The sequence below is a fragment of the Alosa pseudoharengus genome, unplaced genomic scaffold (genome assembly GCF_046254945.1).
Source record: "Alosa pseudoharengus isolate Yale_2024_CS ecotype anadromous, Long Island Sound unplaced genomic scaffold, YU_APseudo_1.1 YU_APseudo_1.1_scf_9, whole genome shotgun sequence".
In the NCBI taxonomy this organism is placed as follows: Eukaryota; Metazoa; Chordata; class Actinopteri; order Clupeiformes; family Clupeidae; genus Alosa; species Alosa pseudoharengus.
Window position 1 is genome coordinate 14,132,569 of NW_027468881.1, and position 60,948 is coordinate 14,193,516.

Sequence of the window (60,948 nt, forward strand, 5' to 3'; positions counted from 1 at the left end):
TGCAGTGTAGTGTGGCATTTCACCAACTCTCTCTGCCTCTGTCTTCTCTTACAGCTCCATGTTGTCCACTATAACTCTGACAAGTACAAGAGCTTTGCAGAGGCCAAAGATAAGTCTGACGGGTTGGCGGTACTGGCTTTCTTTTATGAGGTGAGAGACACATCATATTCAAATATTGAATTTCACTTGAACTTGAAATTATTTCTCGATATCTTAATCACTTGCTTATAGATTTTAATATAGCTCTGATGAAACACTGGCATCCTGTTAGGAGGTGTAAATCTTGCAGTGTAGCCTTGGTCCTATGTTCCAGACCAATTAGGCATTAATGCATTATAAAATATTATTTTATAGGTGCACACACCCAAGTATTCACCAAATAAAATAATGCATTGAAAGTAACCACACAAAAGCAACCTCTGTCTGTCACAAGGCACTTGTTCTTATTTGAGTGAATTCCGAGGCAATCTGGACAAGGTGCCAAGTGACCTTGTCCCCTCTGATAAATGAGGCACCACCGAGGTGTCAGACCCTCGGCCGCAGTAAATGGCCGCATTGATCTGATCATGGTGTGTTGGCGCTGGCTCTGGTCCCGTAGGAATCCATTCAGGTCACCAGCAGAGAGGGCTCTCTTTTCCAGCAGGAGGTCATTGCCCTGGCAACAGACTTCCCTCTCCACTGGGCCGTGTTGTACAGATCCTGAAGTGTCCAATGGCCAAAATTAGCTTTGTCATATGGCAGTCCCATGTGAAGATGCGAAAACAATCTTAGATTTTGTCTCCTGGTGGCCATTACTAACCCTGTCTGAAGTCTAAAGTATTCAGGAGTTTATTTCTGCTGTTTTTTTCCACTTTTTTAATTTGATGACGCAGTTGGCACAGGTATTGTCAGATGAGACCATGTCTCAACTGATCCTCATCTATCATAGGCGTCATGTGACCGACATTTAACATTTATAAGATGAGTCGTTGTGTGTGTGTGTGCGTGTGCATTTGACTGTGTGCATTTTTAGCTTTTTGTACTTTTGTTTTGCAGGATGGGCATTTTGAGAATACCTACTACAGTGATTTTATATCCAACTTGGCAAATGTCAAATATGCAGGTGAGGCATATTATAACAATATTCAGTCCTCAGTGGTGTGCCTTTGCCTCAGCATACCCATTCACCTGCAGACTGTCACCCAACTAAATGTATTATTGCCCTGCAATGTTTCTCTTTATAGGGCAATCCATGAACCTTTCCACCATCAATGTCCGCTCCATGCTCCCAGAGAATCTGAATCACTTCTTCAGATATGAAGGATCGCTCACCACACCGCCTTGCTATGAGAGCGTCATATGGACTGTGTTTGACACGCCTATCACCCTCTCTCACAATCAAGTTTGTACACTGAGCTCAGAATACTCCACTCTGCGTTTCCTCCAGTTTCTTCAACTATTTTGCGAGTTCGATCATTGACATATTGTCATGGTTGCTGAGTTATTCTCAGTGCAAAATTTTATAGATTATACAACAATGCTATTTTACAATGTGGACAATATACAATATTGTATAAAAACGTATGCATATTGTAATAACAAATAGTATATTGAGTACTTTGTATATTGTCACAATGTTTGGAATGCACTGCTCTTGCAGATAAGGAAGCTGGAGAGTACTCTGATGGACCATGACAACAAAACCCTGTGGAATGACTACCGCATAGCCCAGCCACTGAATGACCGTGTGGTTGAATCCTCTTTCCTCCCCCGCCTGGGCAAAGGATGTAGGTGCACCCCTCAAATGTTTATAATGCAGCTGTGATGTGTACTGGTACCCATACAAGTCTGTTTTTGCCTTCCTTATTCTATCTTTCTCTCCCTCTTACAGCTTTCTGTCGCCAAGAAGAGATTGAATCCAAGCTTTTGAAGATAGAGAGCCTGTTAACATCTCTTGGAAAGAACATACGTACGAGTAAATTTTATATGATATATTCACATCCATTAGCCTGGCGGGCCATATCATTGAAATGTATAGTCTGTTCACCGTGGCAGGACTGTCGTCATCCTGTTAAGCCCGCCTTAAGACTCTCTAACAAAATAGAGCGCTGTGATTGGATGACGTCCACGGCGTCAGCCAATAGAAATCCCTATGGTTTGCTACTAGACGTACAGGCTGAGCAAATTAATTTGCCGCCGCTAGGGTGCGTCTAGATTTCTAGGCTACACATCCATATGTCTACCTCTACAGTTTTTTTGTACAATCATGACCAACTGTACATTTATCATACTACAGATTAATATCAGGATTTTGCTGTCTTCCTTTGTTATCCTTTGCATAGGTACCATGGGCGATTCCAGGCCCACAAGTAAAAGTGAGTGATTCACATTTAACATTGAAAAAATTATGCTTATTTTCCTTGACACACGCATACATTTTTCAGCATCTTAACATGCTCATTCACTCTGTGCAACACCCAACCGGGTCGTGTGTAAACAGGTACACTAAATAATAGCCGCTACAACACACCTGATGCCCCACCAGAAATATAAGATCTGGCTGAGAGCCTTCCGTGGCATATAGTCCATTGTAAGGTACAGCTGAACTCTTATTAGAGTAGACAGCTGATGGGTGTGTGTGGTTTGTGTGCTCCTCCAGGACCGAAGGCTCTGTATCCACTGGTGCTGCACTTCCCTGAGCGCAACACGGGCAGCTACGCACTGGCCCACCTCACGCACCCCATGGGCCTGCAATCCTTCACCGCCTGCATGGCCATCCGTGCGCACCTGTCCGTCGAGGAGCAGCACGCCGTCTTCTCCTACTCCACACCAATGCACGATAACGAGCTGGTCATCACCCTGGGCCAGGACGTGGGCCTGTGGGTCGGTAACGAGTTCATCAACCTGCCCCACGAGCTACGCGCCTACGACTGGGCCCATTACTGCGTGACCTGGGCGTCCCACACGGGCGGCGCCGAGCTGTGGATCAATGGCTTGGTCGGCGAGGAGCAGTACCTTCGTGCGGGCTACGAGATCATGCACAGCGGCATGTTCATCCTGGGCAAGGACCAGGACGGCTTCCTGGGCATCTCGGACATGGATGCGTTCGTGGGCCACATGACGGACGTCAACGTGTGGGACTACGTGCTGAGCGCGGCAGAGATCCGCGAGCAGATGTCCTGCGAGAACAACACCGCCAGGGGGAACGTGGTCAGTTGGGGGGTGACGCAGCTCAGCCTGTATGGAGGCGTGCAGCTGGACATGGACCACAGGTGCCCTTGACTGAATGACACGTGGTCTCACAGCTAGCCTAGCGAATTTGAGTTCAGTGCGTTTAATGCTGTTTATAACCACCTGTACACTGCAGCTATCCCAAAAATATCATAATACAAGCTGTCTTGTGAGCTATGAAAAATGTTACACAATTTTATATTTTAATATAAATATTTTAAGTTTTTTTTAAACAAATGGTTGCATGCCTTGTCATAATGCCTGATAAAGCAATATTGATTGGTTGTTTTTTATTCACTGGCCCACATTTTTATGGACATGGTTGGCCTAATTCATATCTGTGTGTCCTCAATAAACCAATATTTGCAAAATTTGATTCAGAGATTGATGATTTAACAGGTCACATCTGCCAGCTGCTTACTATAAATGAAGTAGGAATAAATGGGAGACTGCAATGGCTAGCTCGGAACTGCGCATAAAAGAGGGAGGCAGACAACATGGTTTGGTCAACAAAAATATTAATTTAAAAGTAATTAGAAATATTACAATAACCAGTCAAAAAGAATGTAGCCTATGTAAGTGGGTGGATGTAATTTCAAATATATACAGGAGATATGTTAAATTCCTTGTGCTATAGGTAAAATAGGTATAACCAAAATCACTAACAAATTACAAATCACTAACAAAAACAACATCAACAGAACAGCCTTCAAGAGCATTTCACTGGGGTTATCAAGCAGGCAGGCGTTTCACTGAATTAGCATCCCAGACTCACCCCCCTCTACACTCATGATGGGTCCTCTACCAATACATACCGACTAATGTAATGTAATGTAAGCATCAGTATGACGTTGAGAAAGATGAGTAAAGGTTAAAGAGAGAAGGTGTTTGTGGGAGAGCAATCAGCCAAAGTGCTTTCAAAAACAGAAATGTGCCTAACCTCGTTGAGCCAGGCCAGCACTGTTGGTTTACTGGCTATGCCAGGCCTGAAGAGGGCACAGGGGGTCATAACAGGGACATTCAATAGTGCAGAATATCCGCACTTGTAGGTTTGTTTGTATACACTTTTCAGAGGTACTTATGGGTGCATTTTAGTGTATTTGCCTTGACCAGCCATAATGCAATATGATCTGCACAGAGATGCAAACAAAACAAAACAAAACAAACAAAATAGAAATAAATACTGATTTAATGCCCATCAGATTCCTCCATCTCATAGCCAGATGACAGACTAAGGTCCTTCAAAGCTCAGTGCCTCTCAGAATGCTGTGACCTTCACCTCCTCCTCCTGGCAGTGCTCTCCATCCTGGTCTTTAGTTTTGCTCTCTGTCTCCACCATGATCTTCACCTTGTTCCTCTTAGCAAACAGCTGGCTGATCTCCAGGAAGGTTTTGTTCTTGGTCTCAGGAATAAGGACCCAGATGTAGATCAGCGTGATGAGACAGATCACCCCAAAGATGACAAAGCTGAACTGGCCCAGTCCCTTCTGAGGAAAAGACACACAGTGGAGTTGGAGGCCTCTCAGTTTCAGTCTTACACTGACACTTCCCACTGGGGAATCACTGAATATTCCCATTGGGTTTAAAAAAAAAAAAAAACTTGGTATGAGGAAATGAGAGGCTAACACAGTTTCACCTTTGGCCTTATAGAGCTCAGCATCATAAGGAAGCAGTAGTCTACTTTATTGCGTTTCCTTCCTACTGAACTGAGGGCTGGAAACATTACCATATGCTCACAGGGTTTTCAATTCCAAAGAGCTGATCCAGCTAAACACATAATCATGCAGTGGATGGAGAATGGTGGAGAGAAATAGTCCCACAGTTACACAGAGCCAGTGATAAGACAGGAAAACTGCAGGCTATGTTTAAGTGAAATGTGACACCCTAACCCCTCACCCCCCTCCCAAAAATCCTTTCCCACTCATCTGTATGGGTTGACCTCTGACCTCGAGATAGGGGAAGACAAGGCCCACGGTGAAGTTGGAGAGCCAGTGAACAGAGCCGGCCACCATGAACGCAGCAGGTCTGGACGACTGCCGAAAGATCTCCGTGGTGATGACATATGGGATGGGGCCTGGACAGACAGGAGAACGCGAGGATGAAAGTGGAGTGGGAAGCCGGGCAAGCAACCCAACATCATCATTGATTGTGGGATAATTTTTATTTTTCTCATTGAATGTTTAGTATACCTTATATACATGTAGTGAAATCTAATTGTCATCTCCTTACTCTGACCCTTGTGTTTTCTGGAACTTCTATGTTGGAATGTTTAGTTAAATTAACCCCTGTGTCACCGAACTGTGGGTAACCCTCAGGATGGGGGGGTCGTAAACATTTCTTATCTCTGTTAAAATACCAGATGGTTAAGTGATCACTGGAGGGTGACAACTTGTGATTTTCCATGGGTGTGGGGTAGAGATGCGCGGTTCGCGGTTACAGCCGCGGACTCCGCGGTTAAACCGCGGATCGGGCGGATGACGTGAAGAAATATAATATTTTAATTAAATTCGGGCGGGTGGCGGTTGAACCAATCATATAAAAAAAATATAGCCTATACATTGTTAAATTGTGTTACCTACATCCGAAAAAAACGAGCACACTTTGAAATAGTCAAATTTTCATCAGGCAGTTTGGCCAAGTTGCTTCTATGCATGCTGCTTTGTTTATCTATCAGAGACGGTGTTGCGGAATTGGTGTATTCCGATGTTTCACTGAGCAACCCCTCACGCACGCACACACACACACACACACACACACTAAAGGTAACAACGTTTAAATTAAGTAGCCTATCGTAGCCTACCAGCATGTTTTTCTCTCCAGTGTGCAAAAATAAAGTAGAATAGGCTACAGTGCAAGTTGACCGATGATTCATCTCCCATGTCGCGTCTCGTTGCAGAGCCTTGGTAGGCCACTAAGCAAATCTGCAACCTATGAGCCCAGCTGCCTGTATTGGAGGAGGCCTAAACATCTCGTAGATGAGACTGACTGGGTTATTTTGTTTCGATATTATATATAAAACACATAGTCATTTTAGCCTACATTCAGGGAATAGGCATTTAAAAGGGAGACAGATTATGGTGTGATATGACTCAGAACTGACATCGGGCAATGGCAGTGCGAGATGTTCAGAACGTAAGAGCTAAAACTTCTACAAGCTCAGTAACATCCACAGCGGAAAAAAGAAGGTAAGAAAAATAGTCGGAAAACTTAGATGTGTAAGGCAAGCAAGCAAGTTGTTACTAAAAATGTAAACATGCACGTTGCACTGCTGTGCGGTGGGTTACAGTGCGTAAAGTAGCCTATAATGTGAATGACTTGTTATTTTATTAAGGATTTCTTTCTTTTTGCAAAAAATAAAGTAAAATAGGCATTCATTAGTGGGCTAAATAGCAGCATGTTGAAATGATGTGCTAAATTGCGTTTTTTATTACAATGATACAATTGTAGGCTACAGGCTGCGTTTTATTTGGAGACTTTTGCGAGACAGAGACTGAGTTTGCTGCTGATATTCTGGGGATAGGCTACAACATAGCCAATGTAGGCCTTTTAATATATTTGCTGCATTGGATCAGTCTTTCTAGAACAGGCAAGAGCTTTCTAGCCTCACGTCAACAGCACCGCATCACCCATATACATTAAAACAACCAGCGGATGGCGGGCGGGTGCGGATTTGAAAATTGGTCAAAAAACGTTGGTGCGGATGGATGGCGGATGGATGATAAGTTTTGCTATGCGGTTACGGTTTAAATAATAGCCCATCCACGCATCTCTAGTGTGGGGTAAGGGTATAACAGTTGGCTTCACCCACAGATGTGTGGGCTTGTTACTTTGACATTTCATGTGGGTAACATGCTCCCGGCATCGTGAATAAAGCTGCAGTCTCACACCAGTTGTCTTGGATTAATTTTGACCACATGATCTCTCAGCTCAGTATTACCAGCATTCTATTCTAATGCCTGGTGCTTTCTGGGAATCAGGCAGTAGAATAATGATATAGTCAGTGGGTATTGATTGCAGTACAATTCACAGTTCCCTATAAACTTGTGTGTTTAATGTTGATGTAAGAATGTGTAGAGTCACCATCAGGTTTTTAATCTGTCATTTGGAGCTCCTATTTCATGGGCGTCACCAGTAGGCCTATCATTTTAATGGAGCACGTACAACAGTATTGATCTGCTGTGGCCCAGTCAAATCTTACATTCAAGTTTTAACAAGCTCCTTGTAGTTCGGATTCATTCAGATGAATAATAACAATTTAACCCAAAAAGTTGTGGGGAGCGCACCTTGCAATCTAGGTCTGTAACGTTACAATACAGAGTGCACAATTCCGACCACACAGGTATGACAAAGACATGTCAAAGCCGGTGCAGAGTAAGACTGAGGAATGATGTGAAGTCTAAGTTGGCAGCACCTCATTTTTGGTGTGTGTTTGCACCTCTCCTTAGTCTAGAAATCTAGACGTGCCCCTAGCGGGCTAGTCTAGCAACTCTCCGTTGACTTGTGAGCTATCGAAACTAAATCTGGCATTGAAATTGTGTATAGAGTCGTTTGTTGGGCTTAACATAATGTAACGTCGGCGCAAAAAGACAGTGTTCGCGTTCTCCCGCGCAGGGGATCCTGGGATACGAGAGCGAACATTTGGGGGGTTTATGTCGTTATTCTCCTTAGTTTTGTGTGTAATGTTAGCGTCTTTATTGTAACATGTTTCCCTTTTAGTTCTCCCTCGTGTGTGATCCTTTTTGTGTGGGAGGCTGCGTCCTCCCCTGTTTGTGTAGTGTGTGTGCGTGCTTGACCTGCCCTGTTTGCATTGTGTTCTGTGTTTTGGTCTATCTGTGTCCCGGCTCTCGTTCCCAGTGAATAAACCTTTTGATTGGACAACTGTGTGGTTTGTTATCAAATTGTTACAATCAGGGTAGGAATTTCACGGCGGCATTGGCCGTGACGCCCCTTTGAAAATCAGAGGTTTACAGGCCACGGTGGCCTTGGTGCCCCCTTCTTTCAATATTCTGCTTTGCGTCCTACTAATAGCGATATATATTTAGCCTATGGCCTGTCAAAACAATCTTAGCATTCACAGCGCAAATTACACAGTGGAGAAAGTTAGCGCAAGAAAGAAAGTGCGTCCAAATTCACCCATTCTTCTCAGTTGAACTACTTGCGAAGTAGCCTACTCATCACACAGACATCACAAGTATCACACAAAGGAGCTTTTTCTCAGCTTTTAAACGATGTCAGCCGCTAATTGCTGTGATGAACGGTTCGCGAGAAAAGTAAATAATATTCAATTTAATCATAAATTCTACTGAAGGTTTTGCATCCATCTCCCTACCCATTCATCTCGGCGGAATACTTCACGAACCCCTCGTTTAACACATGACAAACCATATATCAGAATAAACAGCAGACCTTACCGAACACAAAGGTGTAAAGCAGTCCCCTGTACAGTTAGCCGTTCCAGAGTAATCCCGTTTTGAATTTGCAGTAAATTTCAACATACATGGATGTCTCCAAATTTGGGCTTTAAGTTTTACAGTGTGTTTAAATTGTTCCACATTATTTCATAACGGGCCAAATACAAAATAAATATTACAAATGTCGCCTAGATATCGGTAAATCAGAGGACAGCTGACTAAGAGTTTGTGAAAGTAGCCTTAATGATCACAAAATGCTAAGCATGCATCTAGGCTATTTGACTTTCTTAAAGCTGAGCTGTGCTTAAATTGTTCAATACATGATTTCATAACAGGCCAAATATCAAATAAATGTTAAATATAGCCTAGATATCTGTAAATATTAGATGATCAGATGATTTACAGTTATATGTAATGTGTCATGTTTCATGTTTTTGTAATGTTTCATACAGTGATGCAGGTCTACTGCAGTGAATAGGCTACAACTTTGATCATTTTTATAGCCTACTACTGTATAGTTAACGTTGGCCTTAGTGCCCTGACATGTGGCCTTTGTGCCCTCCACCAAATATGCCCAACTGAAGGCCAAGTGGCCTTGCCCCCAGAATGTTGAAATTCCAAGCCTGGTTACAATAATGGTTGATGGCAGAGTTGCAACGGTTTGGCTTGAATTCCCTGCTACTTGAAAACAAATATCCTATTGCGTCATATTGCGTGCAGAGGGAATTTGAAAGACAACTGATTATCCCGACCCTCGGACTGAGCACTCCGAACGGTGAGTGCCCAGACCCTACATTATAATGTGGGTCTGGCTCGCCAGGCTAACCTCTCCTTCCAAGACTGAGGAATGATAACATGATGGAACTAAAGTATTTTTTTAAATGATAACAAAGATCAATTTGATTCAAACATTAATACTGGTAGTTTAATTACTTGAGTTGGGTTTTTAAGTTGCTATTTGCATATGTAGGCTAGGGTATGATTTATATACCTGAAACATATTGATTGTTTAAATAAAGTCATAGAAAGGAGAAAGTAGAAAGTTCATAGAGGATGTTGTATAGCACATTCAATTCACACAGCAAGCATTCAAGAAAACAAATTATTTGAGTAACGGGGGGTTGTGCCTCAGTAGAGATTTATGGATAGCAAAGCTTCTGTCTCCTATTTAGCAGAAAGCAAGTAGATAAATGGTATGCGGATGTCTTACTTGGTCCGATGGCATGACCAATGACGTAGATGATTACACACGCGATGCTGACATACGGCATCCAGCTCACACTGTCCTGTAAGAGAGAGCGATATATATATATATATATATATATATATATATATAGAGAGAGAGAGAGAGAGAGAGAGCAGCTGCTGTTGTAAACTGTGAGATAAATCTGCCCACTTCATTGGCTTCCACTGTTTACACCAAAGCAGATATGCAACCACAGCAAGATCCAGCTCCTCTGGAGATCAATTCCCCACCAGTCCAGGCCCCAGCTTAACTGTGGCCGTCTGATTTATAAGAACCCAGTGTCAGGTGACCAAGCTTTTATGACTGGTTTTGAAAGAGAACTCCTGGATGGAGTATGGAGTAGGTGTGAGGTTACTGAATGGGCAATGAAACTGTGTGCTTATGTGCATGTGTGTGTGTGTGTGTGTGTGTGTGTGTATGCGTGTGTGAGTGTGTGTGTTTGTGGACTCTCAACACCTGACATACCTGAAAGTTGAGTGCGATGGTCAGGACAAAGCATGCAGCACAGCAAATTGCGAAGCCAAGGAGAAGCAGTATCCTCCTACCCGAGGCCTCCACAATGAACACCTAATATAAACATCATTCATTCATCACACAGCTCAGCTTTTATCAGGCGGACACACACTATGAGTGATTGTTTTTGACCAAAAAATAGCAGAGGACGAGTTGTTTCCCTGAGGAGGTGAGGTGAGGGGAAAGGTGTTTTAACCTTACCGCAGCAATAGTCATGAAGACGTTTACACTTCCTGTGCCCACCGTCACATACTGGATGTCGTTTAACTTCACACCAGCAGACAGGAAGATGCTGTCTGCGTAATAGTAAATCTACAGGGGGAGTAATGATTCAGTTTTACTTGCTTTTACTAGTCACACTTTTAAAGAGTCAACTTTGGTTTTAACTCATATTTTAAATCATATTGTGGTGGCATAGCCTCAATATCAAAATCCTGACTACAAATATACCCTCTCATTACCACTCAAGATCAACTGTTCAGCTGTTGTGACTGGCTGATTTGTCTTTAATTACACTTTATAACTTCCATACATCAGAGAATCCTTGCTGGATTCCAACCGAGACAGTTCTAGATTTCAAAAGTGTGTGAGGACATGAACTTCTGAGATCATTCAGGGTGTTCCTGTTGTGTCCAGCAGGCGGTGCATCCACCCCTAGTGGGTCCATCCGTCCAGGCACACTCACCGCATTGACTCCGGACAGCTGCTGGCCCATGTTCATGGCGATGACGGAGATCAGCTGCCAGCGCAGCGAGTGGAAGGAAAGGAGGTTGAGGACGGACAGACGCCCCTCCGCTTTCTCTGACTGGTCCTCCAAGTGCATCTCCATCAGTTCCTCGTCCACGTCATCCCAGCCTCGCACCAGCTGCAGTGCTTCAGACCATTACAAAGGAAGTTATGATATATACACACCGTTCAAAGGTTTGGGGTCACTTCGAAATTTCCATTCCACTCCATTATAGACATAGAATAGAGATGTCTACCAGCTGAGATCAGTTGAGAATATAGATGAATACCAGCTGAGATCAGTTGCATTGTTTTTTTAATCAGGGCAGCCGTTTTCAGATTGTATTATGTGTTTACATAATTGCAAAAGGGTTCTCCAATGTTTTCTCAGTTAGCCTTTTCAGATTAGTAAACAAAATGTACATTGTACAATTGGAACATTGGATGAATGGTTGCTGATAATGGGCAATGTAGATATTGCATATAAGATATATATATGTATGATGTAAAACTGTATTAACATTCTGTTCAGGGTACTGCATCAAATATGCCACATCCTCTAGGCATTTATGCAGGTTAGATAAGATGGACACCAGTACTCATAGGGCCCATTTGGTATGACAGAAATTAACTCATTAGTCTTTTCAGTTTCAAGGGGCACAAGATGGCCATACAGACAGATAGACAGGTGCCTTTTCTTAACTGAAGGCCTCACAGGCACTGTCTTGTGGCGGCTGTCTAAACAGGTTCCCATTGGAAAGAGTCTCATTAGGTCAAGGTGGGCCTAGCGGTGTATTACCTTTCCTGGCAGCATCCTCGTCTCCTTTCTGGATGAGCAGGTAGCGCGGGCTCTCTGGGAAGAAGGGCAGCAGCAGCAGCTCCAACACCGCTGGGACCCCAGTGAGGGCCAACATGATGGGCCAGCCTGGGGGGTTGAGAGGGGTGACAAAGAGCAGGAAGTGACTAACTAGTGGGGGCCCTGCAGCAGTCAGTTCCTCCACTTAGCAGGCTTACGGAGGCCTACGGAGGCTAGCATCTGGCACAGCTCAGGCCCCAGAGTCCCAATCAATCATCCACAATGCAGTGGTGGGAAACATCTGGCTATGGCTTAGTGAGTCACATTATCGTAGGAAGTGGGTTTAACAGATATATAACAGATATATAACAGTCATATAACAGATATGTACACAGAGCTCATTGTTGTTATTGGTTTCTCTCCAACACAGATATTTACTTTCCAGGGAAATATCTATTTCTCTTTCACACTAGTTCCCACTTCTGACCTTCTTTTTCTGATGAAATCATCTTGTCCCAAGCAAAGACTTACTGTAGCATTTTAAGGATTCAAAGGTTTAATTTCAGTCCCTGTGTTTTATTATTATTATTTTTTTAATCATTGTACAGCTGGAATAGTTACAAGCCCTATCTTCAAGAATGAGCAGCAGTATGGCAAGGACAAAGGCCATCAGCGGACTGAAGGACAAACAATGCCTCAAAATATGACATGGCTGACCTTTTCTTCATTACACCAAAATGAGCCATATTATTCCAATATCTTTGAAAACATGTGAAGGGTTTTAAATTATTTCAAATTATTTTTTAATACGAGCTGGAACTTAGCAATCATAGACATACTGTACCTTCTAAGTTGCCCAAGATGGACCTTATGCCAAAGACTTGGGCAGTAAGGATGCCAATGGTGATGAAGAGCTGGGGAACTATGCCAATGGCACCCCTGAGGTTTTTTGGAGAGAGTTCCCCCAAGTACATGGGCACCACATTGGAAGAGATGCCTGGAAAAAGCACAGACATGGACATCCTTTCTCTACCCACAATCCTTTGCTCTCAGCTGCCAACAAATAACATTGTCTCTTGTTTGCGCTTGCATTTGAGTCCAACAAACCTGCACAGATTCCCACTACAAAGCGAGCGATAATGATCATCTCGTAGGATCTGGCCAACTCACTCACCCCCATCATTATAGCTGGGACAATGGAGAAGATATTGTTGAAGAGGAGGGTTCCTTTTCTGACATTTGTATAAAGAAAAAAAAAGTGACAGAGGAGCCACGTATCACAAATTCTGATCTGTTTGATTAAGGTTGATGGATATCATAGATTTATGGATTTGACCAGAGTGCAAGATTCTTATCTTATCATAATGATAATAAATTACATATTATGGTGAACAGCAATGGACACCTTAAGCTGTACTGTAACATACACAACACACTTATACACAGTATATAATGGTTTCTTTTCGTAGTGCTCTTTACCTTCCTAATTTGTTGACCAAAGGGCCTACCATGAGAGATCCAAAGAACCCTCCAAGAGGGTACATAGAAACAGTGAGTGACCACAGAAGTGTCACAAGGCTATCATCCATTGCATTTCCATAGCGAGTTTGATATGCAATCCTGTAGAAGACCTGCATGTACTTTAAGACAGACCCAAGAAATCAACACTTGCAAGGCAGTCACACTGAAACAATGGCATCTGTCCAGTGTCTGTCAAGATCAATTTTAATAGGAGATGTAACATTACTTCGGACGGAGAGTTGACCACTGCAACATTGTAACCATATTGGAAAGAGGAGCCAAAAGTGGAGACGAGTGTTGCCAATGCCAAGACCAGAGTCAGCCTCTGGTGAACAGAGTAAATAGGAGCCCATTATATACAAGTGAAGCTTATAAGTCAACTAAGTCAAGTAATATTATCATATGGCACCAGAGACACACTAAAATCATCATTCCTTTTGAATTTGGCTATGGTGATGGATTTTGATTTTGAATATTAGCCTTCCTATAAAAAAACACATTTAAAAAAAAAAAGTCAAATTTGCAAGCTCTCATTGATCTTTTTAGTTTAAAAATGCATAATGAATTAAGAGACTTACTCCTTTCCTCTCAGCTGTCTCTTGCATTTTCTCTATGTTTCCGAGACGTCTCTCTCTGCTCTTTGAATCTAAGAGAAAACAACTTGTCATAACAGACAAGAGTTAAGGTTAACCTACCAAAACTTAACCTTGGACTTTGTATCATAGGTTCAATCATAAACGACTCACGCAACAATTAACCGTGATCTTCGGAAATGCAATAGGAAAGCTCACATTATGATTAGGCTATTAGCAGCAGATATATTGATCAGCTTTTCCAAATAAGTGTAAAATGTAAAATTGCAGTAATAAGAATGTTATGTGTTGTATGTATTGTTATTTGTATCATTTGAGGAAAAGAGGTGTCTTCCTCCATCTGAGTAGAAATCATCAGGAGAAGCAAAGATAAGCGAGAGAAACAAACAGTTCCTGCACGTCTGTGTCTTCTGAGGGACCTGAGACCTAGCTGTCATTTGTCAAGAGATTTCTGACTTAGTACAGCACATTTTTCACTTTTAGCTGTTTTGCAGCTGCAGCAGTTTGCAGCTCGCGTTAGCTGCATGTCGGGCCGCTTTGCTGTGAGGACATTATATCTTGCCATGGAACAGACAAACAAGCTCGTAACAAGAAACACCCGCTGTAGGCACGGTACATCCCCCTCTCGCCCCTCTACCATCTCCCCGTGCCCTATACCCTCCAGCACTCCGGCTCTAAAGCCTATTTGACTGACTGGCTGTCTGGCTGTGGGCTTGTGTGTTTGATCCTGCTGTAGAGGCGAGCCCTTGGCGGGCACGGGGGAGGACAGGGATGATCTCCTCCCAGCTAGGCGACTGCTTCCGTGGACATGTCTGCCTGTCGACACTCAAGCCCTTTGAGGTCCTCCGCTCTGGATGAGGGCCTGGATTTTGCCCTGAGCCGTGGCAGCACACTCTAATGCACGCCAGCCCCGCACATAATTGAATCTCGTGAAGTGACAGCGCTGCCGGGCTGCTGCTGGGACTGAAATAAACCAGAAAGAGAGAGAGGGAGAGAGAGAGAGAGGGAGAGAGAGCGAGAGAGAGAGAGGGAGATAGGAGGAGAGAGAGAGAGGAGAGAAAGAGGGAGGGAGATAGGGGGAGAGAGAGGGAGGGAGATAGGGGGGGAGAGAGAGAGGGAAAGAGAGAGAGAGAGAGAAAGAGGGAGGGAGATAGAGGAGAGAGAGAGTGAGAGAGAGGGAAAGAGAGAGGGGACCTTTCTGCAAGTGAGTTGGCTACAGCCTTCCTTTCTATACTTCATTGTAATCGAGTTATATCATAATGCAGCTGGCACAGAAGGGAAACAGAAACTTTTAGATGCTCACAGGATTTAAGGACGCCAGATAAGGGCAGAGGGAAAGTTCAAAGGCAACCCCTCATCCCACTGACTGACCCTCTTAAAGCTTCGTCTGGTTCAAATGACTAAAGAATTATTAAAGCAGAGGTCACGTGACTGCTTTCACAAAATTGGAACTTTTGTGCACTATGGAATAATGAATGTTTCAGTTATTTCAAATAGTGTGCATTAACAGAACTCCTGTGCTGTGGTCTTCAATTAAATGAAGGAAAAGTGTGTCTGAATGCCTCCTACCACAGACATCAAGACACAATTTTAGTAATTAAATAGATTAAAAGAATCCCCAAAACACTGTAATTTGAAAGATAATTTCACGTAACAGCCCTAATTGTGTCCCTAGCTGTAAGTGTGGCCTTGACTCGGTGGTCCAAACCATTTAATGACTAGTAACTAGGCATACAGTACCCATATGTTATAAAGGCATATTGTGTGGGGTCTTGGCTCCCCCTGCAGGCAAACGCAGGTACCTAACACTCAAGACACTGCAGTATGTTTTGTCAAGTTCATTCTGTCCCTTACACACATCAGTGATTTCTTCCTTCTTAATCTCCATAATAACAGCAGAAATTTCTCTCTAGCCATTACACACTGTAGCCTGCAGAGCAATGAAATACATACAGAGACTGAGGAGGGTAAGCCTACCTCCTCTCCTAACACTTCTAACAACCCAACACACCTGTGCACTTAAATGCACTTCCCTCTCTTCTCTCCTCTACCTCTTCCTTCCGCCACTTCGTCCCTCGACTATACTTTGACTAGCCTGCTACTTTAAACTTAAGCACTCTTATCATTTGGTTGTAGTATTGATTGATGTAGTATTAATTGCCACCTAAGTTCTCTTCTGCATTCTAATGAATAAATGAAAGCTTGAATGTTTAATGTTTCTGGTAAATGAATAAATGTATTGTAAATGTGACTGGAGGTCTACTGGGTGCAGTCTAACACAATGGTGGCAGACAGAGGCCTGGTTCACATGTTCTGGGTAGGGCTAGGTGTGTTCTTGGCTGCATCTGACATCTGGGTTGACTCACTGAGATGCTATATCCTGTTTCGAAATGGCTTGTCAGGTGCCTACGTGACTCTGGGGTTGTAGTTGGTGAGACCTAACCACAACGTGCCCTGTGGGCTTACATGCCTGGTGTTGTATGTGTATGACTCACACCCACCACACCACTTTCACCACCCCTCTAGGCACGTGGCCCCCACGAGGTTCTCATGGTTTGGTATGTAGGCTAATAAACATGTTTACCAACTCACAACAACACAATTCCTGAATATGACTGCTATGAGGAATCCGACTAGTTTTCCTAAGAGTTTGTAATAATTTAAGTCTTTATAAGTTCATTCCTAAATAAACATATAAACTTAAAAATGATCAAAGTACTAGAATGCTTTTCATTTTCACACAATAATTCTTCAACAAGAATCAGAAATGTTACTGACCTAAGCCTAGAGTAGATTGTATGCAGTAGTGTAGTCTAGTTAGCTGTAGTGGGTATACTGTGATGTAGTCTTGTTAGCTAGTGGGTATACTGTGATCAATCCCAAATGTTAATACGTATCCTTGCCTATTTTAAGTGGGTATACTGAGATGGTGATGTTTTTTTAAGTGGGTATACTGCGTAGTCCTGCTTATCATGTAGACTACACCACTGATTGTATGGATATAATAACACAGATGTCACAGGATATACCTATCACATATGAAAAATGTTGCAGCGTAAGCTGCAACGGGTTACAGCATTAACAGACCGAATGAGGATTTCCTCACACTAAATGACTGGAGTAATTAGCATGCTATCCATCTGTGGGTTGCACTGTGACCTTCATCAGCGCTGAGCTGTTTGACAATGGCCAGTGGAGCTCCAGCTGTGCTGCTTGGATGAAGACGCCTCATAAATGAACCGGTCAGACTGAGACTGCAGCAGCCCGTTATTAAGAAGCCCATCAGTGGCCCCTCCTGTACTTCCCGTGGGCGCACTGGATGGCCCAGCTTACCGGCACCTCTCCAGGGGGGGTGGGGGTGGGGGGGTTGTTTGACCCACCGCCTCATTATAGGAGCGTTTCAAGAAACCGTGAGGTGAGCAGGGCATTCGCTGTAATTGAACAATTAATCATTGTCAGTTACTAAAGGAGAACCAGTGCCTTACAAGGAAGTGGTGTTGCTGGGTATTGTACAAATAAGATGACATTTGCCACTGTATTGTGTTTTTTTTTTTCCATTACTGACCGGCTTTCGGTGAATAGCTCTCAGGGTACATTTAAAAAATGATACAGGATTCTCAAAGGGGGCTAATTAATAGAAATTTCCTTGATGAAAAAGGGGAGTGTAATATATTTTTATGCGATAAGGAAGTATGAAAAGTCATAATTATAATTATACAGTACATTACAGTACATATATTCTAATTAGTATCATTTTCATTGATATCTTATTTGTTTGCTACTTTGACTCAAGATTGCAATGTACTGAACATACTAAGTACATTGCACCTTGATAAAGGTGTGCAGTCATTTTCCTTTTATTACCCACATCGTGTATAAACTGGCAACGGTGTTTTATACAAATAAAAAAAAAGAAACTGTATTGACTGCACCCATGTATTAACCGCAATGCCCAGTACCCCTATGAAACCAGATCAATGTTTTAATCATAAAGATGAATGAAGAAAAGAAATGCATTCCCATGTATAGCTTGCCCCTGTGTATTAACCTCATAGTTAAAGAAATGTAGCAAAATCAATGTATGAAGCTTGGTTAATAGGCGGGGAAATACAGTATTCATGGTTGCTGGTCATGAACTGTAGGTCACAGACACTGGCTCTGACTATTGTATGACCTTACATTTAACCTTCAGGGTTTGGTGCATTTTGGCCTTAGATTTAAGTGCCCTCATTGCAGAATAATATACCATCACTGCTTTGAATACAGGCTTTATATTAATGTGGCTTCTGTCAATGGTGTGCTCTAACCTCACTCACTCAGAAGTTAATGAATTAAATGGGCAGGGTGCCCAAAAAACAGGCTGTGCGTGGAGAGGAGAGAGACCTTTAGCAGCTTTGATTCAATGACGCCATTTAACCGTCTTCCACCTCCTGCCAACATGCAAACCTGGACAATGTTTTAACTCTTAGCGGTGGGACGTTGCGGGACGCGTCATGCTGCCGGTCTCTGGCGTCCTGAAGGACAAGCGTTTGTTTTCCACTCGATCAGCACAAGCTGGCTCCAGACGCTCTCACCCATCCCATCGCAGCACTCTGCCCTTCCGCCCACATTGCCCATATGACTGCTGCCGCCGCAAGGGTTCGCCACAGCCGGACACTGCAAATATCCATTACACAGCTACAGCAAGGTCAGTTACATACAGTACATACATGTAGATAGCTAGATGTATAGATGTACAGATAGATAGATAGATAGAAATGTAAGTTGTTCTTTTTTACAGAATTTGTTCACTGCAGCTGAAATTCTTAGACTTCAGGTATTGTAAGTGGCAGAAGCTAGTGATGAACATGCATTTACTGTGAGGTTCTTTGAAGTCTTAAGCTGCATGGTGAATTCTTATGCTAAGCGTCTAGAGAGTGGGTGAGAGAATTGAAAAAAGTCTTCTTTGCACCTTTCAGTTACCTGACAATGGAGTTCCTTTCAACTTGCACACACACACACACTTGCATGCACGAACACAAGCGCGCACACACACACACACACACACACACACACACACAGACACACAAACCTAAGAGCAAACTCAGGCTAGGGTGAGCAAAAATGTGCAGATTGATGAGCCAGCCTACAACTCACCACCTCTCCCTCCTCCTCTTCCTCGTCGGAGCTGGCCAGGCCCGGTGCAGGCGTCACAGCGCCGACCTGACAGCAGGGGTCTCCATTCCGCCGGCGTCGGCTCGCCTGTCCTGCAGTGCAGCACTGCAGCACCCCCTCATCCCCACACTCCTCCTCTCCGGCCGCTCATTAATCTTATTGATTGCGCCTCGGTGCCCGCACACACCGGAGATCCTCCGCACCCTCCCTTTCAACGTATCTGGGTCTGGGGCCAAACACCAGGGCCACTGTTGCCTTATTATTAACAACAGCTTTAGGTCAATGAAAAGGGAATTAGAAGCATTTGCAAAGCGGGGACAGTCCGGCTCGCAAACGACCATGAACAGACCTCAAACACCACGGCACAGTAAAGGAGGATTAACCCGGCCCCTGTGTAGTTAACAGCCTTATTTGAACCTGCCCTCATGCCGTTTATGGAACGATGAAAGCATGTCCTTGGTACAGTAAATGGGACAAAGGCTCGTTTTACAGTCTCTGCAGTACAGTGCAGATGCATGGGAGTACCTTGCAGGTGAGTTTGCAGTGAGGTCACTGTGACCCTGGGCTAAAAGCAGGCCAGCGAGTGGCTCCTGGTTTCAGTCTGCACACTGAGTTCAAGAGACCGCTCCCAGATCAGAGATCAGAGGAGGCCTCCAGGGGGACCGAGGCTAACAGCTGCTAGCCACGGGAGGGGAGCCAGAGATAAAGGAGGTATCCAGATGAAGACAGGAGGGACAGAGGAATACAGACAGGAAGAGGTCAGGGTGGGTGGATTCATCCAAGCCATCAGCCCCACATACTGCAACCAAGGGAAATCATTAGGATGGCTTTCAAATGGCAGCTTGATGATGATGATGATGATGACCATCATTAACAGTTCTCTTTCACAGAAGGCTTTTGTATTACTGTCACAGCAAGTTAGCTTACATAGACAGCAGTGAGTTTGTCCATACTTATAATAGCCTGAGCTAGCCAAATCCTCCAACAGTGTCTCACTTTTTTATTTGACGTATTCTTGCCACAAATGTTGTAATGAGACTTAATTTCAGCAACTTTTGACATGTTTTTGTAATGGTCTTTTACATTTATATTTACAATTTCTCTATCCTGCTGTAATTCTAACAAAATAGGGTTGCAACTTTTACACGGTAAACAGAATAAAGGACATGACTTATCTTGTCTACCACTCTTCTACATTCCCAATCAGCAGAGCCAACAACTGCTCTTTCTCCCAGGCCTTTAGTCTCCATTGTCACATTTATGTATCATTGTAATGAAACTTTTAATAAATCGCAATGTCTGACAACAAAAACAGTGAGCTTTTTTTTAGCCCCCCCCCCCCCTTTTTTTTAGTTCATACTGTGACACAAAAGAGAACAACGTGAGAGAACCGGAGTGCATTGAGAACTGAACTAGATGCAACTCTCAGCGTTTGGGTATAGACGGTGCATGCAGACTCGTGGATCTGGGAGTTTATGCAAGGCAAATTTGTTTGGGGACCAAGATGGAGATGGAGAAAGTGGGGGAACTGAATATTTCATCATCGAAGCAAGGAATGCAAGTTCCAGAACCGAATACATCTCATTAGAGGGAGCAGAAAAATACAAATAGATACAACAGTATATTTAGGAAATGGCACCAGAGAACATAATCCTATTGTGTTTAAGAACCCAATGAGAACGAGGAATAAGGAGACGGTATTTGCGTGGGCCTTAGGAAAATTGTTTTTAAAATACTCATCAGCTGTTTATTTGCAACAGTCTTTTAACACAGCCTTCCTTACATATGAATAGGATAACGTAATCTGTCAGCTATTTTTAACACTATTTCTGCTCGAACAGTCTCACGATTCATGAGTCTTGTGACTCTATGTGCTGATATTTCAACGCAGTCACAAGGCCTGGTTGACAAACAACAACACCCTATGGGGAACAATATGCGCAGAAATGCCATTCAGGGTAAATTGGCCCAAGAGCCTCTATCTGTTCCTGTTTCCTTCACTTCCTATCTTATCTGCCTCTGCACTGTCAGACACAAAGCATGACATCTGCTAGCCACTTCCCTTTTGTGGTGTTTTTCATCTGTTCTTGACATTTCTGAGCAAATATGTTAAAATGAGATAGATAGATAGATAGATAGATAGATAGATAGAAAGAAAGAGAGAGAAAGAGAGAAAAGAGAGAGAGAGAGACAGACAGACTCTAGGCCCTGTTCTGTATGCATAGAGGGCTATCCAGCACTGAGGTGAATTCCCAATCAGGCCTTCTCTACAACACCAAGCTCTAATGCTTCGGGGGAGATTACTTGGTGCTTCACAGTAATTACTATCCCTGTTCAATGCTCCAAACTCCTCCGAGTGGATCTGTTCGCCACAGTGGTGCGCGCTCATCCAAGCCACTGCTATGCTCTCAGGCTATGTTACAACAAGGGGGGCGGGGGGGGGGGGGGGGGGTAACACCAAACTCGATTATGCATATTTTACATGTATGGAATAATAGACAGTTTTATTTAAAGTCATACTCTATTACATCGGGTTACCCGAGTAACACATGTATGTGTGCATGCACAGAACCGCAGTACATCTGACAAAGGCACATTTTCCCTCTGCTCTCATCGTTCAAACAAGGATGAAGCTAAAAGTGAGGAAAGATGAGTGGAAGATATATCTGAGGCCAAATTGTATCTAAAATCAATTGGGCGGTGTATGAATAAATATGTAACACATGACTGACTAAAAACAGCATTTATGTAAACAGATAAGACTGTATAAATAATATGTCCACACTTCTTGCAGCACATAGTTAGTTTGATACAGCACACAATGACGGGTTGATTTGTGTTTTGGAGGCAGGTAGATAAAAAGAAAGATATTGGTAAATAAAAACTCAAACTGTACACATTATTTGCATAGACTAGTGTCAAACTCGACAAAATCAACGTCTTGTGTGCTGACTGTTTACAGTACTTGTGCCACATTGGTCGCAGAATAAAATCACATTCTGTCCACACTACTAAAGCTAAGGTTACCTCAGTGAAAGGTCTCCTTTTAAGGCTAAAGCAGTACAGAAATACCCAGAGTGCCAATATCAAGTGATAAAAGTTAAAAAGACCGACAGAAAGGCGTCCTGTCTGTTCGTGAAATATCAAAACGGAGCCATACAATAATGCTTCACTACTACCCTCATAATGTAAAGTGCATTTGTGTCCCGGCCTTTGTGAACATGTGACTGCAGTCTCCCCATTAATCCTTAAAGGCACTTGCTGAGATGACTGTGGGAGGCAGGGGAGAGTTGAGTATGGGGGCTTGCGGCTAAGAGTCGATTCCACCCCTCCCTCTCCCTCTTGTCTGCCTGTTTTATTTTCGTTCTTTCTCTCTCTGTCTCCCCCCCTCTCTCTCTATCTTTCTCTTGTCTTTGTTACAAAGAGCTACCGAGTCAATATCCTCCATTCCATTCCGTGCTCTCAGTCTCACTCCTCGTCCAACTACCGGCGGGTGCCGTTGTCCTCCACATGCGAGGGGGGGTCATCCCCTCCATTGCGCTGGGACTCGGCGCCCTGTGCCCTGGATTGGCCTCTGCAGCAGAGGAGGTTGGCCAGTCTGGCTCTCACGGGCTGAGTGCACAGCACAAACATGATGCAGTTGGCCGCTCCCTGCAAAGTGTTTCCGATGCCCTGAAAAGAAATGGAGCGATGAAGTGTGGAGGAGAGGAGAGCAGAGCAAAGCAGAGCAGAGGAGAGGAGAAGGGAATTCAATAAAGAGTTTTCCGAAAGTGAATTAGAGTGCCTGATTAGACTGAGTTAACACGTGCGGAGGTGTACAGAGGATGCCTTGTGGCTTGCAAACGAGCTAAACTAACTCTGGGCGTGTGTGATAGCTTAGCGTTGATAAACAACTCACATGTAAGGTGACCAGGACGGGGTGCTGACGGGCCGGAGAGTCGGCCAGCATGAGCACGAAGCGCACGGTGCTCCAGATACGCAGGAAGATGAAGATGACAGGGATGAGGGTCAGCTTGCGGTCCGCCATGGATGTGAGTGAGTTGGACATGGGGCTGCTGGCCAGAATGGGCCGATATTCAGAAAGTGCAGCATGCTGGGAGGAAAAAGCAGAGATAACACGTGCAGTCTATTTTGAACCACTTTTCAAAACCAAATTGTGATGTCATCTCATTTAGCGACTTCTTAAATTCACTGCTCCTTTACTCAAACAATTTGCAAAGTGGTATGACTCATTCTGCCCTGCACAAGGGAATTATGCTCAGCTTGCACAGTTATCTAAAGTAGGCTAAACAGACCTACAAAAATGCTCACATTTATTCCTCTGGAATCTTATATGGAATAGGAATTGTTTAAGGTCTCAAGGCGCTCAAATCAATATATTCAGCTTGAATTCGCAGCAATATATGTGGGTTATAGCATAGACTACTTGGAAAAAGTGCCCTCATCTTGAATAATATTTCACATTTGAGAATGCTTGAGAACATGCCTGTTCTCCAGTACTCTGTTCCTTTATGAAATGTTTTCATTTGTATCACCGGGAATTTATATTATATTACATTACATTTCATAAAAATCTATATTCTTCCACACTCTGATCTTGAATAATATGGTGTCCTGAACACTGATTTCAGCCCGTTTATTTGGACCATGCTAGAATGTTGATTTGGAATTTTGATCACATATCATACAAGTATTCATACAGTCCTATTTGAGTAAAAAGAAAACGATGATGATTTCTTTCTTATCACATTAGTATTAAGAAAACGGAACACCATTAACACCCCACTAGTATCCTCCTTTGGTTTTATTGAACCTTATGCGTTTACATTTTGGCAAACCTTTTCTATGCCAAGGAGCACTAGGCCTGCAGTAGGCTAAATGTGTGAAATACATTTGCAGAATGTGTCAGAAGGTCTGTTTAATGAGCCTAAAGAGCCCTTAGGCCGTGGGCTTTCTTTAAGAATGGAATGCGTAATCCTGGTAGCCCACGCTTCACCCATTGTTACTCACAGCCCGGTGGATGTGATGTTTGATCAGAAGGTAGAACACCGGCAGCATGACGTAGGCCAGGAACTCCCAGATCTTGCCTGTCAGGAGCATCCACAGCACGTGGTCCTTTGCTTTGATGCTGACCCAGCACCAGCCCACAGACACCTCTGAGGCATCGTAGCCGATCTTATGGAGGCAGAGGGCGGCCACGGTGATACCCAGAGGCACCCCCCAGCTAAGCCACAAAAAGACAGCAGTTTGCTCAGTGTGAATAACTGTGTTACAAACTGCAGACATAGCCTATGCGCAGCTTGTGGCCACGAGGGTATATATTTGTCATAAAGGTTGTAGCCTACACTGTTATGCATTATGTAATGGGGGATGTGTCATGGTCACATGCAAGTCAAAATATGGAGTAAAGGACACAGCAGTCTTCGCGACAGCTCGAAGACATTCTTGACGTTCTTATGATGATATTTTGAAAAAGTGCATTGATCAGCGCTCTGGAGAAAAACAAGCTCGTCTGTCTGAAAGAGCACATTCAGGTTATGCAATCACTAACGAGCTATGTCTGAAAACAATACACAATATCCCTACCTGATCAAATGAAAGTAGAGCACCAGACTGTCGGCCAGTCTCTGACTGGACTTCACGATGAAAATGTAGAGGTAAATCGCGATGGCAACCGTCCAGAAGAATGAACTTGTGTTGGCAAATGTAGAGATTGCTCCTTGCACGGTACAAGCTAAGGAGTCTCCGTCAAAAATCGTCCAAACTCCATAAGAGTAAGAGACTGCAGACAATAGGTCAGCGATGGACAGAAAAACCAGCAGTTTTCTTGGAGTAGTTCTCAAATCTGCCCAAATAATATAAGTTAATATAATCAACAGAGATCCCAAGAAAGAGAGGGCACATGACATCAAAATAACAACCTGCTCGTAAACAAACACTTCGGTTCGATTTCCATCGGCCATAATTTACTTCTCTTTAACTGTGGTTTCAAAAACATCTATTAGCCTACAGATGAAAAACGAAGCCGTCTTTTTCTTAGGCAATCAATTGCCGTACGCTATGAAATTTGTGGCGGCGATAACATTTTTGCCAAAATATTTCCATAACCACTCTCCAAATCCAAAGCGGGAGAAGAAAACAAACAAAAGCAAACCAGGCGGGCTTTAGGCTCAAGGGGAGCTGTGGTGGCTGCCATGGAAGTTGTAAAACGAAAGCTACTTGAAGTGCATGCCAAATGCTTCCCAAACAAAGTAGCCTAAGAAATTAACAAAATATGAATGCAACAGTGTTTTGATCTCTAGCGTAGGCAGGCTAGCCTACAAGGAAGCTCGGAAACACCTCCCCTCTAACACTTAACCCCTCCCTTTCACGGATATCCCACTAACCATTTATGAACTGCGAGCATGGCCATATATACCACTGAGGTCATGTCCTTGGTATTTCTTTCTTTAAGTTCCGTTTAATTTATTAAGTAAAACTAGCTGACGAGACCATTATCATAGGGAGGGAAAGTGAAAACCAGCGCCCCAAGTAGTTGCGTTCCTATAGAGCAGCTCCAATGTTAGCCTAAGTCCCATAGACCTATTTTTTAAAAAATATTGTGAAGCCAAATCAGCTAAGTTATCCACCAAAAATATTTTTCAGTGTGTATACAGTAAAAATATTCTAACTGTGAACATGGCAGGCCCTATTTTGCCTTATTTTTAAAAAAAGAAATTGCTCCTTTTGTTTAATAAACGGACTACAAAAGAAGTCACGTGACTTTACCCTTCGACATTACGCCTTCTGCTTCTCAGCATGCGTCAACACCGCCGCCATCTTGGTACAGGGATCTGAAGCGCTAAACTAGTTCTCCTGTATTGTCAGCGTTACCTATTTAGCGACGTTTGGCCATCCCCAGCGATAGAAAAACTTTTTAGCGATTAGCGACAAATTTGGGAACTTCTCACAATGATGGCAGATCGGCTTCTATGTTGTTGAAACGTAAGAAAATCACCTTTCTCATGGCTTTGTCATTTAAATTATGAATTCAGCTACATCTCGTTTGCCCATGGCACTGACCCATGATTATAAAAGTAACGACTGGCGTAGCCTATGTAGTAGCAGAGGTAAATGTTCTACAGATCTACAGCAACTTCTGGTGAGATTACAATTTACATGAGTAAACGAGACGAGGGGTATGTGGCCTCAACCAGAGCCTGTCTACGAAGAGCCTGTTTACTTTCATTGTATCGAACCTGGTTGCAGTTTACTCATTGTTCCTCTAGGGGCCGCCGCTAGCTAGTGCAGAATGAATGGGAGTCTATGGGGCTAGACGGGTAAAATGTATCTTTATTATCGTCTTAAGCTGTTTTCTCTAGACTCAACCATAAACTGTTTGGAACAACCCAAAAAACTAGATAATTGCTTGAGATTTTGACGATTTATGGTGATTTTATTTTCGCTAGATCTTTGCCCAGATTGACGCTAATGCATTATAGAGGAGTGGATCACTGAAGCAAGATGGCGTCTCGATTGACGCATTCGTTCCAATGAACAGCAGTAGTCAAGGCGACATCTAGTGTATATATCTATGGTTACTCGCGGTAGCATGGTTTGCTTATTAGCCTGGTTAGCATTGACACTTACTGCCTGCTCTTCACCAGTTATCCAGACATAAAGGTAATCACCACGCGGTTTACATCGCGCTCCGTTATTAAAAAAATATGTTAAGCCAGTTAAGCAAATTGCCTTATTGATCAGTTAGAGATTAAGTGCCCAAAACCTGTGACATCACATGCAACTGTAGTTTGTTATCACCATGTTACAACAAAAACTCAAAACAATTCAACTGATCCTAAAAATAAGATATGACCACTAGAAGCAATTAGGGGTTTGCACCGACGTCACGTTCTGGCCGGTAACTATGGTAACCCAGCACGCCCGGCCATATTGGCGGTACTCAGTGAATGAAGTACAATGGAGTATTATGCACTTTGGATATCTTACGTGATTGTAGCCGTGTCTAAACAACAGAAAAGCTCATCAAAATGCTTCTAAGATGCAAAGGCATATAGGGCAGGACTTGGACCACAAGAAAAGGTGCGATATTTCGAAAAATTACGGATTATTGGCAGCACAGATCCATATGAGTTGGGTGAGCGAGACGAAGTACCAAGTTCAACCACAAGCGCCCCCCTTCCTCTGATAACTTCTGGCATTATTGTCCCTTCTCCCTGTTTTTTTAATAACTTTTGGAAGTCGATACCTACACCAGATGTTTTTCTCAGTCTAACCTATTGGTACAACCTAAAACACGGCAATAATTAACCATTTTCCTTGACGATGTTAGGGATTTACTTCAGTGCCTAATGCTTTCTAATGAGGCGAGTATCTCCAATATGGCGATGTCCAGATCTGATGACACGCCGTGCAAACCCCTAATTGAGGTGAACCCAGTGCCTACCATATGGAAGGCATTAAATTAAGATCCCAATGTGCACCTAGATATATTTTTTCTAAAAAAAAAAATCCCATCCACTCCGCTAAACTCTAGGAACCAGTAGGTGGCGAGGAGATTACTTTTTAGGAAAAAATATTTTTGCCATAAGTCGCCACATCGACATTAAACTCAACATTTCGAGAATAAAGTTGAAATATCATGTCGACTTTAATCTCGACGTGTCGACATTAAACTCAACATTTTGAGAATAAAGTTAGTTTGGAGAGAGAACTACCGCCCGGGACGATTGAAAGGGAGGACGAATGAAACAATGCAACAAGTGCAACAATGATTCAGAGTGTTCGAGTGCAACAATGATTAGCCTAGACATAGGCCTATATCATGTGGACAAAACATAGAACATATTAACCTCCGTTGCTCAGCCTTTGCTGTTAGGTCCTATCACAGAGTTACAGGCGATAAATGCGATGGTCAAAAGTAGCCTAACGTCATTAGCGGTTTATTTATTTATTGTAGGCCTATTATTAAAGAGTGTTTTTCATCTAAAAGGTTCAACTTCATGCTTATGCACTAGACTAGGCATACTAGACGCTCTCCCCAATCCTAGACTTTCACGTTGCTTGTTTGTAATGGATGCAAAACAGCCTATTGCTGAATGACTATGGAGGGACGAAGGAAGCTGTCCTCCCGACCACCCCATGTAGGCTTGTAGCCTACCTACATGCACACATATGCACACATAGTGCATAAATAAAGTGCATGCACACATATTCCCTCACGGGATCAAAAATATGCTTAATATCTGCAATCTAGCAATCTATCTGAAATAACACCTATTTGAAGCCCATTTTTCATGTAACATATTGTGTGTTAGGTGTATGGCTACATAGCTTAAACTGTGTAGGCTATGTTTAAACAGTAGCCTATTGCGAGTTTAATGTCAGCATGTCGACTTTAAAATCGACACGTCGAGATTAAAGTAGATATGATATTTCAACTTTATTCTCGAAATGTCGAGTTTAATGTCGACATGTCGACTTTAAAGTCAACATGTCGAGTTTAATCTCGCCATGTCGACATTAAACTCGACATTTCGAGAATAAAGTTGAGATGTCATGTCGACTTTAATCTCGACGTGTCGACTTTAAAGTCGCCATGTCGACATTAAACTCGACATTTCGAGAATAAAGTTGAAATATCATATCTACTTTAATCTCGACGTGTCGACTTTAAAGTCGACATGCTGACATTAAACTCGCAATACAGTTTAAACATAGCATACACAGTTTAAGATAGCCTACACTAACACACAATATGTTACATGAATAATGGGCTTCAAATCAAATAGGTGTCATTTCAGATAGATTGCTAGATTGCAGATATACAAAAAAACAATATTCTAGCCTCTGTAACTCTGTGTCAGTACATCACACAGTTATTCTGACTGTTTCCTACGAAAACAGCTTTTAGAGGTCAAACATTTGATGGTAGGCCCCAAAAGAGGTAGGAACAATGCCCTTGTAAGTAGGCACAGTGCAATTTCAGGCAAAAACTTGAAATTTGTATTGGAATTCATGTTTAAGTTTTGTTTGATTTATTAAATAAATCTAGCTGACGAGACCATTATCATTGCCTCAACACACCGTCAGCCTAGTTGCAGTCACATGGTCGTATCTACCACAGAGGAAGAAGTAAGAAATGCTGACTAGACAATTATCCAATTGCCTCAACGCACCGTCAAGTGAGGGTATTTCCCAGAATTGGGGCCTATTTTTGTCCACAGGATGTAATTCTATTAAAAACACATTACATCTAATAATGTTTAACATCACTAATTAGTAGAGAAAAACAAGCCTAGACTTTTTTAATGGTTGCGCCTACTCATGATTTAGACACATTTTATTGGTGTTTTATGGTACAATATCTGTGTTTTGGTGTTGTCCACAATCAGAGTTTTCACATGTTATGGCATATTTCAAACATTATTTATCAAAATGTATTTAACAAATCAAATTGAATGTTTAACAAATTAATTGTTTAATTAAATGTTATCTGAAGTAATGAACTGCATGGGAAATAGATGTGGAAATAGGACAACATTTCTAGCGACGCCCTGACCCTACGACCTTGACTGCGAGAGAACACTTAACAGGCTGCACTCACTGTGATTTGGAAAAAATACTATAATATAAAGAGTGGCCTTAGCCTTTGTGTAATGGAATTGGTGAGTCTTAAAGTCTTTATTTGTTTCCCTTAAACTAAGCATTTACATAAAGCACATGATATGCCGATTGAAACACATTCCATTCAGACAGGCTAGGTGGCAACCAGGCTCATAATTTACTTTTAATTGCAAACAGAAAATGTCTAGATAGCATCATGTCATGACATGCTTCCATTTCAAAAGAAATTAAGGTTGTTTATACCAACTTAATATTATGCATATCATTGTTAATATTGTGCTATAAATGTGGCACAAACAATACTAGAGTTTGTTTATACATAGTCTACATTTGAATGGAGCTGGCAAAAAGGTTGTTATGTAGACTCAATGCCCTTAAAGTGACAGGTTGCCATTTATAAATAAGTCAAACATCAAACTAGTAGCTACTAACTAGAATGACATGGCAGGTCAAGGAAAGCATCAAGAAAAGCAAATTTTAAGAAATCGATTTAGACATAGGCAACCAGGGAGGAGGTGTTTTTACACTTTTCAGACACTTAAAGTTTGAAAACTATGGATATTGTTTTAGAACCAACAACCTTTCTACATTATCTGCAGGTTTTGTGTGCAAAAAGTGGAGGAAAAATTAGAAGAAAATGTGAAAATCACTTTTCAGACTAGATATAATCGCTTATTTTAAAACATACAGATAAAAACACTAAAGATGGATCGTGAAAATTTAAAGACAAAAAAAAATCTTGTTCCTTAGACTCTATACTAGACAGGTGATATTTTTGAGAAATGTGCTTCTTAGAGGCATTTTTTTGTAAAAGTTGGGAACAGGACTTTTTAACATAATTAAGGTGTGCTGAATCCAACTAGCCCTGTTCCCAAGCTGAATTTTGAGTTTATGACCATCAAATTAGCATAAACAAAATGGTTGCCAAAATGGCGATTTTGGGCACTTTCATTGGGCGGATGTCATTATACCATGTAAATTAATTCATATTGTTCACAGACATCTTCCTTGGCCAATAGATCAAGGATACAGGCTGTGAAAAAAAGAAAAAAAATCTAGTATTATGCCCATGTTAATTACCTGAAAAAACTTTTGAAAAATATAATTGTTAAAATGTTATAACTGAGCAGGCACACGGTATTTGACGAATGAGACTTATGTTTTTTGAGGGTCAAGAAAGATGTGTAGTGATGAAATGTAAAGTTTCAAATTGTGGCCTATGGTTAGGTCTTCGGCTTGAAACCAAAGGGTTGCCGGTTCGATCCCCGACCAGTAGGAAAAATGTGGGTGGTGGAAAGGTTGAGCACTAGTCTCCCATGCCCACATCCACGGCTGAAGTGCCCTTGAGCAAGGCACCTAACCCCTCACTGCTCCCCGAGCATCACTGTAGCAAGGCAGCTCACTGCTCCAGGTTAATGTATGCTTCAATGTGTGACCTGTGTGTTCACTAATTCACGGATGGGATACATGCAGACACCAAATTCCTTATATACCCAAGTATACTTGGCCATAAAACCTGATTTACATTACATTTACATAATTGAAGCGAATTGGGTTGGTAATGTATGTAGTCTCGGAGTAAGTTACACAGGCCTTTACCCATTTCGGTAACACTTTACGGTAAGGGTACATTAATTATTTATGTATTACTTCATTCATTAATATCTAATTAATCATCAGGAATTTACTGAGTTCATAGTTTGTCATTTGTGACCTCATACATGAACACATTACTAAACTATTACCATGATCATGACTTTATTTTTCTGCCAAAAATGTGGTCATCACTGCTCAAATTCTGATTTGAACATAACTTTGGAGTTCTCTAAACACATGTCATTATTCACTACTTTATTTGAGGGGCCACAGACATGATGAATGCATGAGCAATTATCCTAAAATTCATGTAATCATGATGATCATGCTTAAGAAATCATAAATCATAATGATATACCCATCACACCTAATGCTTTAGTTGATGTGTTGTTCATACATGAGGTCATCGTGAATGAGAGTATATGAATTCATGTCAATTCCTGATGATTCATAGGCTATAAAGGAATGAAGTAATGCATAAATCATGAATTAACTCATGCATGAATTCATGATAATTCATGTACCTTTACCATAAAGTGTTACCCATATTTCTTCATACTATTTGTGTTAGTAAAATGATTGCATGTCCTGTGAATTAATAGCTAGATGAATAATTTTATAACTAGTGCAAGTTCAAGTTTAAGTTACTTTATTTGTACCCAGAGGTAGAGTTTGTTTGCAGTATAGAATGCTTCAAGAGAATTTGCAGGAGCAAACAGGAGCACAGAGGATGCCATCTGCCCTGTCCCTCCTTGACAATAGCAACACCTATGTGAGAATGCTGTTCATTGACTTCAGTTCAGCATTCAACACCATTATCCCCTCCAAACTGATCACCAAACTCAGTGAACTGGACATCAATACCTCCCTCTGAAACTAGATTCTGGACCGCAGTCTGTTAGATTAGATAACCTCACCCACTCAACCCTCACCCTGAACACTGGTGTGTGCTGAGCCCTCCTTTACTCCCTCTTCACCTACAACTGCATACCTGTACATGGCTCTAACACCATTGTCAAGTTTGCAGACAACACTATGGTGATTGCTCTCATCAGCAACAATAATGAGACAGCCTGCAGTGAGGAGGTCCAGCACCTAACATCGCGGAGCACCGACAACAACCTGGCTCTCAACACCAAAGGACCAAAGACCTCATTGTGGACTTCAGGAAGTCAAAAGCTAGCACACAAAGCCACATCCTCATCAACAGGACTGAGGTGGACCATGTCACCAGTTCATGTTTCTGGGTGTCCACATCTCTGTGGACCTCTCTTGGACCCTCAACACCTCTACCTTGAGCCAAGAAGGCTCACCAGCATCTCTTCTTCCTGAGGAGACTAAAGAACACAACCTCTCTCCTCAGATCCTGGTGAACTTCAAAACCTTTACCGCTGCACCATTGAGAGCATCCTCACCAACTGTGTCACAGTATGGTATGGCAACTGCTCTGCCTCCGACTGGAAAGGACGGCAGAGGATGGTGAAAACTGCTCAACGCATCACTGGTTCCTCACACCCCTCCATCAACGCCCCCAACCCCCCCCCCCCAGTGCCTCCTTGCCTGTACCTGTTGAGGTGTCCATGTCGATGGCAACCTTCACAGGGACAACAAGGAGGCGAACATTTTGCCCCTATCCCACCCATAGTATTCTATTTATATTTATAATGTACACACTTTATTACACTTAAACATAGCAATATTCTACTGATATTTCTACGGTTGTTCGTGATTAGTTCAAAGGAACTCCAATGATTTTAAACTCCAAACATGTGTCCACCCACCACGAAGAAGATGTTTACCAATGAAGTCAGGCCACACTCTTTGCCAAAGAGGACCGTAAACATAGTCAAGAGTATAATAAGGCTAATTAGCATAATGCTAGTTTTTTTTGCATTTTTATATTTTTCATAGCCTTTACTTTTTATTTATTGCCCACGGGGGATTTCTAAGATGCACAGATGTGAACAATATTAATTTATTTACATGGTATAATAATGCCCGTCCGAAGAAAGTGCCCAAAATCGCCATTTTGGCAGCCATTTTGTTTATGCTAATTAGATGGTCAAAAACTCAAAATTCTGCTTGGGAACAGGGCTAGTTGGATTCAGCACATGTTAATTATGATAAAAAGTCCTGTTCCCAACTTTTACTAAGAAATGCCTCTAGACCCATATACAAGGACTTTTTCTTGAAATAGCACTTGTCTATACTAGCAAAATATGCAAAAAACTCAATTTTTACAAGAAAATCCAGCGGGATTACACAAGACACCGTACTACTTTGGATTTCTCTCTCACAAATGTTATGTCAACACAGACATGATGACAGGTAAAAACAGGTCAGAATGGATATGAAAGCATATAGGCTATGTGCGTAAAGAATATGCAAGACAGTAGAGCAATTCATATTTTACGAAACCCATTGTAATTTAAGAAATAGCCTTTTTTTGTTTGTTTAGTGTCTTAACATGTAGCCTAACACAGAGCCTATCTAAAGGCATCTTGTCAGCTGACCACATGAACTAAAACCACTCAAGAAAAGTGCACTTACATCTATTTGCCATTAGATGGCACAATGTGAAACAGCAACAGAGCTCTCTCTGGACAAATGTTATAGTAATGCTAATATCCTCATGTCTTCAGTAAAGATCCTGGTTGGTTGCCTATAATAGTACTAATACTGAGGCTACTGTTGAGAAGTATTGTTAATGTGTCTTACAAAGCCCCCTCTAAAAGCTGATGCACATGTGGGTTAGGTAAAGGAACTGCACACCACACTGATTTCCTAACTCAGTGTGATAACAGTCTTTTTTAAGTCTTTTTAGAAGTAGTCTAATACATACATATATTTGAAAGGAGGAAATGGTAAAATCACCTTCTGTGTTATATTTACTAACAATTAGCTACTTACATTTCTCTGGCAGATTATGTTGTGAAATGGTATTATTCAGGCCATTTTTGGTAGGCTTTTTTTGGCATCAAAATGACACTTGAGCACACGTTGGACCTGGCGGGGGGAAGGGAGGACATTCTCAATCCTCACTAGTATCACAGCCTGTGTGTGTGTGTGTGTGTCTGTGTGTCTCTGTGTGTGTGTGTCTAACATTTCAAAAGCCCAGCCTCTGTGTAGCAGCTTCAGCAAACAAGGTAAGGCTGCCTTAAGAGAAACAACACATTGCTGCAGAGAGAGATAGATAGAGAGAGAGAGAGAGAGAGAGAGTCTGGATGAGGATGCAACACTTAAAAACCAGAGTCCGATCACGCCTCCAATCCTGTGTGCCAGTCCAGGATTTTGCAGCTCCCATTTTGCTGATGCACCGAGGAAAGAACCCCCCCACCCCCCCCACCCCCCACCCTCTAGCAGCAATGCAGTGGCATGGCAATGGAAAAAAAGACCTGCAGTGCTCCATCTTGCTGTGCACTGCAGTAAATGCATCATTCCTTAGAAAAGATGGGGGGAGTCTTTCTCAGTACCTCTGTTACTCTCCTGCATTCTCAGTTTGACATCATGCACTTCACCTCCAGGGCAGGTCCATGTGATATAAGCTGTTCTGGCTTTCCTTTCAGTCATTCACTTGGTGTGAGTGACTGACTCTCTTCCAAAAGAGATTTTTCATTGGCAGTTGTTTTTTACATCATGCTGTAGACCAGAATATTTCTTTGAAATGTATTCCGTTTTGAACATGACCATAGTATTGTGCAGACTATTCATAACATGTCTCATAAGGGATGTTTCAATTTGACTATTTTTTTCTTTCTATATGGAAACTCTCAAACTCTCAGATACCATAAGGATACATGTATGACTCCCAATTTTCTTCCGGTCACAACTTCTGCATGTCATTATCTCGAGAAAAACATTATTTTCCCAAGAGTATTTATTTAATTCAATATCTTGAGGAAATTATTTGTAACAAAGAATATAACTAAGCTCTGCCAATTAGAGCTGTCAATGTGAGTAAGGTGGTGAAAAATATTTCTGAGCAGCCTAGCAAGGAGGCCTTGAGAGACTGGGTATCAGATGTGTGCAAAAACTTTACTGATTACTGAACCTTTTTGTCATCCCAAAAGTGATAGCACACTATGTGGCTGGAGTTTCATTGGGGCAACGTCATGAACCTTAACTAATAGGTGGCGATGTTGGCTACCCCACAATTTCTCTCCAGGCAGCCATCAAGCTTTGAGAAATGTGATACACTGATCAACGTTTACCACTCCTGCTCTAAATAACATGGCCTACACTGCAGGACAGGACTACATAGAGTTTTAAGGAAAACAGCATTTTGTTCTAATGAGATGATGACCTATATCATTCATATCAAAAAGGAAATGTAAAGGAATGGGATGTACTGTAAGGGCTTCCTTGGTTCTAATGTGGTTGCATTTGCCTATATCAGTCAGCAATCAATGCATTTTTCCATAGATTTAGAAAGATTAACTTTAAGTAAATGACTGAAGAACTTGCAGGAAATTGTTGGTATTTGTGGGGGCCTGCAACAAGGGCTTGTGGTTTGTAGGGTTATGTAAGCATTTGTAAGCATATGTATATATATATATACTGCAACAACTTGCTGTGTTAGCTTCAAAATTTATTATTATTATTTCCTTCTCTATTATTGTATTATAAATGTTCCAAATGTAAAGCACTTTGAGCTGCATTCTATGTATGAAAGGTGCTATACAAATAAAGCTTATTATTATTATTATTATTATTATTATTATTATTATTATTATTATTATTACTATTACTATTATTATTAGAAGTTTTACGTAGTATTTTTAAATGAACATTCCACTACAGAGTTTGTAAAGGATGGCCTTCCTTCCTGTTTGTGCTGTGCAAGATCTACAACAAGCACTATCATATTACCAAGAGCAAGTGTATCCATAGGACATAAACACATAGTCACCAGAAACCAACCTGTCAATGTTTAAATTCATAACTGTTAAAGGACATTTTCATAATGACTGTGCCTCGTTTCATGTTTACAGCTTTTATTCACATTGATGATGTTAATTTAGCAGATTCACATGTAAGGGGGAACCAAGGACAATGAGGCAGTGGATTAGCAATGCTAAATTCATGGTTTTGGGTGTCTGATTCTCTTAGCTTATGACAGTTTTTAACATTGAATGCATCAGGGACACTCTAAATGTCCAGTCGTATAATAAAAAAGACGTGACTCAAGGTTACTACAAAGTACTGTATTCATGATACAGTATTTGATCCTTTGGATCAAAGGACTCCTTGTACTCGCCTGCTGTGACTATACAAACTCTGTGGTTAACTATACCAATATTAGACTAGTGCTGACAAAATAGCCCGACTGCAGACCTAAGATCAGTGATGAACGATTCTTGGTAGCAGTAGCTAGGCTTCATGCATGCTATAGGAATGCTGATTTTAAAGCCCTTCAACCTAACATTCAAGGTCACTTGTGGAAATCCATCATTATTATGAGTTTTTTTTCCTTTCAAAAATGAAAACATATTTTTACAGACTACAATACAGCCGCTGAGTTTTATTAGGGCCGCCCTGTCACCTGATTATGTGTTTGAAATGTCAACCAGGAAATTCGGGGGTTTTAAGGTGTAGACTATGAGCAGGGGTGGGGTCAGTGGTTATATTTACCTTTCCAAAGGGAAAGGCGTGGCTGAGTCATATAGATTTTCCAGCCAATTAAAAACATTTGTTTTGAACTGTGATGAGGAGTGGTTGCATTCAGAAGTTACACACAGTTTCTCTTCCTTTCTGCTCAACTACAGTATGTCAAACTACTAGGTAATACTGTGCCATGTCCATAATGCAACTTCCTTGGTGAAATATTATTTAACTAATGTCATATCTGCGTTGAAAGGTGAAAAAACATGGTTCATCGTGATCCACTGAACGTGGATGAACATTAACTCCATACTCATAAACCCACATACAAACACACAAGTGAGAAAACAAACACACTGAACAATCAAAAACGTTTGCTATTTTTTTTTAATTTGAAATACAAAAATGTGTCACCAATCAGCATGTGATCATAAAGAGCCATAGGACATACATAATCGCACTCATGATGTTTGTGTCTAGCTACACCGCTAGTGTGTCTTCTACTGAGGGCCTTAAAGGTCAGACTGTGCTGCCAATGGTAACTGTCATTTAACAAAACAACAAAAGCAGACAGTCATATGGCAAACTGAGAGATGATCTTATCAACTAACACAACATGTTTACTGATCGACACATTTCAACAACCAACCACACTACATTTATAAGAAAACAGATGGTGGTGCTTTATTGTAGCATTACTGCAATCATCCTGTGTCTACTGTAATAATTCCTTAACGACTTCACTTTTGTTTGTGTCAAATGGAGTTACTGCCAGAAGCAGGAGATAGATACATACCGCACTCTACCGCACTCCTCCCTGGTTGGGGCTGCGTGATGGGGGTGTATGGGGGAGTCGAGAGACACTCTGCCCAGGCAGCAGTGGAGTAGCCGGAGTGGCATTCAGGGGGGATGGGGGGTGGGTGGGAGGGATGGGGGCTCTTAATGTAAAGAGTTTCTGCGGCAGTATACTTGCTGATTGCTTCGTTCTCACTCCTCACAACAACCAGCTAAGACACTGCCAGAGAAACACTCACAGCAGCCGGTGGGCGCCATCCTTCCTGTCTGTCCTCATCCTCGTCCTCAGGTCTGTCCTCTGCTTGGCAAATGCCTCCCCACTGAGTTTGGCCCGTGTGCTTGTGGTGGGCAGAAGACAGAATAGCGCAAATGGGGAAACAACTGAGAGTAATCCCAAACTCTCCATGCTTTTTACCCACATGCTTATTGAAGGATTGTTCAGCTTTGTTCCCTGATAAGTGTCCGTCATATCTCATGTTATGTAGACATTGAGGACAGACATGTTGACTTTCCTCCATTTTACTGGGTGGCACATGGTGTATGTGATAACACTGGCCTGCAAGAGGTCAAAGTAACATGATATTAGAGAAAGAAGAAGTCAGAAAAACAGTTTTTTTTTTATAAATACAGCATTCAAATATGATACAATATTATTGCAATTGTTTACATTTTACGATACAGGAAGTAGAGCAGTTAATTAAAACCAGAATATTAAATAAATATTGTGTTACTTGCCACCAATGTATTGTGCCAAAAATATATACACTGCAGTGATTTTCTCCCATCTTTAATATGTTAAAAGGGCAAAGTCATCAGTGCTGCCGTAAGGACAACAATTGGACATTTAAGAGTCTGTTAGAAGTCCAACATGGACCCTAAAATCATCTGCAGTCCTCCCATCACTGGCTGGGCCATGAGTAGCAGGGTTTGCCAGAAGGAAAGACCCGCTAACAGTATTAGTAACCTTGGGGTTGGCAGTCAGTGGACTTCTACATTACTTTCAGGTAATTCAGTTCCCTGTATGAAAACACTGGAGATCATGGGATAACCTGAGTGGAGCTTATGTATACCACCCCCCCCCCCCCAACACACACACACACACACACAGACACTCAAAGATACACCCATACATCTTGACATATCTATCTTTACAAAAAGCCTCCACAGTGGGTTCCTCATACCTTGTTGACTGTGTGTGGGATCAGAGGATGCTTGTTCTCAATTCACTTAAACTGCCCTGAGGACTCCAGTCCACAGTCAAGCCCACAGCAATCACCCAGGAGAGACAGACAGACCTAGGTGAGAGGGAAAAACACACACACACACCTTTTTTTATGGAGCCACTGAATGCATGGAGAGCCGTAAACCCCCTCTCGACCACAAATAGCCACACCATGACTCATGTTAGCGCAAATAAAGGCAGTCTCGGTTCATCAGGTTCAACTTTTGCTTCAGCAGAAGCTGTAGAATGAAAAGCAAAAGAAAGCACCTATGTTTCTGTGTCCATAGGTGTTCATATATGAAACTGACTGAGCTATATGTATGTATGTATGTATTGCTTTATATGTCATATCATATGCATAGTATCCTTTAGTGGAGCTGTTAATATCCTACGCAGTCAGTCTGCATGCAGCCTTGTGTGTGTGTTTGTGTGTATGTGCATGTGAATGTTTGGGTGTGTGTCTGACTCTGTATTGCGTGAGAGGAAGGCTGGACTGGACTGCGATTGCCACACACAGAGACAGAATTCCAGCGCTATCAGCTGGTATTCCCCACAGCAGGGCTATTTAAAGCTGACCACCCCAGACCAAGTGCACCCCTGTGAGAGGGGGGAAATGATAGAGAGAGTGAGTGAGAGTGTGTGTGTATGTGAGAGAGAGAGAGAGAGGGAGAGTGGGGGTGAGAGAGGGAGGCATGATGGGGTGAGCTAGAGACAGATAATGATGGTGCTTCCAAAGGCTCTTGGAGCTCTAGAGAGAGATCCAGCAACTGAAGGCTGTGGAGACAGCGTGCTGGAACTCAGCTTGATCAATCCTGAGGCTGCATGGCGCAAGGTCAAGCCTCGTGGTCCGCAGTCACACACGGCCATAAATCACTCTGGGAAGGGAGCTTTTTTTTTTCTGAGGGGGAACGGCTGCGGCCATCAGAGGCCTCGCTGTAGAAAATCCAATCAGGCTCCTACTCAAATAGTCCTTGGCTACTTAAGTCCAACAGCATTGTTTTTGTATTCTCGTAACAACCACTGAAAATGCATTCCCCAACTGCGGCGTGCCGACGGGTTATCAGCCTCTCTGAGACCACACCTGCGCAAATTACCTGTCTAGAGTCTGCTGTTGGTGCAGAGACAGAGCTCCCTGTTCTGATTCCACTGATTATCAGGTGTGCTGATATGAGTATGGAGCCAAGAGGCTCATTAAGGGTGGAAGGGGCGAGACTCAGGCTTCGTCCTCAAAAGATTTGAGGAGACATTGATTTAAAACTAATCCATTACAGGTTACCCGGGGGTTAAGGGGACAGGCACAGTGTGTCCCTCTCATGCAGTTTGACTTAGTTCTGTTCATTTCTGCCAGAATAAGGAGCACAGCAATATCGCACAATCATCTGTGATAGAAAGCAGCTGGTGGAGTGACTCGGTTAACCTTTCACATTAGTGAAACATATACACATATTTCACTGGATTCAGTTAATTAATAACCATTCCTAGTAGAACTCAGACCACTTGGCATTGACCCCCTGACCATGTTCGCAGCTATACAGGAGGCAATACTCTCAATTGCACTTGTCAGCCTATAACAGACTGCTGAAATGCGTGGATAACAACCTGTCAGTCCAGCTCAGCTAGTCAGTCGCATCTGCGACGCAGATTCTGCGTTGTGTTCATTATTCCTCTATGCAGGCTAAAGATAAGAGGGTCGTGTTTACAGGCATTAGAGGCAGAATCTACAGAGAGCTACTAGACTGTGACAGGTGGCAGCTGACATTTAGCTCTGAATATTTCTTCGGTAGAGGAAGTTTGTTTCAAGCTGTTGCTGTTCACTCAATTAATTTTTAAATGACGAACGACGACTGGGAAACAGTTGGATGGTTTAAGGGTGATGTTGGGGTCGGATATCTCAGAGCTGTAAAAAAAACAACACTGAACAACAACTGTACATCTAAAAGTCATTGCAGTGGAAAATAAACAGAACTCATGAAAAGTAGAAAAAAATTGAGGCCATAAAATGCATATTTACAAAACAATTTATACTTGGCTACATTGTCGTGGCTCTTTTTTTAAATATGACAAATGTGCCACTGCTATAATTCAAGAGGACATTTTGAAGTCTGGTACCCCTTCCACTGAGTATAGAAGAATAGCATGTTACCCTTGTATGTCCACCCTCCCTCACACAGGCAGGCATGCACCTTGTGACCCTGTTTCTGCAGTGCTTGCTAAATCGCTGTGTTGTGTCCCGTCCCAGCGTCTGTCTCGTGAGGCCAGCGGCTGCCGCCCTGGCCACATGATGACAGGAATTCCTCGCTGCTTTGGCCCTGATGTAATCCCTAATACTGGCAAGCAGGAAGCCAAGGCAGGGACACAGCGTGCCTCTTTGGCGGCCAGCAGCACCGCACCGCGCTGAGCCACGCGGACGGACGCAGACCGCCTCCCCAACCTCTGACACACTTCAGCACCATGGGAGCAAATGTAAGTCTTGACCACAAAAAAAGACACACACACACACACACACACACACACACACACACACTACACCACACCACACACACACACACACACACACACACACACCACACACACACACACACACAGTTTTGTGTGATGGAATATGATTGTTTTGACACTCTCAACTGATATCAGCACAGAAACTAGAGGACAAGAGAGTGCAGAAAAGTACCAAACTGTGCTGCGGGAAGGGAAAAAACCCACGGCATAGTTGTCTCTCTGAGCTTTTGCTTTCCTTTCATGTAGCTACAGTGACAATGCTGTTTTATCCTCAGCTTCCTTTGAAACGTATATTTCCATGCTGTGCCCCCGCATGATTTATGCAATGATTTAGTCTCTTCTGAACATTCTCAGCATGCTTTTAAGATCATGTCTAACTATAGATAGTGTGTTGAGTTGGTCTGCGTAGTCACTCAACAAGTAAAACATACACACACACACACACACACACACACACACACACACACACACACACACACATGCATAAATCTCACTGGTATGGCCCTCACACAAACACTCAAATAAAAACTGACAAAGTGACGGTACAGAGTAAATCCCACCTTTTAAATTAAAGGAAACAAAGAAATAACACCACTGACCTCTTGTCTGTGAATTTTTCATCACTCACTCTCTCCCTGTCCTTCCCCCTCTCTCTCTCTCTGTTTCTCTCACTCTGTCCATTGTACAGCAGGCATGTCTTGCTCCCATACCCAAGTATTAATCATCTTAAAGGGAAAGCACTAGAAACCAGCTTGAAAACAGTTTCCCACACAAACGTCTGCACCATGCCCTAACACTAAAGATAGATGTCAGAGCTCCAGGGTTGTTCTTGTTTTGTTTGGTGAAAGTATGGAGTTTAAACTTTATTTGGATCAACATATGGATTAAAGTTTTAGGGAGAAGTAAGTGGAGATAAGTTTACGAGAAGAGGCTATCATGACTAAATTGTTATTCAGATCATCAAACGCAGTTGTGCTGCAGTGCAGTGATGAGATGATGGTGAAGCAATATTACACAGCATTTCTCTGGAAGGACTTAAAAGCGTCCTCCAAAGAAGAGATTAGCTGAGTGACGGACTTTTAGTTTTCCAAAAATGAGACTCGACATTAAAAAAGGAAGCCAGACTCTGTACATTTGAGCTATCTAGTAGGAGGCAAAGTGCAAACATTGCGCTCCTTGACAATATCAGTTTACTTTGGTGCCTCCCGATCAATGTCTGTGCTATTTGTAGAGCAGGCTCACATTAATAATTCAGGAGCACCCCGTTTGACCAATGAAACACACCAGTGGCTGTCAACATCTGGTCAGCAGGCAAGGTGTAAAAGCAGCCACATGGCCACAACAATATGCCACAATTTACCCATTTTGAGATACGTTTTGAAAGAAACTTCTTTTGGTGCTATATAAATTATGGTATATGGTCATTTGAAGGACAGATACACATACCTGTTGATCCTCCTGAAATCGCTAACTATAATGCCTAAAGATGCAAGTCAGCATGCTGTCAAGCCTTTATCAGTTTATCAACTGCCTTGTGGGGGGCTTTGGTAAGGTTTTTATTTGGCATGCTTGTTAGGTTGTTAGCGCACAAGATTGAACTAAGAATCCGGTATAGTGCTTTAAAGCAACACTGTGTGGTTTTATTACGTTATAATAACATCTTAAAACTCATTGTGATGCCACTCTGATTACAGTAAGGAGAGTGGAGTCTCTGATATTGCTATTGCACAGATGGAATGCCTATTGCACTAAGTAACGTTGTTGTCATAGATAGGAGCATGAGTCCTTTCGTTGGTTTTGGATTAATTGAGTAGCCTTCTTAGTGCTACATTGGGTACCCAGCACATTGAAAATCACGGTGAAGGGGAATTCCCACATTGTTACTTTTAGTATGTTGTCTGACGGAATTAAATATAAACGTGTCTTCGTGAAACAAAAGTCAAATATTCTGCTTACATTCGGATTCAAATGTGTGGCAGTTGAAATCAGCAAAGCTGGACCACATGAAATTACTCACCTGATTGTGGTCAGTGGCTTCATGGTCCCTCTATGATCAAAGCATTACTTGCAAGATATTTAGGAGGGGGAGGGGGAGACTTGGAATACAGGAAGAACTTCCACCAGTCCTGCAAGACACAAAAAACACACATTGGACTGGTGTTCAGACCTTTGAACATAACATAGATTGTGAGTCAGACAGATACTGACGTCCTTCTCTGGAGCTTCCAGTAAATCAAACAGATTTCCCTCTTTGTTGCTAGAGTAGGTGTTGTTTGCTCTCGAAATGGATGTGTATGTCAGAGGTGACGGTCTCCATGGAACCCTACCCTACCCCTTTACCATCCACACACACACACACACACACACACACACGCACACACACACACACATACACACACACATATCAATAATGTCTGTGAGGGCAAAAAATAAAATAATAGCTTAAGGGGCTTATTTCTGACGTAGAAGCGAAAAGAATGTCAGGCTCTTGAGTGAAGCAATGGTCCTCAGTTAATGAGTCAAATGTGAGCAACCAGGAGAGTGGGCAAACACAAACACACTCACGTCACCCTCTCTCTCTCCCAAGGTTTGGTACACACCTCCGCTATACTGACCATTCAAAGAAATCCTGACCGTGCATGACCACACAATTGTCAGTAAGGACAACAACTGCAGTAACGACAATAACGTCTATAACTGTCTTATAGGCAAACTTGCTGCAGTTTACACCAATCTGAATGTTTTTCTAGGAGGTCAGGTGACAGTTATAGTTAACTTATGTGAGAGAATAAAAGAAAACCCTGAAACGCAGAATAGAAATATTAGTTATTATAAACTACACATCAAATGTCACAGAGAAAAGGTAAGAAGTAGAGAAAGGTACACAGAGACTGCAAGGAAGGTCCAGGGAACGGGTGCTCCACCTTAAGGGTGACGACAGAGCACCAGCAGCTGGCTGAACTTGGCTCTTACCAGCAGAGATGAGCCTGGCTCTCTGGGTCATGGTCCGATCCATGGTCCAGTTCACTCTTGTCCACCTCACTTTCTATTCCTCAGTGTTGTGCCTGCTGCCTGTGAGAGGTCAGTGAGAAGCACCCAGCTGTCCAGGCGGGTGACCACAAGCCTTGCACACTCTCTCCAGGCAAGCCGGTACAAGTCAAGACATGTTCCAGCACAGCTCAGCGCCATCAGCCTGAGCCTGTTCTTAGCCAAGCAGCCACTCAGGGAGGGGTGGAGCACAGAGAGAGAGAGAGAGAGAGAGAGAGAGAGAGAGGAGGAGACAACAAGACAAGAAGTTGTTAGGTAAACAGTTTTTGAATGATTGGGGTTTGGGTTTCTCTACTTTAATGGGTTTCATTAACCTTCTGTCAGAGACCTTCAAGAGTTTAGACACGCTTCCTGAAGAATAGAGAACAAAAGAGAAGATTCATAACCAACTAATTCTAACTAGTATCAAGATCTCAATGTCTCCATACACTTATTCAGCTGCTGGCAATATTGTTTTTAATTTAAGCTTCAGGGACTGTTAAAAAGGGACAGCTTCAACTGTGTTATCCCATAGGCTATGCTAACCACTAGCAATTTTCCCCTGGGGACTTTCCTGGAGGATAATGAAAAACAGCTCCCCCTGGTGGCTGACCTCTCTGAGTGCTGATTAGACAAGTACCTTAAAGCAGTAATCCAACACCAGGATGGTAACACAGTTGAGCTTTTCACATTCCTTTTTTCCACAAACATAACACCTTTGATAACCTGCATAATGGTTGGCATTCTGACAATATCCATGCTACTCTGCTGTCACTCCAGTGACATGAGTCTATAATTTGATGATTTATTAATTGTTTGACAGAGCCTGTGGAGGCCACAGCATACATTAAAGGCACCACCTGAAATTGTCAAACCCATTTAATTAAATTGTGAGGCTACATTTACTTGTTTTAAATACTAATACCAAAAAGGGAGAATTGGCCTGCCCGGCTCAGATCAAATATTGATACTGTGTCCATGAGAACATACTAAATGTTTAATCATGTTGTGCTGGCCTATAGAATGTTTTCCCACCAGAAGACAGGTGTTTCTGGTGGTCTGAATGATTGGCTTCAATTTCATACCATAAACTCCACTTGCTGTCCTTCAGAGAAAGAACTGTAGCCATTAATCATCCAAGCATTTTTTAAACTAATTTTTACACACATATTATATAGTTATGATTTGAACGATACAACATGAATGATAAAGAAGGGCCGCATCTGAGAGATAATTTGTTTATGTTGTAAAGAGATTTTTCACACATCACCACATGAAGAAAAATATACTCATGCACATTTAAAGTCGATGTTTCAAATTATTTCTATGTTGTTATATTATGTCATTACCTACATCCAATATAAACCATTTACTACTTTATGGAATAATAAAATTGACAGAAAAATGGGTTTTATTCATTATTCCAAATATTTTAATGGTTATATTTCTATCCGACCTAACATCCACAGTGCCTGTAACATGACGTTCCAGCTACGTACGTATACCCACCAAGTGAAGCATAAGCTGAAGCTCAGGGTTATATGAGTTCATTAGTGCAGTAGTGTTAGTTCATCACTAGGCAGACTTGCAACTCAAGGTGCAGCAGCATAGCTCAGCAGAAGTGAAGAAGAGAGAGAGAGAGAAAGAGAGAGAGAGAGAGAGAGAGAGAAGGAGGCTCTTTAGTACTGCAGTCTGCTACTACTCTATGGAACTGTACCTGAACAGCATTGCACCACACCACTCAGGAACTGATGACCTTATCAATAAAAAAGCAAAGTCACAAAAGGCGCCAAAGCGCAAGATGAAATCATTGGAAATAACTGATGGCAGCATACATAGGAAGTGAAGTGAGGGCGGAAATGAAGAAGTAAAAGGCAGTGAAAAGACACGAAAGTAAAAGACAAGGAGAGGAGAAGACAGTAACAAAAGGAATGAAGCAGGACATAATGAAGGCTTGACAGAGACAGAGAGAAAGAAAGTGAGTGAGTGTGTATGTGTGTGTGAGAGAAAGAGAAGGAAAGCTATAAATTGCTCTGCTGCAACCTACCCAAGCACTATACATCTTCCCCTGTGTGAAGGGAACTCAAATGCTGCAGTGTCCACTGGTTAGAGGGAGTCAGCACACTTCTCTCTGACTGACCTACTATCTGCAAGATTGGAGCGTTATTTCACCTGAGTCATCAGAACAGAGCAGCCCACTTTTCTTCTCAAGGCTAAAAATACATTAATATCATCATACTTAGCGGCACTTTAGTGTAATTCTGACCAGGAAAACGGAATTGCCTTAGTCTGTCTGTAATCTAAAAGCGCACACCTTTTTGAGCTAATTCCTAATTTTTACATAGCTCTTTATTCTCATTGCTGTCCTGCATGGGCAGAAGCTTGCATGTGCTGCGCCATTCTCAGTTAAATAAGCCAGTACATGTCCCCCCCCCCCCTTCCCCTCCTCTTGCTCCTCTTCCCGGCCGCACGCAGAAATGCTCACGAAGGAATCTGGCCACGGCCATTTATCCAGAAGGGTAAAAAAGTCAATGGGGGGGACATGTGAGGAATCCTTACTCCAGCAAGTTCAAAGCTTGCTGCATTGATTACATCATCGGATCTGGAACACGGGAACGGGACAATGCACCATTAGGGAAACGAGTGCGAGAGAGAAAGAGAGAGAGAGAGAGAGAGAGAGAGAGAGAGAGAGAGAGAAAGGAAGAGCGAGGGAGAGATATAGAGAGAAAGAGAGAGACGGTTAGACCTCAGCGTACGTATGTGAACACAGAGGGCAGAGAGAGAGACTTCCAGCAGCAGCAGCAGCAGCAGCAGTAGAGCCCAGGGCAGGAACAACGGGCTGGCTGGCTGGCTGGCTGACTGGCTGGCTGACTGGCTCCTCTCCCATCACCCTCGTTGGCTGCACGTGACTACGGCTGCCTGCCACGCTAGCCTCACCACTGCAGGAACTGTGCTGCAGGACACTGCAGCATGGGCTGCTACTGCTCCTACTGCTGCTACTGCTCACACTCTGACGACGGCACACGCACCAGCTCCCTGCTCCACTTACCCAGCTGACAACCCCTCCACAAGGATGGAGAGAGAGAGAGAGAGAGAGAAGGAGAGACAGGAGGGAGGAGAGAGGGGGGAGAGGAAGAGAGGGAGAGAGGGAGAGAGGGGGGGGGTAGAGAGAGTACGGGCCAGGAGAGGAGGGCCATGTGATGCTCAGTTAGAATTCTAATATCCCGATTTGTACAGTGACTTGATGAGAGAGGAATTTTGAGGATGAAATGCACAGAGTTGTATACAGGAAGCACAATGCAGGGACTAATCGTCTCTGGAGGAATGTGGAGAGATAGAGTAAGAGAGGGAGTGAGAGTGAGAGAGAGAGAGAGATGAGAGCAGAGCAGGAAGAGATGAAAGAGAGATGAGTGAGGTAAAAAAGAGGAGGGGGAGGGGCTGAAATGGAGAACGAGGGGAGGTCTAGGGGGAGGGGATTGCATTGCAAGCTTGCAGGGAACATCAGGTGAGTGCGGCGCTCTCTCTCTCTCTCTCTCTCTCTCTCTCTCTCTCTCTTTCGCTCTCTCTCCTTCTTTTTTTGGCCGTGCAGCACTCTGCCTCCAGGAGCCAGTGAGAACTGCAGTTTCTCTTAATGATGTCAGGCTAAGATTCCGGCAATGATGGATCATCTCTTACCGCCAGCCAGTGCGCACTTCTAATCCTGCATGATTATGAGTGAGGACTGGAGGCAATTTTCCTAGTTTCCCTCTCTCTTCCTCTCTCTCTCTTCCTCTCTCTCTCTCTCTCTCTCTCTCTCTCTTTCTCTTTCTCTCTCTACTCATCAAGGTGCATTGGATGCAGAGAGGCATTTGGAAGGATCCTGAGATGACCTCACAGTGTACACATCACCTTCAGTTATGCCAGTAATCTCATAATTAGTGAACAGATATGAACAAGCCCTGAATCCCATGCAGGAATCATCTAATTAAAAAAAAAAGGGTTTTTTTTTTTTTCTAAATCTCCAATGCGCACAATTAAGCATATTGTACATATATACATACATTTACAGAAATGCACAGATTTGGATATGTGGACGGCCATTCACTAGCCAACTGCCATTCACAAGGTGCCTGGTTGAGGCAATCAGTTTTACCGCGTCAGCATATTACTCAATAGTAGTAGCCTGTCGAAGGTCCCTGAGTGGAGTGGGACACACGGGGGGAAGGGCCAACGAGTAGACGACCCCATAGGGAAAGATGGAGGCTGCAAAGACTGCATGCAGATGGAAGTGCCAGTGCAGCATGTTTTAACAGGCTTATGGGTGATGAGCAAACAGCCTTATGAGGAGGAGAGAGGAGACCCACAGCCAGTCCTGCAGTGTAAAGTGAGTTATGAGCCTCATGGTGCCTCCTCCCCCCCTGCACACACACACACACACACACACACACACACACACACACACAGAGAATACACATACACACACACACACACACACACACACACACACACACACACACACACACACACACACACACACACACACACACACACACAGAACACAAGCTCTTTTATGAACACTGACAAAAACACTCAACACATTAAAGCAGTTCTGCACACTCAAACTCACACACACACACACACACACACACACACACACACACACACACACACACACACACACACACACACACACACACACACACACATACACACACACATACACACACACAGATGCAGCACAGTAGGCTTGGACCCTTTTAGCCAGGCTTCCGGAGGACTGCAACGTCCCAACAAGAGAGTGAAAGAATCCTTGTCCTGAATAGCACCCCCCCCCCCCCCATGTAAGATTTTACCTGCAGCTCTCACCCCCACCCCTCCCTCTCTCTTCCTCTCTCTCCCTTTCTCTCTCTCTCTGATTCTCTTCCTCTATCTCTCCCCCTTTCACTAGTTTTTGCTTATCACTGCCATCGTTAAGCACCCCCCATCCCTCCCTCCCTCCATCCCTCCCTCCCTCCATCCGTCTCCCTCCATCCCCCCTCCATCCCTCCCCACACCTGGTGTTGGCCAGCTAACAATTCTCTCCACTCGCTCCACTCCTCTCTGCCTAATCCAGACCTGCACTCTGTCACAATCTTCTGTTGTGTGCCGAGGCTGTGGCCAGTCTGTGGCTGACATGCAGCTACCTGACTCCAGCAGCCGGCGTCCGTCCAGTCCCTGCATCTCTCGTCCCGTGCTGCCCCCCCAGGCCGCCCCCCCCCCGACAGCGAGTGCTCACTTTCGTCCCGGCTGCTGTGCCACTGCTACTGCTGCAAAACTCTTTAACTCTTTCCTAGCTAAACACTTACTGCAGCTGAAACACATTGCAGAGAACTTCAGCACTTTCAATCAGTGAGACAATCAGTGCACTACACACACACACACACACACACACACACATACACACTTGCTTAGTCAGACACACACACAGCTACTGAAAGAACTGTTTGAAGCATGCACAGAAAGTAGAGCAAAGTCAAGGAGACGGCGCGGAAAGCTAAGCAGTCACTGAGTTGCAGCGTCAACTATGTTTTATTTATGTCTGCAGGCACTATCAGTACACCCCCCCCCACAGCAACACTCCTTCCCCCTCACCACTGATGCATTGTCCTGCACCCATTCTGTGTCCTAACTAACTAACTGTCCTAACACATTCCCGTCGACTTGTTTCAAAATCACACCATGTGTGCTCAGGACAGCACACACGTACAGTAGAGACACACAGAGAAGCAATCTAGCTGGTGCAACAAGAACATGACATAACCCCTAGACGACCGCCAACTCTCTCCTGCGCTACACCGGATCTAGGCTGGCGCCAGCAGGCAGCCAGCTCTGGGCCAGACCTGGCCCGGGGTCTTACAGGACCTGCACAGGATGCGGCCCTGAACCCCTTACTAGACTCCACTGTTACACTTCCCAATTCTCCTTTAAGAGTGATTTGCAGTCAAAGACAGGGAGTGAGTGAGAGAGAGTGAGTGTGTCTGTGTTGTAAGACAGAAAGAGAGAGAGAGAGAGAGAGAGAGAGAAAGAGAGGTGTGATATTTCTTCTTTCTCCCATCCGAGGATGAATAATGTGCATAATCCCACCGGACGCCTAGCTGAAGCAGTCTGAAAAACAGCGGCAGCCCCTTGCAGTGAAACGAGGAAGATCAGAAAAGAGGGGAGCCAAAAGTTGTGCAGCAGCAGCAGCAGCAGAGACGGTACCCGATGGAGAGAGGACAGAGGAAAGTTGCGCATACTCACTCTCAGCCGGCCGCTGTTCCCCCGCCGCGGGAAGGAAGGAGGGATGAGGGACGAGGATGGAGAGAGAGAGAGAGAGAGAGGACGGCGTGAGCTCGGCGAGCGGCAAAGTTGACTGCAGCACTGCCTCCCGAAACAGAATGACATTGTTCACGCTCGCTCTCATTCTCAGACCCTCTCTCTTTCTCTTTCGCTCTCTCTCTGTCCCTTTCCATCTTCTGCCGGCTCTTACCCCCATCTCTCTTGCTCTCTCACTCACTCTGCTGTGTCTTCCCATCTCTGCCTCTCTCTCTTACATTCTCCCCCTCCATCCTCTCTCTCTTTCTCTCCCTCTCTCTCTCTCTCTCTCTGGCTCAGTCTCCCTCTCCATCTCTCATGCCCCTCTCTCTCTCACACACTCTTCCCTCCCTCTCCCTCTCTCCATCTCTACCCCCCCTCTCTCTCTCCCTCTCTCTCCCCTCCTCCCTGCACTCACACTGGCAGCACAAACTGCACAGCTCAGCAGTGTTCCCCGTCTGCCGCAGCAGCTCCTGCATGAGCTCTGCGTATCTGAGAACGCCGTGACTTTTAAAGGGGAACGCAACCTCAAGGGTCAGTATGCACCTCCTCACCACACACACACACACGCGCACACACACATACACACACACACACACACACACACACACACACACACACACACACACACACACACACACACACACACACACACAAAAGGTTCCCCTCCTTACACTTTCCTCAACGCAGCAGCTGGGTGCGATGCTCCTCATGAGAGGGACAACCCCCCATAACCCCACACACAACCCCCCCCCCCCCCCCCACACACACACACACACACTACCCTCTCTCCTTAATTCAGCAGTATAGAGTGGGACCCTTTGAAAGCCTAAGTGTGGTGCACTTGGTGCAGGTGACATCCATCAGCAAAGACAGCATTGTCCCACATTCTGAAATAAGGCTAGGTTAAGCTAAGCTAAAAGCGCCTTTTTTTTTGGGGGGGGGGGCTTTTTTTTCTGCGCCTATGAAAAAAGAAACCAAGAAACTAAGAAGTGGTTTGACCATTCAGTGAGGTTATCATCATGATTTAAATATTTCACAAGGATGAATGACTGTTTAAGGCAATTTAAGGGGGCGTACTGTAATGTGGCCGCTTTGAATTTCTTTTTTCTTTGACAGAAACTCTATACTTTCTTTTGCCTGCATCTTAAGAAACCGGATCTGGGGGCGGTTTGGGACGTATCGACGCTTCCATTACAATCTGCAGGTCAACTGTCTGTGAACAACACCGATCCATTACCGCTGACGCGTCACACAATATCTCACTGAGGGGGAAAAAAACGCACAGCACATTTTTACCATCCTGTGCAGCAGTAATTGTTACGCAAGAGAAACCTTATTCACAGATTTCATAGTCTTATTTGCAAATGCAGTAAATGCAGAATAGCACATGTTAAAAAATGTACAGCGATTTGGTGAATGAGGGATGAGGGGGCTGTTTGCCAGCATCTTGAGCATGCAGTACAGTCAGTGCATCTTAATTGCACCACTCTCACGTCAGCAATGTGGTGGCTACCTCTCTGCAGCTACACAGTGGCTTCTCTCTTTCTTTCTCCCTCTCTCTCTCTCTGCAGCAACTTGCATGGTTTCCTTGCTCTTCCTGGCCCTTTACTGGTGGTCTTGATGCATATCCTTGGACATGCCCTTGAATAAAAGTTATTTTCAAATTGAGGTAGATCATTTACCTCTCACAGGAATCTGGTCCCAGACTCCAGTCATAAAGTTAAAATCTTAGGACTGTAGGTTGGGAGGTGTGTGACAGCATTTTTAATAGCTGCTGAAGGGGTCAAAGTGTTTCAGTTTAGCTGCCACTGTCATTGTACCTTGTAGCCTTGTAGTGGTGGCTGGCTAATTGCAGTAAACTATGAGATGATTATGTATGTCTTGATGTCTGCTTGTTTGTAAGCTGTAGCTTTACAGCATGCGTTTGTCTGTGGCCTTCGTGACTATATGCATGTTTTCACAGCGTTGAGCTCGCCACGCTTCACTACGCCATGCATCTCCATTGAGAACTGCTGCATACGCCTGGTCATCCGTGTCCTGTGCTGACTTTGACATGGATGAAAAAAAAGCCCTTCACAAGCAGTTTCCCCTGCATGGAGGTGCATTTCGGTAATGGCATCTCCGTTGTTAAATAAAACATAGGGGAGGGCCCCTTGCAAGAGGCCTATCATATTACTGCTTGCTTCACCTGGCGCTTGGTGTTGCAGTTGTCTGGGACAGTGCCTGCAGCCCCTGTCCACCGACAGGCTCCGGGATACGTCACTAGTTCCTGTTCCTGTCACTCCAACTTCACAGCAGTGCGCCACAATCTGGGCCAAAACCATGTGGGAGAAGTAATCAAGCAAGCAAATTGTTTTGGCTATTGTTCATGTTGAGGTCATCAACATATTTTAGGTAAATTGGATGTGGAGATTGTGGAAATGTTACAAATGTTATGCATTGTATTTTAACAGGACATTAGCACTGAAATTACACCACAGCAAATTCAATGATTCAGTGTGTGTGTATGTGTGTGTGAGAGCATGTCTGTGAATGTGTGTGTGTGTGTGTGTGTGTGTGTGTGTGTGTGTGTGACAAGTCAAGTCAAGGTTTATTTATATAGCACATTTATACATAGACACAATGTGCTTTGAGTGGAGAGATGTCATTAAATTATCTAAAATACACAAACACACTTAGCAAAAGAAAGGACAAAACAAAAAGAAAATAAAAAAATAATACAATAGAGTGTTTTAAAAGCAAAGACCTGTATAGAGTGCATTACAGTAATCTAAACGACTGATAAATGTGTGTACTGTAAAGACAGGAGGTCACAGACTTAAGAAATATTTCTAAGGTGGTAAAAGGCTGTCTTTGTGTGTGTGCAATATGTGTTATCATGTACAACACACAGCACACAACAGCAGACCAGCACTCACGTCCTGTGAGATTATCCCGCTAGTCCATTGATCAAGTTGGGAAAGATAATAGATTCATTGATTTCTGTCACCAGCAGATTGCACACTTTAATTATTGGCCCGAGTCAGCTCTTCACGTGTGTGGTCAGTTGGGCTTTTACAGCTCCGGAAAACCCACGCCTCTCATCTGACAGATCCAGCTGGCCACCTGGACAAACATTAAAAACCTTGGACCTCAAGGACCTGGTCTGCAGCCTACGGTAGCTTGGCCTTTCACTGACAGATGAGAGAGATTTTTGGGGGGGAACGTGGAGGGGTGGGCGGGGTGGGTGGGGTGGACTGTTATTGATGGAGATATGAGTTTGACGGGGAATGGAGGTAGGCAGGGAGTGCGTTAGTGCATTCATTCTGGGAGCCAGCTCCTCACGGATGACCTCATTCTCTGATGCTGGGCAGATTTCTCCCATGCAGCGCTGGCTCTGCTGCAGAGTTGATCAGAGTCGAACGTGAACCTTGTCCTCACGTGGAAGCTAAAAGTTAAATAAATACTGGCGGAGTTCAATTCATTTGGCATCTCTTGGTGCGATGCTCTTTACAAGGATACTTACATAACAAACACGTTTAAATGTTGAATGGGGACACCTTACATTTGAATTGAGCTTCTTTTTACTCTTTTTCTTTTCTTTTACTATTGACTCTGATAAATGAGAGACCAGTATAGACAACATTAAGATTTATATTGCTGTTCAATGTATACATGAATCAGGCTATGAATAAGTCATTGAATAAATGAATTGCGATAAAAAAAATGTAAATGTATATTTTAATTCTTTATGTGTGTGTACGTGTGTATGTGTGCGTGCACATGTGTGTGTGTGTGTGTTTTGGAACAGCCTCTCCATTGGCAGCTCTCTTCAGAGTTTAGTGCTGCCTGTTTTGAAGAAGGCTGTGTGGTTGGGGGCTCGTCCCGGTGTCAGAGCCATGTGCTGGGGTGAGAAACGGCTCCCTTTGCCTCTGCCTCCACCAGCATTAAGCAGATTTCTGGAGCAGCCTCATGACGGATGGCTCGCCCGTGGAGTGGCTGCACTTATGTGACTGCCTGCTTTGTGCCAGAAAATTAGTTCTGACCCCCCTTAGCTGTCAAAAGCTATGCGCGCACATTTATTTCAACGGTCTGGGTTTAGTGTAATGAGCTAGTCTGTGATATAGGCTCTCACACTACGGATTGGGTAGTGATTTACCATTGGATTTTTCCCTAATGAAATGTTTTTCTATGTCAATGTCGATGTTTCGTAGATGGTGTTGCCAAACTTAGTTGCCTCGAGATATTGTGTATGATAAATAAGACGTAGTTCATGTCAGACTTATGGTGCCCAGTGGTACCCCTTACCCAAATTAACTGGACATGTGAGTGAGAGTGAGACCCTTAAGAGGCCGAGAGAAACGAAATGAGAACCCGGCTTCATTCATCATAAGCACGGGGAGGAGAGAACACCATAACTCACCTTAACCTGTTCTCCACCGGGTTTGTCATTTGAACAAAAACTAAAATGATGACTGGATCATTTTCCCCTTAATTGTACTCCAAGGTCTAGGAGAGGAATTGTCAGTGTATGGAAATGTTCAAATCCCACATTTTACATATTTTCTTTCCTGGCAAGAGATGCACTTGGATTGCATGTTGTCATGAATTAGTAGAGACTCATCTATCTCGAGAGATTTTGCTGACCTGTGCGAAATGCATAGCAGGGAAAGGCACAAGAAGGCAGAGCAAATCCGCTTCTGAAATGACCGCCGTCTCATGACCTTCTTACACCCTCTACAGCATGGCAGTGGCGTAGCACGGGGACTGGGACAACACAGAGACAGGCGTGAGTAAGAACCTCTCATTTACTCTGACAGTTATCCTCAATTTCTGAATAAAATTAAACATTAGACAATAGAGGGCATCAGCCTCCAACTATGTTTTTTCCCTTTAGTCACACAGTGTGTTCCAGGAAATTAATTATTTTGAATCAGTTAACACTTTTAAATTGTTACAAATACAAACAATTGTGTTTTTTTATATAAAATAAAAAAGCAGTAAATGTTATAATATTTTTATGATTATTTTATATTCAGTATATAGATATGTTTACTCACACATAGTCTAAAACCAATGTGTTTTGTAAAGCTTTTCCCCCTAAAACAATCAATAATGGAAAACCATTAAGAAACATTCATAGACAGAGAAATGAGAAACAAAGAGCCATTGTTGAGGAACAAAAAAAGAGATAATTACCAAAAAAAAAAGAAAAACTGTAGGGCGAGTGAAAGTAAAAGGGGTTTTGGAAGACACAGCTTTGACCTCTATTAAATTGGCTGATTCTCCCGGGCTCCGCACTGATGCAGTGCTGTGTGGATGAGTTCAGCCACAAGAACAGATAGGGCAAGTGCGACACTTAGCGCATTACAATTATGCACAGTCAATCTTATAAGACCTCATCCATCTAGTGACTTAGCCTAAGGATTTTACCCACAGATACAGTGTGTGATATAACGTTAATTTGCATGGTTTTAGAGCAATTTAAAGCAGCCAAGTGTTCTGTCTCATACCTCTTTTCTTTCCCTTCCTAGGTCCCAAAATACACATTTTGCTGGTAAGGAACCTCAGGAAAAGATCTGCTGCTTTGCGGAACACATCAAGGAAGAACATTTTGCAGTACAACACTTAAAGGGACAGTGCACCATTGCCTGATGTGACCCAAGAGCAGTGCATGGGAATAATTGTGTCAAAATGAATTACTGTGCTAATAATAGAATAAGGTCACACATGTTCCTTCAAAGAAATGTAAGCAGCATATTTTCATGCATATCTGATCTTTTTCTGGCCCTCTCTTAATAATTATACCAGCATATGCTCACCTTTGGCTGTATAAAAAGGAAAGAGCAAACCCACAAGGAAACATGGAATGCAATTGACTCAAAACAATTATTGTGATGATGATAAGTGATGATTTTTTAATATATATCATTCTTATGGTCTAAAACATATCGTTTTTTAAACATACTTGTCCTTTGTGTATGTAACAACATACCTCTGAATTGCAAATCTTCAGATTACCGTTCTAAATGTTTTCATTCAATAATGTTTGCCACCTGTCCACTTAACATAAAAACAGAATTCTCAATTGCTTGGCATCATCATCATCATCATCATATAAAATTGGTTTGGCATCATCAATCATAATGAGCTGCACAACAAGCTGAACATACCTAAGAGCATGAATGGGAAATTCGTGGTCATTCTCTACATTTCATGATACAAATACTGAACCTTCACAGTGAAGAAAATTGTCTTGAAATTCTGAACTTATTTCCCATAGGGCAGACTGTCAAGTGCAGGTTTCATTTCTGTCAGTGCCAACATAAAACTGAAATGAATAGAGGAGGAGATACGATTTCAGTCGTACACAATCAGCAGAATCGGCCTGGTTTGCTGTCGGTGAATCTGACTGGGAGGTGATGAACCGCTTTGGCTTGTTGCAGTGACACAATCATTCAACATCACCCCTGAAATCTATGGTGCTGTTTAGCACATTGCACACAATAACCAATGTCATCTGGAGATATGGGTGGATCTCTGGCCAGAGTTCAGCACCATTACTTGACACTGCCACAAGAGGAATGGGTAAAGTATTAAACATCTCAGCTCCATGATTTGAATGCTGAAGTTGCCGTTTATCACCTGGTATAAGTGTAATGAATTTTGATTGGCTTTACAGAGGTGGATGTAACCACTTTCTGTGTGTGCGTAAGCTGCTGTCAAGAAGTACATGACAAAGGTAAACAAATGAGCACATTTTACATGACATAGGAAGTAAACAAAAGCACAAGAGGAAGTGACAAGGGACGGAAGCATAAGACATGGCAAAACACTCAAAAACATCACTACATGGCAGGAAACATAAAACATGGAAAAACACAAAGCACATGGATCTGGAGAGATCCAGGGCAGGATTGTGACAGCTGCCCATTAAGAATTCTCCCAGCCTGAAAGAATTCTCCCAGCCTCAAAACTGACACAGACAGATGAACTGAAATACAAGAGTTGTTGTCAAATGTTATCGCCTTCAAACTCTTTTTTCCCCATAAGGTGCAGTTTCCTGCCAGAGACAGACATTCACATTGACCACAGTCACTGCAGTCAAGCCTGAAGCAATGGTAATCTATAGGTGCTTTTAAGCTTCTCCACTGAGTAATCTTTTATCTTAAAGTTTAATCAGTCTGCACGTGTCATCTCCTGGAGCGTAACCAGGAAAACCTGCCCCATAGATATACACTAAATATCTTATGGCCTTATATGGTAACACCATATGCTAACAATAAAGTTCTTGCTATTTCAGTGACATCATGCATCTTTTTGACCTTTCACGGTTCCCCTTGCACACTCAGCAGGAAGATGAAATCTGCTGTCTCTGTTGCTTCAAAGCTTTACTGGGCTGATGTAACTAATTTGGAAATAAACAAATTTGGACCACAATAGAACTTATCCTCTTCTATTTGACTTACATTGTGATCATGTGGATATCAGCACCACTGATGGATGCAAACCTGCTTTATGAAGGGACGCAGGACACCATTAACCGACTGCCATCTCGGCCCACAGTCCCTGTATCTGAGACTGGGCTAAGTGAGAATGTGGTGAAGTCACAGAAACGCCTATCGGGGTTTCAGTGAGAAAACTTGCTATTTCCACGGAAACACAGAATGTGAGAGAAGAGTCCTCATTAAATAAAATAAATAAATTAATTAATTAATTAATGAAGAGAAATTCATACAAAATTCATATTCATATTGCCTTTCAGGGACCTTTTTTTGCTAATTCAAATGCTGCCTCCCGTAACAAGCGTCCACCACGTTAACGCAGAACACAGCAACTCCGTTAGTTTCAACGGTCACCACGAGAGTTCTCCCTTATGCTGGACATCTCCCCCCAACATCCAAGGAGACTGCAGCAGAGAGAGTCCAGGTGCCCACAGCCCACCTGCGAGTCCCCCTTGCGGGCCATGTTTCAGAGCTGATTGCCTCCCTCTTTTAGCAGCAATGCACCACTCAACTCCTGCAGGCAATTTGACAAATGAGCTGCGATCAGGACTACAGGACGCTTGCACTGCATCACCCATCCTAGGGAGTGCTCCCCCCCTCCTCCTCTTTCTGCACGCAGAAACACTCACACACTGTCACGCAATCACATGCACACACTCTCTCACACACACACACACACTTGCACACACACACACGCACACACACACACAGAAATAAACAGAAAAAATAAATGTATAGGCACACATACATAAAATGTATAATGCTCAAAAAACATTTCTACCTTTGCTCATACTTAAGTGTGAAACACACTCATACATGAACACATAACGTTGTATAATAATATAATATAGAGAAACACGTTCTAACATGCACAAACTCATCTACATATTGTCCACATAGTGAAAAGGAGCATGTGTGAGATCATTCATTTTACATGAAGTGCCAGGTAGGGTGCATTTTATGCAGAGACTCACAACTGCACCAGTGCAGTGTGCATGTTCAGGAAGATAAATTAAGTCATATGAGCTCATTTGTTGTAGAAACATGCACGCACACAAACACACACACACACACACACATAAAGCCCTTGCTTTCTCCCAATTCCCAGCTGCACTGCTCTGTGCTGACTTGAACATGAAGCTGAAATGTCTGCCCCTTGTGAGTAGTCCCATTGCCCCTCATTAATATTGTGCTGCAGCATCAGAATCGATGTGTCTGTGTGCGTGTGCGTGTGTGTGTGTGTGTGTGTGTGTGTGTGTGTGTGTGTGTGTGTGTGTGTGTGTGTGTGTGTGTGTGCTAGTACCACTTATGGGATTATAAGTGAATCTGTACACCACCATAAATTCCATGCAGCTCCTTTTATGGAGTACAGCCATGCACTGCCATTAGGTCATAGCAATACATGCATTCAGCAGTGATAGCGCTGGGGGCTGATGATAATGTCCACGGCAACGCCTGCTGTGCCAACAGGAGACTACAGTATATTTGGCTCCATTCATTCATAACTCTCGTTCCAACTGCATCGTCTAAATGCAGAACAAACATATTGGACCCTCTGGGACTGACGTAATGGTGAAACGTGTATTGTCCATCAAGGTGAAGCAACTCCTCCGCCACACACACACACCCCATACACACTCTTAAAGGAGGTGTGTGTGTCGGGGGGGGGGGGGTTGGACTTGCCGGCTGGTCCATCCCCAGGCAGCAGTGGTGCACTCCTGTTGATTGCACCGGGCTGACGCATCATGCAGTCATTCACCTTGGCTCGGCCGAACCAAGATCCGATCGCAGGCCTGTCACTGCTGATACCAGCCACGCGAGCTCCTCAAGGGAGAACGCCGCAACGTGGAGCTGCAGCTGCAGCTGCAGAAGACTGGTATTGATTACCATGAAGTGTAGCGCCTTTAGTAAGCTCAGGGGGAAACAAAGAGCAAGACGGGGAAGAAGAAGACACAGAATAATGAGAAGGAGAGGAGGAAGAGCAGGAGGAGGAGAAGAAGAAGAGGACAATGAAGGGAGAACATGGAGGTGCAAGCGCAGGCTCTTCCATTGAGGCAGAGCCTGAGTGGCTGTTTCTGTGCAGCTCCATATCAGCCCGCTCAGCACATTGTGTTTCTGCTGCTGCTGCTGCTGCTGCTGCTGCAGGGAGTCGGGGATGCACAGGAAAATGTGAATCTCGCTCGGAGACAGCTGAGCCGAGGGTAATTTAATTCAGGAGTGAGCCTTTCTGCCAGCAGTGTAAAGTGAGCTACTTTACCTTCAAAGGTGTTCGACCTTGCCCTCCATGCTCGGCTGCAAAGGTCTTGGGACAAGGGAGCCAAAAAGGACCGTTTTGGCTCCAAAAAGCCAATAAACCGTCTCATTCATGAAAAACTGTGTTTCTTAAAAGGCCATCTTCAAGCTCATTTTAGCATTTATTTAGTTGCTGCCTGAAAAAAAAATGTAAAGAATACACATAGCTATTTAGAAAGAAGCTGGCAGAGCGGGTGGTGATGATTGCATGCTGTTGTGTGTTGTGTGAGTGCCCCCCAACACACATACACAGTTGAACGTTCCATTTATCTGATTAAATCATGTAAAGTAAGCGTATACCGTAATTTCCCAAATATTAGCC

At 43.2% G+C, this 60,948-nt stretch overlaps 3 protein-coding genes and 1 long non-coding RNA gene across 4 annotated transcripts in view; 1 reads left to right on the top strand and 3 right to left on the bottom strand.

Moving 5' to 3' along the window:
• ca6 (carbonic anhydrase VI) overlaps positions 1-3,581 on the top strand; it is a 6,472-nt gene extending 2,891 nt beyond the window's left edge. Inside the window, exons 4-10 of the mRNA XM_076275672.1 lie at positions 55-150; positions 1,036-1,102; positions 1,224-1,381; positions 1,640-1,766; positions 1,871-1,948; positions 2,322-2,354; positions 2,639-3,581. Of these exons, the coding sequence (XP_076131787.1) occupies positions 55-150; positions 1,036-1,102; positions 1,224-1,381; positions 1,640-1,766; positions 1,871-1,948; positions 2,322-2,354; positions 2,639-3,261 (1,182 nt within the window). The 3' untranslated portion in view covers positions 3,262-3,581. The remainder of the gene's footprint in view (positions 1-54; positions 151-1,035; positions 1,103-1,223; positions 1,382-1,639; positions 1,767-1,870; positions 1,949-2,321; positions 2,355-2,638) is intronic.
• Positions 3,582-4,413: 832 nt separating this feature from the next.
• Positions 4,414-13,133, bottom strand: slc2a5 (solute carrier family 2 member 5). Its single transcript, XM_076275673.1, has 9 exons — positions 13,009-13,133; positions 12,746-12,898; positions 11,905-12,030; positions 11,065-11,252; positions 10,581-10,691; positions 10,332-10,433; positions 9,831-9,906; positions 5,156-5,283; positions 4,414-4,696 (listed from the first exon to the last, which is right to left on the bottom strand). Exons 1-9 carry the CDS (start codon positions 13,082-13,084, stop codon positions 4,469-4,471), a joined length of 1,188 nt encoding a protein of 395 aa, XP_076131788.1. The 5' UTR covers positions 13,085-13,133; the 3' UTR covers positions 4,414-4,468.
• A 7,086-nt stretch (positions 13,134-20,219) lies between these two features.
• Positions 20,220-25,487, bottom strand: gpr157 (G protein-coupled receptor 157). Its single transcript, XM_076275674.1, has 4 exons — positions 24,756-25,487; positions 24,180-24,393; positions 23,068-23,262; positions 20,220-22,841 (listed from the first exon to the last, which is right to left on the bottom strand). The coding sequence occupies exons 1-4, from the start codon at positions 25,130-25,132 to the stop codon at positions 22,653-22,655; spliced, it is 975 nt and encodes a 324-aa protein (XP_076131789.1). The 5' UTR covers positions 25,133-25,487; the 3' UTR covers positions 20,220-22,652.
• An 11,874-nt stretch (positions 25,488-37,361) lies between these two features.
• LOC143114596 (uncharacterized) lies at positions 37,362-44,688 on the bottom strand. The gene is made up of 4 exons (XR_012984957.1): positions 44,482-44,688; positions 43,526-43,634; positions 38,969-39,082; positions 37,362-38,343 (listed from the first exon to the last, which is right to left on the bottom strand). It is a non-coding gene; the product is annotated as an uncharacterized LOC143114596 (long non-coding RNA).
• Positions 44,689-60,948: the final 16,260 nt, after the last annotated feature.

Coding starts and splice junctions, on each gene's coding strand:
- slc2a5 (XM_076275673.1), bottom strand. CDS start 13,084: ATGATGGGGGTGAGTGAGTTGGCCAGATCCTACGAGATGATCATTATC. Junction 10,434..10,580: donor TCTTCATGACTATTGCTGCG/GTAAGGTTAAAA, acceptor TGTTTATATTAG/GTGTTCATTGTGGAGGCCTC. Junction 5,284..9,830: donor TGGTCATGCCATCGGACCAA/GTAAGACATCCG, acceptor CTGTCTGTCCAG/GCCCCATCCCATATGTCATC.
- gpr157 (XM_076275674.1), bottom strand. CDS start 25,132: ATGGCCGATGGAAATCGAACCGAAGTGTTTGTTTACGAGCAGGTTGTT. Junction 24,394..24,755: donor CTCTACTTTCATTTGATCAG/GTAGGGATATTG, acceptor TTTGTGGCTTAG/CTGGGGGGTGCCTCTGGGTA. Junction 22,842..23,067: donor CCGTCCTGGTCACCTTACAT/GTGAGTTGTTTA, acceptor ATTTCTTTTCAG/GGCATCGGAAACACTTTGCA.